Here is a 72089-nt window from a genome sequence, read left to right on the forward strand (position 1 = left end):
CTCATGCTGTTCTCCCTAACCAAACTCAAAAGGCATAGCATTCAGAGCCACAGAGAGAATCCCTCACTAGCCTGGTTGCTAGTCTTCTCTGCTATAGCCTACTGCTTTGTAGTTGTCATGATTGGCGCAACACAACAATTCAATTGGCAACAACATGCAGATCAGCACCCAGGCTAGGGATTCACTACATTCTCCACCAGTGGATGGTGGTCACTACCATACAGCGGTAGTAGTTTTACACGTTATGCAGTTGCCGTTTACAGCTGTAAATATATACATGTAATTGTACCGTGGTTATCAAAGGACAAAACGAGATGTACAACACAAGGGTAACTCAATGGGAAGCTTTGCCGGATATTTTCATCTCAAGTCATCATCGAGATTCTAATTATTGTGTGTGTAACTCAAAAACAATTTCCAGAATTATTCGGAACAGTAACATTGTGCCGGTGACATGTTATTGTTACTTACCAGTCTATCGGCAGCAGCAGCGCTCCTTGACACTTCGTGCACACTGTCGAAATCATGCAAGAACTATCCAGTTTGTGAGAGGAGGGCAGTGCTGTGTGTATGACTGTGAACCTGTGAAAGTGTGAGAAGATAGTTAAGGAGGATGTGTGTGTGTGTGTGTGCCTCTTTCTTTCTCTGTGCGAGTGTGTGTAAGTGATTGAGTGAGTGAGTGAGTGAGTGAGTGTGTGTGTGTGTGAGAGAGAGAGTAACGCAGCTGTGACGTTAGTCAGCTCTGGGAAGCAATCAATGGCTTGCCTGCGAGCTGCTCAGGAGAGCAGTGAGAAGGGGAGAGAGAGGGTGAAAGAGAGAGAGATTGATGTGATGAGGTAAGGGAGGAGATGAGAAATAGTGGAAGAAAGGAAAAAAAGAGGGGATAATTGTGGCATCTTACGTACCTGCTGTAGTTAAACGATGATCAATTCAGACTCATATAAAATGTATTATGTCCATGTTCTATTGCACTACCAACATTACAGTGTTATCCTGGCTTGTCCTTTGGGGGTCTGCATTAAACAGCTGCACTCACCAGGAGAGAGACCTACAGAGGGGCACTTCACTTCTGCCCTGTAAGTCCATCTCATTAAACGTGTCTGTTATGGATTGATATCAGTGGAGGCTGCTGAGGGGAGGGCGGCTCATAATAATGGACGGAACGGCGCAAATGGAATGGCATTAAACACATGGAAACCATGTGTTTGGTGTACTGTATTTGATACCATTTCACCGATTCCGCTCCCAGCCGTTACCACGAGCCCGTCCTCCCCAATTAAGATGCCACCAACATCCTGGGATTGATATACTGTCACCTGAGAGAGCAGCATCATGTTTTGTGGTTTGAAATCAGAACGGCCAAACTACTCTTTCTATTTACAGCCCTAGAATTAAGCAGGGCCAGTGGAGAGGTGAAATGGCAGTAGAGGGGTGAAGTATACAGGCGAAAAGACATTTGTTTGTGCATTTCATCAACGTTTCCATGACAACCATCTGCAAGGCGATTGTGTTCGCAGGTTGTGTTCACTGATATTTGACTTCTACCAGACACACTCGAGCCCGTAGTGTGTGTGTTTGCTCATGCATGTGTAGGTTCCCTTTGGTAATAGAGCCTCAAGGTTTCCTGGACACGTGTGGGTAGGCCATCGTGAATAATTAGTGGTTTTCGAGGAGATCTCATGACAAAATCAAAGCATGGCTTCACTGGCATAGTGCTATATGGATGAACAGACAGACAGATAGGCAGTGCTCTGTGCTGTGCTGTTTTGTGTGTCGTCTCATCTACAGCTCCTTGTGCATGACTAAGATCAGTCCTTTGTTGGCTCCGTGGCTATGATACAGAGGAAACTGTTCCTCCGTGGCTATGATACAGAGGAAACTGTTCCTCCGTGGCTATGATACAGAGGAAACTGTTCCTCCATGGCTATGATACAGAGGAAACTGTTCCTCCATGGCTATGATGCAGAGGAAACTGTTCCTCCGTGGCTATGATGCAGAGGAAACTGTTCCTCCGTGGCTATGATACAGAGGAAACTGTTCCTCCGTGGCTATGATGCAGAGGAAACTGTTCCTCTGTGGCTATGATGCAGAGGAAACTGTTCCTCCGTGGTCATGATACAGAGGAAACTGTTCCTCCATGGCTATGATGCAGAGGAAACTGTTCCTCCGTGGCTATGATGCAAAGGAAACTGTTCCTCCGTGGCTATGATACAGAGGAAACTGTTCCTCCGTGGCTATGATACAGAGGAAACTGTTCCTCCGTGGCTATGATACAGAGGCAACTGTCCCTCCGTGGCTATGATACAGAGGAAACTGTTCCTCCGTGGCTATGATACAGAGGAAACTGTTCCTCCGTGGCTATGATGCAGAGGAAACTGTTCCTCCATGGCTATGATGCAGAGGAAACTGTTCCTCCGTGGCTATGATGCAGTGGAAACTGTTCCTCCGTGGCTATGATGCAGTGGAAACTGTTCCTCCATGGCTATGATGCAGAGGAAACTGTTCCTCCATGGCTATGATACAGAGGAAACTGTTCCCCCATGGCTATGATGCAGAGGAAACTGTTCCTCCATGGCTATGATGCAGAGGAAACTGTTACTCCATGGCTATGATGCAGTGGAAACTGTTCCTCCATGGCTATGATACAGAAGAAACTGTTCCTCTATGGCTATGATAGAGGAAACTGTTCCTCCATTGCTATGATGCAGAGGAAACTGTTACTCCACCGCTGAAAGACCCTGACAGGCACAACACCTTCTATTCAGAAACTCTGAAAAGACAGCCAGCCACATAAAGCCACATGTAAATTACACATGAATGAGTAATCTGTATTATTAATAATAGCGAGTCTGAGTGAAAATCACCCACCTGGCTGCCTCAGCAGATAAAGTGGAATTAACATATTTGGGGGCTTTGGTTGATAAAATCTGATTTAATCACAGCAGTATTAGAACAATAATCAAACCACACAAATTCAGCCAAATAGAGAGATTTCATTAGAGGCCAAATATATGCTACACTAATAAATAATAATTCTGGGGTTGGGGTAGATTTCATGACACACACACACACACACACAGGAGTTTGCGGTACATAGCTGTGTACATCACAGGAGGCTGCAGAGGGGAGGACAGCTCATAATGGCTGAAATGAAGTGAATGGAAGGGTATGAACCACATGGAAACCATGTGTTTGATGAGTTGGATGATCATTCCATGTATGCCATTACGATGCGCCCGTTCTCCCCAATTAAGGTGCCACCAACCTCCTGGTGTGTGTGTGTGTGTGTGTGTGTATGTGTGTATATATATATCATTGACTCACACACTTCTTCACTGGGCTCTCCCTGTAGGAGATGCTTGAGTAGGTCTCGTCTTTGGAGGACTTGGCATTGGAGGACTGGTTATAGTACTCTCCGGTAAGAAGCCTCACACTTCTTCTGGTTATGACAGAGAAAGAGAAAGATAGATTGATTTGAATAACCTAAACCGACCTTAGGTCAGTGTTGTCGGGAGAAACTTCATCTTCCTTAGCACACAAAACTGGACAACAGTGCCACCTAGTGGCAATATTGGGTCTTACAGCAAATCTTTCCCAATTTTTTTTCTGATTCATTGATTGATTATTCATTGTGGAAACTTTTCTTGCATCTTGTGAGTTTAAATATATATAAGTACAAAATGATGTGTTGAAAAATGAACAAATACTGATTAAAACTGGACATTTTGGATCACAGCCATGATGTTATGGGGCTATTTTACTTCTACTAGTCCTGGGGCCCTTGTTAAGGTTAACTGTATTTTATACTGTGTGGTTCAAGCCCTGAATGCTGATTAGCTGACAGCCGTGATATATCAGACCGTATACCATGGGTATGACAAAGCATTTTTACTGCTCTAATTACGTTGGTAACTAGTTTATAATAGCAATAAGGCACCTCGGGGGTTAGTGGTAACTGGCCAATATACCACGGCTAAGAGCTGTTCTTATGTACAACACAACGTGGTGTGCCTGGATACAGCCCTTGGCCATATACCACACCCCCTCGGGCCTAATTGCTTAAATTAACTTTACCCAGTACCAGGATATTTTTTCCAAAAACCGGGTTGCCTCTGCCAGGAAGCTGAAACTGAGCCGCAAGTGGATTTTCCAGCAAGACAATAACCCCGAGCACACAATAAATACACAAAGAAAGGGCTAATTGGCCACAAAATCAAATTTTGCAATGGCCACCTCAGTCTCCGGACTTGAAACCCATTGAAAACCAGTGGTTTGAATTGAAGAGGGCAGTCCATAAGTGCAAACGAAGGATATCAAGAACCTGGAAGGATTGTGTATGGAGGAATGGTCTAAGATCCCTCCCTCTGCATTCTCCAACACATAAGACATTTTAGAAAAAGGCTCAGTGCCATTATCCTCGTGAGATATTGAAAACAGGGGTGTCAAAACATTTTGACAATACCCTTTGAGACATTTTTTTAAATTCATTGTTAATTCCCACGGCTATGTATTTTGGACGAACGTGTGCAGGTAGCCTACAGGAGACTTTTGAAGTAGCCTAATCTGATTTAAAGATTGTGACCGGTTGTGTTTATGTCATATATAAAAGCTAATACTTTTTCAAAGTTAACTGACAAATATTTCCGCTATATTGAAATGTTAGTTTCTAGGTGCGCGAGGAATAGCCACTTGTTTTGGAGAGGAGGCAGAGCATGTGTTAAGCTTTCCTGAATAACTGGGCCTGCTTGGAGCATATGTGGCCACATTATATAGAATTACTTGGGAGGATGATGAGCCACAACAGACAGTGCATCTCAGTATCAGAAGTAAAAATACAGCCAGACTTGCCTGCCTTTCTAGACCGTATAAACTATCGAGAGTAGGTCTAGACCCACAACTCAAATGGAATGAAACATTCAATTCACTGGGCTTTTGCGCCATTATTTAAATAACATTTTCACTGAAGCCATGACAATTTTCACGAGTGTGTCAAGAGATATAGGATTAAAAACCTTGAGTGTCTCCTTTGATCCTAGGTCCTGGCAGCTTTGTTACTGAGAAGTGGCTTCCGTCTGGTCACTCTAACATAAAGGCCTGATTGGTGGAGTGCTGCAGAGATGGTTGTCCTTCTGGAAGGTTTTCCCATCTTCACAGAGGAACTCTGGAGCTCTGTCAGAGTGACCATCGGGTTCTTGGTCATCTCCCTGAGGCCCTTCTCCCCCGATTGCTCAGTTTGGCCGGGCGGCCAAAGAGTCTTGTTGGTTCCAAACTTAAATTTAAGAATGATGGAGGCCTCTTTGTTCTTGGGGACCTTCAATGCTGTAGAAATGTTTTGTTACCCTTCCCCAGATCTGTGCCTCGGTATAATCCTGTCTCAGAGCTCTACGGACAATTTCTTCAACCTCATTGCTTGGTTTTTGCTCTGACATGCACTGTTAACTGTGGGACCTTATATAGACAAGTGTGTGCCTTTCCAAATCATGTCCAATCATTTGAATTTACCACAGGTGGACTCCAATCAAGTTGTAGAAACATCTCAAGGATGATAAATGGAAACAGGATGCACCTGAGCTCAATTTCGAGTTTCATAGGAAAGGGTCTGAATAATTATGTAAATAAGGTATTTCTGTTTTCGCTTTGTCATTATGGTGCATTGTGTGTAGATTGATGAGGGGAAAAATTATTTAATCCGTTTTAGAATAAGGCTGTAACGTAACAAAATGTGGAAAAAGTGAAGAGGTCTGAACACTTTCCGAATGCACTGCAATTTCAATGGTCAGCCAGATTTGAACCTCTTTTTGAAAGAGTTTAAAATGATTCCCCCATGGTAAGTAGAATCAATGTCCATGCTCATCAAGAAGGGAAATAGATTCGACATTTACTGACTGTGTTGTCTCACATCCAAAGGTGCCATATCTCTATCACTTCTGCCCTCCTGTTTCCAACCCCACGATTTAAAAGTAGCTAAATGTTTCAATAATACATCTCTACAGGTCTGAACTGAGAAACAACCTGAGTTCAGCTAGCTACAAGATATCATTGACTGTCACAATCCTGTGTCCAGGTCTGAGGCAGAGAATGGAGGAAAGGACAGGCCAAGGAGGCGTGCCAGTGGGAGGTCTGTTTGGGGACACTCAGCTGTCATTGGCTACTGAGTCAGACCTCTTAGAGAGCAGGAAGAAACCGCCCCTCATGAGGTGAGACTCAAATGTCATACCATATTATGTGTAATTATGTGAATATGTCTGCTCTAGCAAACTGGGTGCACATTTTTGTTTTAGCCCAGCACTGACATACTTGATTAAACTAATCTCCAAGACCCTGCTTAGTTAAGTGTCAGTAGATTAGTTTAATCAAGTGTTTAAGTCCTGGTCTGGAATAAAAATGGGCACACCCAGGGATGTAGAAACATTGCTTTAGCCCAGGCGTGTCAAAGTCATTCCACAGAGGGCAGAAACACTGCTGTGCTTTTCTTTTTTCCTTTCAATTAAGACCTAGGGGAGTTAGTGACCTTGATTGATTAATTAAGTGGAGCGAAAACACGCAGACCAACTTGTCGTAAGGAGAAGCGGACCAAAGTGCAGCATGTGTGTCGTTCCACATTTTATTTACACTGAGAAACTATGCAATACATAAACTATAGAACAAAACAACAAACCGTGATGCAGAGGTGAAACATACACTACTCAAAAACAATCTCCCACAAACCCAGGTAGAAAAAAACCCTACTTAAGTATGATCTCCAATTAGAGACAACGAGGACCAGCTGCCTCTAATTGGAGATCATCCCAAACAAAACCCAACATAGAAATACAAAACTAGAACATGACAACATAGAAAAACTAAACTAGAAAACCCCCGTCACGCCCTGACCTACTCTACCATAGAAAATAACAGCTTTCTATGGTCAAGACGTGACACAGAAACTCGGACCTCCATGGAATGACTTTGACATGTGCTTTAGTCAATTACTTTCTCATTTGTTGTAATACCATAAATGTGTGAGTTGTTTTTACTAATAAGAAACACACATTTTGGTTTGTCCTTTTTTTGTGACCTGTTCGCAACCCTGCAGAAGCTTGGCCCGGTGTTGTGTCGATGAGCCTTGACGTTGCTCTATAAACAACACACTTTACATAACCATGCTGCAGGGGACGTGACTGGCTGTCCCCATGAGAGCTGCTTGTTCCTTTTGACTTCAGTAGACCTAGTGGAAACAATATGTTACTTCAATTGGAGTCAAAGTGGGTGTGTCATTGAGAGTAAGGACACAGCCAAGTCAACTTGTTTTGAGCTATTCTACTGAAGTTGTCTGTCTACATCATTGTTTTTGTACCAAGCACTTGATATATGGTTTGCCACTGTGCTTATGTGTGTAGATCTTGTCCCCTTTTTCAGATTTAAAGCTGTGGAACACCTTTCTCCAATGGCTTCCCCAATGCAAACTATAAGTGACAGTGAAACTAAGTTTGAAGGAAGAAATAAACCCCAGTCCAACCAGGTGTCACGTCCTGACCAGTAAAAGGGGTTATTTGTTATTGTAGTTTGGTCAGGACGTGGCAGGGGTGTGTTTGCTTAGTGTGTTTCCGGGTTTTTGGTTTATGTTCTATGTTTTCTATTTCTATGTTAGTTTTGGGAACGACTTCCAATTAGAAGCAGCTGGTTATCGTTGCTTCTAATTGGAGGCCATATTTAAGTGGGTTTATTTTCTCTTGTGTTTGTGGGTGGTTGTTTCTATGTATAGCTTTACAGCATTACAGAACTGTTTTCGTCGTCGTTTGTTATTTTTGATGTGTTCACGTTTATTAAACTAAAAGAAGAAGATGAGCACTGCACCCGCTGCATTTTGGTCCGATCATTACGACGGTTATGACAGAACCACCCACCATAAGAGGACCAAGCAGCGGAGGAAGGAGCAGCAGGAGGAGTAAAAGGAGTCATGGACCTGGGAGGAGATACTAGCTGGAGAAGGACCATGGAGGAAGGCTGGAGAGGACCGGGAACGTTATGCGGGAACACGGCTGGCAAGGAAGCCTGAGAGGCAGTCCCCCCCCCAAAAAATGTTTTGGGGGGGCACACGGGAAGATTGGCTAGGTCAGGCAATAGACCTGATCCAACTCCCCGTGCTTATTATGGGGAGCGTTTGGCGGTGAGAGCACTGTTCTATGCGGAAGTGCGCAAGGTCTCGCCCATCCGCACGCACAGTCCAATGCGATTGATACCAGCCCCCCGCAGGTGCCGTGCTAGAGTGGGCATCCAGCCAGGGAGAAGTATGCCTGCGCAATACATCTGGCCACCAGTGCGTCTCCTGGGCCCAGGCTACCCTGCGCCTGCTCTACGCACGGCAGCCATCTTGCCTCAGCATAGCCCAGTTCGCCCTGTGCCAGCACTCCGCCCGTGCCGGGCTACAGTAACAATCCAGCCAGGACGGGTTGTGCAGGCTGTGCGCTCCAGACCTCCAGTGCATAGTCAAGGCCCAGTGTATCCAGTTCCTGCTCCTCGCACTAGCTCTGTGGTGCACGTCCCTAGTCTGGCGCCTCCAAAGCCAGCCCCACGCACCAGGCCTTTAGTGCGCCTGCCCAGTCCAGTACGTCCTGTTCCTGCTCCTCGCACTAGCCCTGTGGTGCGTGTCGCTAGTCTGGCGCCTCCAAAGCCAGTCCCACGCATCAGGCCTTCAGTGTGCAGTCCCCGTCTAGAGCTTCCGGCGACAGTGCCCCGTCTAGAGCGTCTGCCGACAGTGCTTCCGGCGACAGTGCCCCGTCTAGAGCGTCCCGCGATAGTGCTTCCGGCCCCGCCAGTCCGTCCGGCGCGGCCAGAGTCGGCCCCGCCAGTCCGTCCGGCGCGGCCAGAGTCGGCCCCGCCAGTCTGGCGCGGCCAGAGTCGCCCCTCAGCCCAGAACCTTCAGCGGTGGGCTACAGCCCTGAGCCTTCAGCAGGGGTGGACAGGTTAGAGTGGGGATTAAGCCCGGAGCCAGAGCCACCTCCGTGGGGGGAGGTTTGGGAAAGGGGGGGTGTAGCACAGGAACCGTCGGTGACGGTGGCCACCCTCCCTTCCCTCCCTTTATTTTGGGGTTATTGTTTAGTTTGTTTCAGGTGCATCCGGGGTCTGCACCTTTTGGGGGGGGGGGTACTGTCACGTGCTGACCAGTAAAAGGGGTTATTTGTTATTGTAGTTTGGTCAGGACGTGGCAGGGGTGTGTTTGTTTAGTGTGTTTCGGGATTTTTGGTTTATGTTCTATGTTTTCTATTTCTATGTGGGTTTTCTAGTTTGTCTATGTTAGTTTTGGGAACGACCTCCAATTAGAAGCAGCTGGTTATCGTTGCTTCTAATTGGAGGCCATATTTAAGTGGGTTTATTTTCTCTTGTGGTTGTTTCTATGTATAGCTGTGTAGCCTTACAGGACTGTTTTCGTCGTTGTTTGTTATTTTTGTTAAGTGTTCACGTTTATTAAAATAAAAGATGAGCACTGCACCCGCTGTGTTTTGGTCCGATCATTACGACGGTTATGACACCAGGTATGTTTATACTGTATATTGGGCCATCCACACATTTTCAATTGGTCTCCACAATGTTAATATGTTTCTTCAGAATTAGCATGGTAGCTTAGTAGCGACTTGCAAAACTAGCATTGTGTTTTCAACCCTATCCCAGGTTGAGGTACTGATTACAAATTTGAGCCTACAATAGTCTTTTTGTAAATGGTATGCTGATCAGGTTTAATTTGTTTTGTACACTGCTGCTACTCACTTATCTATGCATAGTCACTTCACCCCTACCTACAAATTACCTCTAACCTGTACCTCCACACACTGACTCAGTACCGGTACCCCCTGTATATAGCCTCGTTGTTCTTTTTTAAAAAATGTTTTACTTTAGTTTATTTGGTAAATATTTTCTTAACTCTTCTTGAACTGCATGGTTGGTTAAGGGCTTGTAAGGAAGCATTTCACGGTAAGGCCTACACTTGTTGTATTCGGCGCATGTGACAAAGTTTGATTTGATGTTGTATCTCGGGACAGGAAGGATGCAAATACGTGCTGGAAAAAACAGATGTCACATGACAAATTACAATGAAAGAATAATATTGTTACTAATTAAGAACTTGACGATTGAATATCTACAAATAAAGCTGATCTAACCCGCTCGTTTGTGGATAACGAGTGCATTTGGCACCAAAATAGCAGTTTGGACTTTTTAAAAATATTTTATATTTAACTAGGCAAGTCAGTTAAGAACAATTTCTTATATACAGCCTGGGAACTAACCAGGGTCTGTAGTGACGCCTCTAGCACCGCAATGCAGTGCCTTAGACCGCTGCGCATCTATCGCTGTCCGACAGGTGATATTATTCTGCTGAAAGGCTCTGTATAGTCTGCGCGTGTGATGAGATGCATGGCGAACTAACGAAAATACACACCGGCGCCAATTTAATTCCACAAAAATATGCAAACTAACCTATAGACCGATAAGCATGACGACCACGGTTGTGTCGTCAGCAAACTTAATGTTGTGGTTGTGTTTGGCCACGCAGTCGTGGGTGAACAGGGAGTACAGGAGGGGACTAAGTGCACACCCCTGAGGGGCCTTAGTCTTCAGGATCAGCGTGGCGGACGTGTTGTTGCCTACCTTTATCACCTGGGGGCGGCCCGTCATGAAGTCCAGGATCCAGTTGCAGAGGGAGGTGTTTAGTCCCAGGGTCCTTAGCTTAGTGATGAGCTTCGTGGGTACTATGGTGTTGAATGCTGAGCTGTAGTCAATGAACAGCATTCTCACATAGGTGTTCCATTTGTCCAGGTGGGAAAGGGCAGTGTGGAGTGTGATTGAGATTGCGTCATCTGTGGATCTTTTGGGGCGGTATGCGAATTGAAGTGGGTCTAGGGTATCCGAGATGATGCTGTTGATGTGAGCCATGACCAGCCTTTCAAAGCACTTCATGGCTACAGACGTGAGTGCTACGGGGCGGTAATCATTTAGGCAGGTTCCCTTCGCTTCCTTGGGCACAGGGACTATGGTGGTCTGCTTAAAACATGTAGGTATTACAGACTCATTCAGGGAGAGGTTGAAAATGTCAGTGAAGACACTTGCCAGTTGGTCCGCGCATGCTTTGGCTACACGTCCTGGTAATACGTCTGGCCCAGCGGCTTTGTGAATGTTGACCTGTTTAAAGGTCTTGCTCACATTGGCTACCGAGAGTGTTATCACACAGTCATCCAGAACAGTTGGTGCTCTCGTGCATGCTTCAGATGCATTCATCTGGATTTAAGTTCTTCCTCATTTTTTTCAATTATTTCACAGTCTTTTTGTCATAGACAACAGCATTGTGAGGCTTAACATATTTTTAAACTATAGCGTTAGTATTGTGCAGTTGGCCTTTTCAAGTCTAACTCATTGGACACCATTGTAGGGGGACAATACAGGGAGCAGCCCCATAACTTCCTCTGCTGAGAACAGCTTCAGAGCCGATTGTCCCTCATCACTTCCTCTGGTCAGTACTGAGACGGTTGCCTTTCTCCCAAATCTTCCTCATATATGACCATACAGCAAAGTGTGTTTGTGTGTTGTAATTGTTCTATTGTACCCTCTGTGTCTGGACAGTTGAACTTTTTTTTATTTCAATTGGATCAATTGAACGTAAATATTCTGTGTGTGTAAGATTTCTCTGGAGACTTCTCAGACCTAGATGGGGTGGTGCGCCACAAGAGGCAGGACATGCTGGAGAGCAACAGCTCGGGCTCCCAGACCCCAGACTATGAAAAAATGGCGGGTTGGTTCTCCCTCTATGATGGCAGGGGTATCCAACCATCCTCCTGGTGAAAGACAATACAATCATTACACACAAAGACAGAGATATGCAACATCATGGAGACAGAAAAAAAACTATGACTATACCCTTACATGAGTGGAGAGAAAGAATAAAAGAGAAATTGAAGACATTGTCCCTGAGTTAGGAATCTTATCTATACAGATTAACAAAGAGCAGTACTAACAGCTTCCAATAGCCTAATAGATAAGTTGGAATCACAAGTAGTATTGAGTCATGAGTTGGACTGCCAGGTGCAATCAGATGATTTCAGCTACTTAAAGCTTCTCTGCCCAAACACAGTTGTAGCCAAATGTTACTGTTTCGAGGCTCACTTTTTCTTGCAGCCTGTTGACCTAAGAGTTCAACATATTTAAACAGACACTATTTACTTTTTACATGGTGATACAGTCATGACTTTAAGGTTTGTTTGAACAAATCAATAACGTCTATTTGAAAAGATAAAGTATTGATTGGTTGTAGGCGGATTGTCTTCGTACAACCATCAATGAGAGACCTGTACGTGATTTCACCTGTTCACTGCATGTGCTTATTGGAGGGCTGAGTATAACACAGAGGTGGTTGAGTGAGCCACATGCACGTGAAGTGTAATCTTGCCTGAGACCTAAAGACTCCTGTTCGCCCCCCAAGAGAATGCCTCGGCTTTAGCTCGGTGGGCTAACATGGTATCAGTGCGCACAAGCGAGCCGGATTAGATACCCATTAACAAGGCCACATCTGAAAATGTTAGTAGTTAGGCATTGAAAGGAGATGAGAAGCAACGTTATTAATGTTTACATGCTTAGCGGCCTGTGGTGTTCACAGAGAGCATTCTGTGTTTGTTTGCGCAGTGATAATGATCCATTCTCTGGGCCAGGCACCTATCATTTTCCAGAGGGAATGGAAGCTGAAGAGTGGAACAGAATGTAAATAAACATTAATAGAAGGTTAAGATCTTAAAGATGCAGTTCTGCAAGTGTCGATAAAGATTTGTTTAGCTTTGTCTTTTTGGGATTTGAGTCCATTCTGGAGAAAAAAAGAAACCTTTCATACATAGGTGTAAATTCTTAGTAAATCCGTCCATCTGTGTTGCTGACCTGTGCACTAATCCTGTCTCATCTGTAGGGCCGTCCAAGCCTGCCCAGGGGGGTTGAATTCAAAGTGAAATTGCTACAGCCGACATCATTGAACATCCTTCTACTTGTCTTTTTGTTCCTGTGAGTAACCTCTCATTATGGGTGATAAGGTGGTGTCGAAGTCACCTGACAAGTCATTTCGCTAATCATTTCACTTGTCGCTGGGCATGTCGAAACAAGGCAAGCGAACTGGCCGTTTTGTCCCGGCCTGGGTGTTAATTTGGTTGTGGGATTGTGTGTTTGTCACGTGGGAGATGATTCAACAATGGGAGTTGAATTGTAAATACTTGTTACTTATTGAAAGCCAAATTGTTCCTGGGGATTCCAGCCCTCATATGGGTGTGTGACGTTTTTTGTGTTGTCTTTGCAGAGTGTGTCCTTGTCTTGTCCTCGTGTTACATGGACTTCAAGATTGTGGTTCTTGAGAAGCAGTTGAGCTCGTTGGGTTCCGTAGGGGACTAAGCATACACCAAGTAAGAGCTGCCACTAGAGCTTTGTCTGAGATAACAGTGCAGCAATGGGAATTAGTTAACATATTAACAATTGCAATGCAATAAGAATCCAGCCATATTAGCCCTGCTATACTGTAGATGGCGTTATAATGCATGATAAATCTGGAATTTGTCTTAACAAACAGTTGGAAAACCCAAAGAATGACTTGGTCAGTCAAGAATCTCTGTCATTCTATATCATGTTATGAATATGTGTAATGCGTCGGTTTTGATGTAATTTTTCCAAACATTTCCCATAGAAAATTTTAAAAATCCACTTGTGTTAAAAATCCATACAATTTAAATGTTAATTGCTTTTGGCGTTAAATTTAAGTGCTATTTTACAATACTTAATACGTAAATGTATCCTAATGACGGGATAAAGTAAAATGGACTTTTGCATTTGTTGTCTTTCATTTGCATCATGCCATGGGAATGAGCTGAAACTGAATTCACCTGGATTCAGACATGACGGCTAATTCTGAGCATATTTTGTTTCAGGCCGACTTCAATGCAGAAATCTATGGGGAGTTGTCGACAAACCTTTTCAAGCTAGAAAAGGTTTGTCGCCATGCCAACAAAAGACTGTCAACATCTGCTCATTGTTTGCTACTCCTAAAAGTAGTTTCATCCACTTCATTAAAGTTCACTCTTTGGGAGTAGCTAATAGTTACTAATCTAGCGTGTCCTAGTTTACCCAGCTCCTGTGCCATGTTTGGGTGGGTGTGTACAGTGCCTTCAGAAAGTATTCACACCCCTTGCCTTATTCCACATTTTGTTGTGTGACAGCCTAAATTCAAAATGGATTAAATATATTTTTTTTAATCTACGCACAATACCCCATAATGACAAAGTCAAAACATGTTTTAAGACATTTTTGCTATTTTATTGAAAATGAAATACAGAAATATAATTTACATAAGTATTCACACCCCCGAGCCAATACATGTTAGAATCACCTTTGGTAGTGAATACACCTGTGAGTGTTTCTGGGTAAGTCTACAAGAGCTTTGTACACCTGGAGTGTACAACATTATTCTTTGAAAATTCGTCAAGCTCTGTCAAGTTGTTTGTTGATCATTGCTAGACAGCCATTTTTAAGTCTTGCCATAGAATTTCAAGACGATTTAAATCAAAACTGTAACTTGGCCACTCGGTAACATTCAATGTCGTCTTGGTAAACTACTCCAGTGAGTATTTGACCTTGTGTTTTCGGTTATTGTCTTGCTGAAAGGTGAATTTGTCTCCCATTGTCTGTTGGAAAGCAGACTGAACCAGGTTTTCCTCTAGGATTTTCCCTGTGCTTAGCTCTATTCCATTTATTTCTATTCTTATAAAACTCCCTAGTCCTTGCCGATGACAAGCATACCCATAACATGATGCAGCCACCACTATACTTGAAAATATGAAGTGGTACTCAATTATGTGTTTTGGTGGATTTGCCCCAGACATAACACTCTGTATTCAGGAAATAAAGTTAATTTTTTTGCCACATTTTTGCAGTTTTACTTCAGTGCCTTATTGCAAACAGGATGCATGTTTTGGAATATTTGTATTCTGTACAGGCTTCCTTCTTTTCATTCTGTTATTTAGGTTGGTATTGTGGAGTAACTACAATGTAGATCCATCCTCAGTTTTCTCCTGTTAGGTTCTTATTTTCAGAGTAAATAACTCACGTACACTAGAGAAGCTTAACTAAGTTGAATTCTTCCCAAAGGGTCAATACAGCTGTAATTCAGATACAGACATGGCTTCCCCCGTGGTAGTATTCATACCCCACTTTGGGTGGAGTCTCCTCATCACTAAACATTGCATCTTTATTGCTGAGCAGGGAGCTAAGTTATATGAACCTTCAACGGTTTCTCCCCTTATCAGTACTGCCACATGCAATCGTGTTCCCTGCACTCAGCCCCTCCCAAGCTTCTTTATGGCACCCCCCATGTCTCTTTTGTAACTAATGTTCCTATACTTCTGAGTATAACAATGTTCAAAGTTTCACCCAGAATCCAACACTCCTATCACAGGCATTAAATGCTAACTCTTTTTAAAGTCACCATTGGCCTCGGTGAAATCCCTGAGGGGTTTCCTTCCTCTCTGGCAACTGAGTTAGGAAGGATACTTATCTTTGTAGTCACTGGGTGTATTGATACAACATACAAAGTGCACTTAATAACAACACAATGCCGCATTTACCCATCTACCAATAGGTGCCCTTCTTTGTGAGGCATTGGAAAACCTCCCTGGTCTTTGTGGTTGAATCTGTATGAAATTCACTGCTCGACTTACGAACCTAACAGATAATTGTATGTGTGGGGTACAGAGATGATGTAGTCATTTTAAAAAATTATGTTAAACACTATTATTGCACACAGTGAGTCCATGCAACTTATTATTTGACTTGTTAAGCACATTTTACTCCTGAACTTAAGGCTTGCCATAACGAAGGCATTGAATACTTGACACAAGACATTTCAGCTTTTCATTTTTAACAAATTTGTAAAAAAAAATAAAAAATGTAATCCACTTTTACATGATGTGGTAGTGTGTAGGTCAGTGACACTATCTCAATTTAATAGATTTTAAATTCAGGCTGTAACACAACAAAATGTGGAAAGTCAAGGGGTGTGAACACTATCTGAAGGCACTGTAAATACTCTGTCATTGTCACCTCGCCACTCTCCATGAAACTGCTCAAACATGCCACGCAGTCAGCTCTGTCACTGAGCTAACAACTTTTCATTAAGTGGGACAATAGCTCTGCTTTCACAATAACATATATTTTTTGTGACCATTCTCCATTTGGTTACATAATGGGTGAATAGTATAATGATCTTGTTGGGGATTGTCAAGAGTCCATTGTGAGAGTGTTCTTCGCTCATCAGCCTCTAATGCATTCTATTGTTTACAAATTATATGCATTTAACCTGTCTATAATCCTACCAAACCAGATTCAGTGAAATCTCCGGCAGCTATTTGAAGAGACCTGACTGAAGGACTGGTTGGTCGCGTCGCTGGACCGAAGCAGTTCCTTCTTAAAACTCGGGTGAAAACACTGCAGATTTGATCTGCAATCTGTTGCCAAATAACAGACGGCCACTTTGGAAAAGAGAGCATTTCTTAATTGTGCAATAGCAGTATCTTCCTTCTCTCTCTGTGCAATAGCAGTATCTTCCTTCTCTCTCTACTCAGGACTAAACCCATTATTTTGTATCTGATTGCGTGCCAGAGTAATCGAGACATTTCAGCAAATGTAGCTAGCTTGGTCCGAATCCTAACTTCAAACTCATGCGGCTAATAACTCAGAATTTCAGTTAAATCATGCCTGGAGGTCAATGGGAGATTGTCATTTAAATTAGCGTTTAGTGTGCAGATTTGAAGTCAAGATGCAACCGTTAGTGAAGACAAGCCATAAGCTTTAGCCTATGTGTAGTACTGTATCCGAACATTTTCAATATTAATGGGATTTCTTCAGATTTGAGTAGGTCCCAAGGACCCATCTATTTCAATGTTTTTCTAAAGGCAAAATGTAATGCCTGCTGTTCATGTTCCCTTTTGTTACAGATGCAATGCCAATACAATATTTTTAGTTCTTGCTTCATTTTTCATCTCAAACTGTCATTCAACATACCTAAATGCCACTAATAACTCGGTGAATAGCTTGCATTTTCAATAAGCACTTAAGGATTTAACATAACAGTGCAATGCCATGTGTCGAGGCGTAGCACCTCCAAACCAGCAGATGTTGCTAATTCTCATTTATTCATGTTTTTTGTTTGTTTTTGCTAGTGGTTTCTCTCATTACTCCTTTCCTAATTTCCTTTTTAAATCTTTGTCAGCGTGAAAGCCCAGATACTGACCTCTGTCCTGTCAGTGACCCTACTACTCCCCTTTCTACTGGAGTGGCACAGATGCATAGGGAGATGGGGTGCATCTCAATAGTGTGGGTGGCTCCCTCACCTTGTCCAACAATGGTCCCCTATTTTGAGTAGGATTTGCATTCCGGCAAAGCAGGGAAAGGGGGATACCTAGTCATTTGTACAACTGAATGCATTCAACTGAAATGTCTTCCGCATTTAACTCAACCTCTGAATCAGAGAGGTGCGGGGGCTGCCTTAATCGACATCCACGTCATCGGCGCCCGGGGAACAGTGGGTTAACTGCTAATTAACCTTGAGTGCGGCCATTCAACCTTCCCACAGAGCAAACTATAGACTTGCTTCATATTGACTTAGTACTTTTTGACAGTGTCAAGTGAATGAAATATGTGTATCCTCTTTCAGTGTTCATATCTCTGAATACACAGAGCACTGTTGACTTACCAGGGAAACACCTCACACAACCTTGATACAGGTCACGTTTCACTTCTGAAGATAGTCCTGTTGATCTATTATTTTGAATGTTTTTCTTTCACCAGTTGCGGTGGCAGTTGCTAGGCCTACAATTTATAGCTACCTCAAATGCTGACTTGAGGAACTGTATCTCATGAGGTATGCTTATATAGTAACTATACTGGAATTTGGTATAAATAATAGTCAAGTGTTAGAAATTGTATAACATATAAAATTATGCAAATCTAAACTGTAGAATTGATCCATATCTCTATATTTTTAGTATGAATATACTTTAATTTGAGTCTAATATGAAACTTTTAGAAAAGGAATACCGTTAGGAATGCATCCCCCTTTACAGGCTCACGTTTGGTCTGGCTGTCAAGCCAATCCCAATGATTTATATAGAGCCTGCACATCATTGGTCAGCCCATGTTCAGGCTGCACATGACGTAACACCCACACAGCACAGTGCAATGGCGAAGTTGAACAATAACAGCCCTAGCTAGCTTCTCGGTACAATATGTATTATGTCGTTAACATTAAAGAAAACCGAATCATTCTTCTGCAGAGTCACATGCAACATTTGTACATTTAACGCCCGCGGGGCTGCGACGAGAAGGAGCATTCTACTACCCCTGCAAGCGATGAGGGTTTAAAACGCTGGTAAATGTCGCGTAATTGCCCTTCGTCCATTTTCAATACGAAACCTTTTCGACATCAAACTGGTTTGTGCACCTGCTTTTTAAAGAGGCGTGGCGGCAGACGTGTAGGGTACCACTTCCAGCTAAAGATGCTGATAGCTATAGCAACGACAACAGGGGAAAGCGGAAGGGCGACAACAATGGATTTGCGATTTGTAAGCATCATTCGGATTGTCTTGACTACGCCGAGCATTTCGTTTGTGGTGACATGACGATCAACTGTTCCCGACACGAATGTAGCTCGAGCGACATGGCGCTATGACTGCTGACTCGAAATGTAAACAAAGGGAGACGGGCCTTATGCCATCTCTATAGGCCTGGCTAGCTGCATTGAAGTTGTCGTTGATAGTGTCAATGACTGTCTTTATGCACGGTGCATGTACTAGTACAAGCATACCATGTGATGGATCGTGTGTCAGTTGTACCGTAATGTTTCAAATGGGTGTTTTAAAATGATTTGTTTCTATATTTTCTAGTACAACAATGACAAGCTTTTTGGAATGTCAAAGGATTAGGCTAGATGCCATACCTTGCAGTTATTTGGCTATAATGCCACCATTTAAACAAGCAATATTGGCTCGCTTTTGTTACCTATCAGATCTGCCAAATTGTCTCTCTGACATGACTGAAGTAGTATTATATTAGTGGGTCTTTCCACGAAAAGAGTGCATTTTGCATCCCTTTGATATTTTAAGTAGAACTTGTGCACAATTATTGAATTTTAAAAGCATGTTGTATTAAATGAAGTGCCATTTAATACAGACCTCATGGAGAATTCAATACAATCTCAGCATTTTGTCATGTCCCTCCATGCACCCTCTGTACCTTTCTAGGAAGATTTGAACCCCAACTCCCAAGTTTTCACCAGCGTCGTAAAGCCCAGGTGATTTTGTTGCTTTGAGTCATTTCTGAAGAGTATTATTTATGTGATTAGTGATTAATTTACTCCTGTCTCATTTTAAGGTTAACCCAGTTACGTGAACTACTCGTTACATGGTGGAACTATTCCTTTTTAAATAGTTTTTTTCAAAAAACATTGAACATCTAATAGTCAAATCAGTGTAAAAGCAGGTCAGATGGTTCTCCTCGCATTGGCCATTTTCTAGTGTTTTGTGGTGTTACGTTCCCCAGCATGAAAATGAAAAATTGTCACTCAAACAGAAGGGGGAACTATCAACATTGTCACTGACAACAACCAAAACAGAAAAGGTGGGGTTTTAGGAGGGGTTCTGAAAGGTGGGTATCTACTGAAGTTGACTAACAACAACTGGGACCTAAAAGACCCACCATGAGCACCCACTAAATTTTCCCAAGAACAGAAGAACAAAATAATTACCCACACCTTAAAGAGAGGAAGCAAAACAGGGAAGATCAGATAAAGGATTGTTTTTTGAGAAATCAAATAGGGCACTCCAACTAAAGCTGTTAACCCTCCACATCTCTCAAGAGCACTGAGTCAGCCACTCTTAAATATCACCTGGGCCAGCACAGGTGGAACACCTTCCAACTAACGAGATGACAAGCTAGCACACTGACTAAACGAGGTGACGCCAATCAGTGCAGCTAAAGAGCTAACGTCCAACCTCGAAATATACATGGAAAACCCAATGCCTGTTGCAGTGGAAAGCTGAGCGGGTCGAGCATAACACATCAACCCCGTTACCTATAGATAGGCTAGAAATGTTTTAACAATATTTTGTGAAGCTTGCATTCTATTGCCCCTCCCTGTTCCGCACAACATGCTTCCGTTCCCCCTGTCACAAGGGGATTTATGGCATATTTAGATTAATTTGTCAGACCTGATACAGTCAACCCTGTTATTTTATTTCGGCACTTAATTGTCACTTACTATAGTATTTTTTTTCTTTAACCCCTTGATGGGAAAATGTGTTTTTTTACAAAAGAAATTGACAAAGTTACACTTCTCAAAAGGCACCGAATTGGTGGAATGACCCTAGTGTCATATCAAGAAAAATCAGTATGTAGCGGTACCTTCTGCACCTTCCTTTAGCTTAACCAGTATTAACCAGTATTATAGTTTGATTTCAAAAAGAGACTCAGAAGAAGATGGCAAATGGAAACCTGCACACACTGATCATTCTAGCTTTATCATGTCATCAACACATAGAAAAACCTACCTTGTCATGTCAATACCTCATAGTAGTGTTTTCATATTTATTTTGACTCTGTGACATTGTTGTTGCCAGGTCTGAGGCGTACTGAGTGAATCATGGCCACGCAAGAACCATCCCCTCCATCGTCCATGGAGAGCAACAAACCCGGCTTCCCCAAGAAGATCCTGGCCAATAAGCTGGAGGATAAGCACCTTTGTAACTGCTGTCACAACTTGCTGCGGAGGCCCTTCCAAGCCCAGTGTGGACACCGCTTCTGTTCCTACTGCTTCAATATGACTGTCAGGTAGGTGTTCAAAGAGTGTATCTCAATTGTATACAATCGTCTTTATTGTCTCCTTTCCCTGTAATGTGTATGTGCTGGTCTGGTAAAACTTTTGACTATTGAAATGCCCCCCAAGATATGATGCTTGATGAGTACACTGAGTGTACAAAACATTAAGGACACCTGCTCTTTCCATGACATAGACTGACCAGGTGAATCCAGGTGAAACCTATGATGCCTTATTGATGTCACTTGTTAAATCCACATTAATCAGTGCAGATGCAGGGGAGGAGATGGGTTAAATAAGGATTTTTAGGCCTTGAGACATGGATTGTGTATGTGTGCCATTCAGAGGATGAATGGGCAAGACAACATATTTAAGTGCCTTTGAACGGGGTATGGTAGTAGGAGGTGCACTGGTTTGTGTCAAGAACTGCAACGCTGCTGAGTTTCTCACGCTCTACAGTTTCCTGTATCAATATGGGTCCACTACCCAAAGGATATCCAGCCAGTGGTGTAAAGTAGTTAAGTAAAAATAGTTTAAAGTACTACTTAAATATTTTTTTAGGGTATCTGTACTTTACTATTTAAATTTTGGACAACTTTTACTTCACTACATTCCTGAAGAAAATTAGGTACTTTTTACTCCATACATTTTCCCTGACACCCAAAAGTACTAGTTACATGTTGAATGCTTAGCAGGACAGGAAGATGGTCCAATTCACGCCCTTCTCAAGAGAACATCTCTTATCGTCCCTACTGCCTCTGATCTGGCGGACTCACTAAACACAAATGCTTCGTTTGTTAATGATGTTGGAGTGTGCCCCTGGCTATCCGTACATTTAAAAAAAAATGTAATGGTGCCGTCTGGTTTGCTTAATATAAGGAATTTGAAATTATTTTTACTTTTACTTTTGATGCTTAAGTATATTTTAGCAATTCAATTTACTTTTGATACTTAAGTATATGTAAAACCAAATACTTTTAGACTTTTACTCAAGTAGTCTTTTACTGGGTGAGTCATTTTCTATTAAGGTATCTTTACTTTTACTCAAGTATGACAATTGGGTACTTTTTCCACCACTGCATCCAGCCAACTTGACACAATTGTGGGAAGCATTGGAGTCAACATGGGCCAGCATCCCTGTGGAATGCTTTCGACACCTTGTATAATCCATGCCCCGACGAATTGAGGATGTTCTGAGGGCAAAAGAGGGGGGCTGGGTGCAACTCAATGTAAGGAGTGTTTTGTACACTCAGTGTACGTTACACATTTGACAATATGACACACTGTACTGTTCTTTTGTACTGTTTGTTGACATCGTATTCCCATTGCAGAGATGGACCTCAGAAATGCAATGCTTGTATCAAAGAGGACATTTTTGAAGAGCCCACGTCAATTCTAAAACAAGGCTGTGTAAGTGTCTACAATGTTGGTCTTTGTGAACATATAGGCACACTTGCTCTTGAACACATACAGTGCATTAGGAAAGTATTCAGTCCCCTTGGCTTTTTCCACATTTTGTTACGTTACAACCGTATTCTAAAATGGATGTAAAAAAAAAAAAAAAAAATCCTAATCAATCCACACACAACACCCGATAATTGAAAAAGTGAAAACAGGTTTTTAGAATTGTTTACAAATGTATTAAAAATAAAAAACAGAAATACATTATTTTCAGAAGTATTCAGACTCTTCGCTATGAGACTTGAAATTGAGCTCAGGTGCATCCTGTTTCCATCGATCATCCTTGAGATGTTTCTACAACTTGATTGGAGTCCACCTGAGGTAAATTCGATTGATTGGACATGATTTGGAAAGGCACACACATGTCTATATAAGGTCCCACAGTTGACAGTACATGTCAGAGCAAAAACCAAGCCATGAGGTCGAAGAAATTGTCCGTAGCGCTCCGAGACAGGATTGTTTCGAGGCAAAGCACAGTGGCCTCCATCATTCTTAAATGGAAGAAGTTTGGAACCACCAAGACTCTTCCTAGAGCCTGCCACCCAGCCAAACTAAGCAATCGGGGGAGAAGGGCCTCAGGGAGGTGACCAAGAACCCGATGGTCACTCTGACAGAGCTCTAGAGTTCCTCTGTAGAGAAGGGGTGACCTTCCAGAAGGACAACCATTTCTGCAGCGCTCCACCAATCAGGCCTTTATGATAGAGTTGCCTGACGGAAGCCACTCCTCAGTAAAATGCACATGACAGCCCACTTGGAGTTTGCCAAAAGGCACCTAAAGACTCTCAGACCATGAGATACAAGATTGTCTGGTCTGATGAAACAGATTGAACTCTTTGGCCTGAATGCCAAGCATCACTTCTGGAGGAAACCTGGCACCATCCCTACGGTGAAGCATAGTGGTGGCAGCATCATGTTGTGGGGATTTTTTTCAGCGGCAGGGACTGAGAGACTAGACAGGATTGAGGGAAAGATGAGCGGAGCAAAGTACCAAGAAATCCTTGATGAAAACTTGCTCCAGAGAGCTCAGGACCTCAGACTGGGACTGAGGTTCACGTTCCAACAGGACAATGACCCTAAGCACACAGCCAAGACAACGCAGGAGTGGCTTCGGGATAAGTCTCAGCATGTCCTTTAGTGGCCCAGCCGGAGCCCGGACTTGAACCTGATCAGACATCTCTGGAGAGACCTTAAAATAGCTGTGCAGCGATGCTCCCCATCCTACCTGACAGAGCTTGAGAGAATCAGCAAAGAAGAATGGGAGAAACTCCCCAAATACAGGTGTGCCAAGCTTGTAGGGTCATACCCAAGAAGACTCGAGGCTGTAATCGCTGCCAAAAGGTGCTTCAACAAAGTACTGAGTAAAGGGTCTGAATACTTATGTAAATGTGATATTTCAGTAAAAACATTTTTTAGAAATGTGCAAAAATGTCTTACAGTTCTTGCTTTGTCATTATGGGGTATTGTTTGTTGATTGATGAGGGGGGAAAAAACGATTTAATACGTTTTAGAATAAGGCTATAACGTAACAAAATGTAGGAAAAAATCAAGGGGTTTTCAAATGCACTGTATTTAAAAGATGTCAATCTCTTGGAGCTTCTTCTTCAGTCTTTTATTCCAGTGTCAGTTCATCGTCCCAAAGAAAAAGTGAGATCTAAATGTATCCTTTAAATACTGGTGATGTCATTCAATGTTTTTACACTGGTTTTATAAAAGCCCTGTCATTCAGAAGTAATGTCTAGCTGGTGTTATCCGTGTGTATAGTAGCTTCTCCTTGTGTTGTATAATGCAAAGGTAGTGCCAGTGCGTCCACGTTATTTGGAGCGTGTGCACTTATCTCTCTCTCGCACACACGCACACACACACACACACACACATGCGCACACACACATGCACACACACACACACCTCGCAATCATAAATGATGCGTTTGGAAAACAGGACAGATTAACTGTAACAGCAAAAGCCTCCATTTTTGTTTGCTCTCACTTCTGCAGGCTTTTCCTGACAACGCAGCTCGAAGAGAGGTCGAAAACCTCTCTGCTGTCTGCATCAACGAAGGTTGCACTTGGAAAGGCAATATTAAAGAATACGAGGTTGGTTGCCTGTTTTTTAGACTGATTATCAACCTTTTCATCGTTCAAACGATGCATTTAGACAGACAGGCATTATTGAAAGAAGGAGCACCACCCATGTGGCAGAAATTCTTGTAAGCAATGCATCTCAGTACTGTAGTGTATGTCTGGGCTTTGCTTTGCTCTTTTGTCACGATCAGTTTGACCGAAGATCCTTGGTTACACTGTTATGAACGTATACTAAAGCCAAGTGAATCCTAACTTTATTTTCGGTCTCTTACAGTTGAGCCACGAAGAGAAGTGTGAGTACACGATCATCCCCTGCCCTTCCTGTAAAGAGCGGATCCGCTTCAACGAACAGGAACGCCACAACGAGCGAGAGTGCCCTGAGAGAACCCTCAACTGCAAGTACTGCAAGGAACCATTTCATTTCAAAAACATCAAGGTGAGAAATAATGCAGGCTCTGAGAGAACGTCCATCCGTCTGTTGGTTGTTAACTCTCAAATGGCTGGTTTATGATCGCGTCAAGATTGCAAGGAGTCGTAGCATCAATTTGTGTAAGAAGCTATACAAAAACACGTCCTTTTTAGGCCCACGACGAGATCTGCCCCAAGTACCCCATGATCTGTGAAGGCTGTGCCAAGAAGAAAATCCCCAGGGAGAAGGTGAGTTCTTAAATCTTCAACACACACAATATAGCCGATTTTATATTGTCATTGGGAACTTGTGACTGAATGCATTTGGAAAATGCATGACAGAAAAGGAAGCACAGTATTGAGAGAAAAACAATCCACACTATTTTAAGAAGGAGGATGTTTGAAATGGCTGTAGAACTTGTCAAATCATTGTCTTTTTTTCTTCTTTGGCTTTTTCCCCCAAGTATGTGGACCACATTAAGTTCTGCAGCAAATTCAGAACGCCATGCAGATTCCATGTTGTTGGGTGTGATATGTCAGTAAGTAGCTTTCTTATCTTTTCAGAGCTATGGTTTTAACCAATCCTAATGAAACAACAAGGTTGTTACTGTGTAATTACCATTTGACCATGTTATTTCTTAGTTAATACCTGGTTAAAGTGCTACTGTTAAAACAGCTGTCCTCTCCCCCGCTCTCTGTGCAGGTAGAGAAGGAGAGGATCCACGACCATGAGAGGGCCTGCGCATACGAGCACCTCAACCTGCTGCTACACTACATTATGGGCATGAAGGTGAGGGTGAGCATGGATGTAGTGGAGCGGAAATGCTGTTTATAAACCTTTTTATTTGGTGAATAGCAGTGTACACACCTATTACGCTAAATTATGGTTGGTGGCATGAGCATTTACTTAGCAGTTACGTTAGCGTTAGCATTTAGATTAGCTTTAGCATTTACTTGCCTCGTCAAATCAAAGTTTATTGGTCGCATGCACAGTTTAACAGATGTTATAGCGGGTGCAGCAGAATGTTTGGTACTAGCTCCTAACAATGCAGTAAAATGTCAATGAAGTAGACAAATAATTAAAATAAAAAATTGTAAATCAAGAAACATCGGAAAACAAATCGAATTAACATGAAATAGCACAGTAACAGTAATCCAAATGCAATCTATGCGTATGTACACCGGATATGTTCACCCAAAAATGGTATGTACGCAGTAGATATATTCGAGTGAACTATGTCGAGAATACAGTGTATAAATAAATATCTGGTGCGTATAAACAGTGTAACTAAAATGCAATGTACAGTAGTAGAAGTATGAGAATGAGCTTTGTCGAGAATACAGTATTTAAATCCACAGTATCTTCTGTCTCCTAGTCTACGATCAGCTCCTTTTTGTTTTGTTGAGGGAGTGGTTATTTTGTCTGTGTTTACTTACGTATCCCTGAAGGTGAGCATGGAGGGCCTGCAGCCGCAGGGACTGGAGCTAGCCGGACACAAGCTCCTGGACCTCCACCGTTCCCTCAGGGAGCTGGAGGTCCGCGTCTCCCAACTCAGCACCACCTCGATCGGGCCTCCCGTGCAGGGGGCCACCTCCTCCTCTTCCTCCTCAGGTCTCCCCGGGCCTCCTACCCCGGCTCTTCCTCTGCCTCCACCTCCCGCCCCGGTCCCAACCCTGACCGTGTCCACCTCCTTCACCCCCCTGCCTAGCTCGGTGGGGGCGGCCCTGGAGCTGCAGCTCCACAGTGAGAAGACCAAGGTGGCGGAGCTGGGACGCAGGTGCACTGACCTGGAGGTGAAGGTGGGGACGTTTGAGAATGTGGTGTGTGTGTTGAACCGAGAGGTAGAACGCTTCACCACCACCATGGAGGCAGGTAACAGACAGCATCGCCTGGACCAGGATAAGATTGAGGCCCTGAACAACAAGGTAGGAATGAAGACCCTGAAGCAGAAATTAAATTGTAATTTGCTTTATAGAGTCCCTTTCCAACATTTAAAGACGTCCTCCAGCGATTTGTTTTACTTTTATTGTTGAAAAGCGATTTCCCAAGTATAAATACCGTAAAGTACACACACTAAAGGGTAAAAAAAATGTTTTTGAGAAAAATAGTTAAAAAAAATAAAAATTACACAGCTGCAAACTTCAAACAGTAGGGCATTCAAGCAGTTGGTCTGATAGGAATCCTTACTTACTTACTCCTTACTTAATGAACCAAAGAGGAGAAATGAAGAGCAAAACAGGTCCCGCCCCCTCACTGGTCCAATGTCATGACTTACATGTAAAGTTGAAGTCAGTAGTTTACATACACTAGCCAAATACGTTTAAACTCAGTTTTTCACAATTCCTGATATTTAATCCTAGTAAAAATTCCCTGTTTTAGGTCAGTTAGGATCACCACTTTATTTTAAGAATGTGAAGTGTCAGAATAATAGTAGAGAGAATGATTTATTTCAGCTTTTATTTCTTTCATCACATTCCCAGTGGTTCAGAAGTTTATATTAGAGGTTGACCGATTATGATTTTTCAACACCGATACCGATTATTGGGGGACCAAAAAAAACCGATGCCGATTAAACGGCAGATTTTTTATATATATTTTGATATATATATATTTGTAATAATGACAATTACAACAATACTAAATGAACAATGAACACTTTTATTTTAACTTAATTTAATACAGAAATAAAATCTATTTAGTCTCAAATAAATAATGAAACATGTTTAATTTGGTTTAAATAATGCAAAAATCAAGTTTTGGAGAAGAAAGTAAAAGTGCCATATTTGCCATGTAAAAAGCTAACGTTTAAGTTCCTTGCTCAGAAGATGAGAACATATGAAAGCTGGTGGTTCCTTTTAACATGAGTCTTCAATATCCCCAGGTAAGAAGTTTTAGGTTGTAGTTATTATAGGACTATTTCTCTCTATAAAAATTGTATTTCATATACCTTTGACTATTGGATGTTCTAATAGGTACTTTATTTTTGCCAGCCTAATCTCGGCAGTTGATAGGCTTGAAGTCATAAACAGCGCAATGCTTGAAGAACAGCGAAGAGCTGCTGGCAAATGCAGTAAAGTGCTGTTTGAATGAATGCTTATGAGCCTGCTGCTCCATACCACCTCTGTCAGACTGCTCTATCAAATCATAGACTTAATTATAATATAATAACACACAGAAATACGAGCCTTAGGTCATTAATATGGTCAAATCCGGGAACGATCATTTAGAAAACAAAACGCTTATTCTTTCAGTGAAATACGGAACCGTTCCGTATTTTATCTAACGGGTGGCATCCATAAGTCTAAATATTGCTGTTACATTGCACAACCTTCAATGTTATGTCATAATTATGTAAACTTCTGGCAAATTAGTTCGCAACGAGCCAGGCGGCCCAAACTGTTGCATATACCCTGACTCTGCGTGCAATGAATGCAAGAGAAGTGACACAATTTCCCTAGTTTAATATTGCCTGCTAACATGAATTTCTTTTAACTAAATATGCAGGTTTAAAAAAATATACTTCTGTGTATTGATTTTAAGAAAGGCATTGATGTTTATGGTTAGGTACATTCGTGCAACGATTGTGCTTTTTTCGCAAATGCGCTTTTGTTAAATCATCCCCCATTTGGCGAAGTTGGCTGTCTTTGTTAGGAAGAAATAGTCTTCACAGAGTTCGGAACGAGCCAGGCGGCCCAAACTGCTGCATATACCCTGACTCTGTTGCACAGAACGCAAGAAAAGTGACACAATTTCCCTAGTTAAAAGAAATTCATGTTAGCAGGCAATATTAACTAAATATGCAGGTTTAAAAATATATACTTGTGTATTGATTTTAAGAAAGGCGTTGATGTTTATGGTTAGGTACACATTGGTGCAACGACAGTGCTTTTTTTGCGAATGCGCTTGTTAAATCACCCGTTTGGCGAAGTAGGCTATGATTCAATGATAAATTAACAGGCACCCCATCGATTATATGCAATGCAGGACAAGCTAGATAAACTAGTAATATCATCAACCATGTGTAGTTAACTAGTGATTATGTTAAGATTGATTGTTTTTTATAAGATACGTTTAATGCTAGCTAGCACCTTACCTTGGCTCCTTGCTGCACTCGCATAACAGGTAGTCAGCCTGCCACGCAGTCTCCTCGTGGAGTGCAATGTAATCGGCCATGATCGGTGTCCAAAAATGCCGATTACCGATTGTTATGAAAGCTTGAAATCGGCCCCAATTAATCGGCCATTCCAATTAATCGGTCGACCTCTAGTTTATATACACTGAATAAGTATTTGTTAGCATTGCCTTTAAATTGTTTAACTTGGGTCAAACGTTTCGGGTAGGATCCCACAAGCTTCCCACAATAAGTTGGGTGAATTTTGGCCCATTCCTCCTGACAGAGCTGGTGTAACTGAGTCAGGTTTGTAGGCCTCCTTGCTCGCACACGCTTTTTCAGTTCTGCCCACCAATGTTCTATAGGATTGAGGTCAGGGCTTTGTGATGGCCACTCCAATACCTTGACTTTGTTGTCCTTAAGCCATTTTGCCACAACTTTGTAAGTATGCTTGGTTTCATTGTCCATTTAGAAGACCCATTTGCGACCAAGCTTTAACTTCCTGACTGATGTCTTGAGATGTTGCTTCAATATATCCACATCATTTTCCTCCCTCATAATGCCATCTATTTTGTGAAGTGCACCAGCCCCTCCTGCAGCAAATCACCCCCACAACATGATGCTGCCACCCCCGTGCTTCACGGTTGGGATGGTGTTCTTCGGCTTGCAAGCCTCCCCCTTTTTCCTCCAAACATAACGATGGTCATTATGGCCAAACAGTTATATTTTTGTTTCATCAGACCAGAGCACATTTCTTAAAAAAATACAATATTATTCCTCATATGCTGGTGCAAACCGTAGTCTGGCTTTTTATGGTGGTTTTGGAGCAGTGGCTTCTTCCTTGCTGAGCGGCCTTTCAGGTTATGTCGATATAGAACTCGTTTTACTGTGGATATGGATACTTTTGTACCTGTTTCCTCCAGCATCTTCACAAGGTCCTTTGTTGTTGTTCTGGGATTGATTTGCACTTTTCGCACCACAGTACATTAATCTCTAGGAGACAGAACACGTCTCCTTCCTGAGCGGTATGATGGCTGTGTGGTCCCATGGTGTTTATACTTGCGTACTATTGTTTGTAATGATGTCAATTAGTCTATCAGAAGCTTCTAAAGCCATGACCAAATTTTATGGAATTTTCCAAGCTGTTTAAAGGCACAGTCAACTTAGTGTATGTAAACTTCTGACCCACTGGAATTGTGATACAGTGAATTATGAGTCAAATAATCTGTCTGTGAACAATTGTTGGAAAAATTACTTGTCATGCACAAAGTAGATGTCCTAACCGACTAGCCAAAACTATAGTTTGTTAACAATAAATTTGTGGAGTGGTTGAAAAACGAGTTTTAATGACTCCAACCTAAGTGTATGTAAACTTCTGACTTCAACTGTACCTGGACCACCTATTGAGATGTGCCTTTTTGTTAAGTAAATCAGGTGTTAAATATGGTGAAAAGGAGACTGGAGTGCCACTTTAAATTCAATGGCATGACTCACTTAAGCAATAATACATGAGAGGCCAAGTGTTATTACATTTTTATCATGGCTGTGAAATGGGCATACCCAACCACAGCCATGATAGAAATGTCATAACACATGGCCTCGAGTGTATTATTGCTTTTATACAATGGGTTACCAGCATTAAAAATCTAGATTATTTCCCAAACCATACATTTTTCAACAAAACGTGATGCTACATTCACTAACAGTGGTTGTCAAGAGATATTTTAGGCATTCTATGGTTGTTAGTTGACTGCCATGTAAAGCAAAACTACCCAGGCACTGGTAGTTCCAGATCCTTGGTTTCTAGGGATGCTGTCCATGGTTCTGAAAACAGTGCACGTCTGGTCTATCCATAGGGAAATTGAATGCCAGTTTGAAACATTTTATGGGGGCGCTGTCCATGGATCTGAATACAGAGCTGAAACATTGTAGCAAAGACATTGATAAGGCAGATCAGAAAAGAAACCACAATGACATTGTTTTTCGGATGGTCACAGCATCGACAGCTTTATTTCTGATGCTGAATTGCACATTTCCACGTGGGGCAGAGCTCATTCCCCTAGTTTCTCATACATGCAGGCACAACGATTCTCTCTGTCTCTTTCCATTGGATTGTTGTGGTTCCTGGTTTCTTCATTTTTGTCTTCTTTTATTACGAATGAGTCTGGCTTCAGTTTGCAATTTCCTTCATTGCCTTTTCGGCCAAAGTGCAACTGCAAATCAAGCCACACCTTATTCAGTAGGGGGCGTAGAAACTCCGGAGAATATCACACGTCTCGTGTTTTGAAACGGTTGCCAGATCGATGTTTATCCCCTTGTCTGATAGCCATTCCAGAAAGCACTTCACTGCCCAGTTGGTCTGTCTTGATGTCGCAAGCTTCTTCATTTTCTCTCTTTTTCTATGTCGTCTATAGCAGTGCTAACGTTACTGATTTCTGCATGTCTAACGTTAACGCTAGGCTCGGGTTGCTGGTCCACTTGCTCTTCATGTTTAATTTCTTTTCAAATCATCCTCCTCTTCTTGTTGGCACCATTCATTAAACATTAGTAGATAAAACAAATCAAAAGTAACTTTAAAATCATCCATGACGAATTACAGGTGCTAAGACTAGTAGTAGTGGTAGTGGGGTTGCTAGGTGACGACGTAAACGATGCCACTTAATAGGAATGTGGCCATGTGTATGTTGTCTCATATATCATGGGCAGGAGAGGCTCTAACAATGGGAATTCCCAACCACGCGTTGTATAATGGGGTATAAAGCTGGAGATTCAGAGTTTTTTTTGAATTCGTAGAAGCTAGCACATTGGTGTGCGAGCGTGCGTACGTGTGTCTCAGGTGCGGCAGCTGGAGAGGACGGTGGGGCTGAAGGACCTGACAGTAGCGGAGATGGAGGGCAGGCTGAGAGAGATGTCGGCCACCACATTCGACGGCGTCTTCGTCTGGAGGATCTCTGACTTCACCAAGAAGAGACAGGACGCCATCGCTGGCCGAGCCCCCGCCATGTTCTCACCAGGTATCTCCCAGAACCAGTGCTATAGACCACCTTAAGTGAGACCAGAGCTATTCCAGTCTGTTTCAATACTGAAGCCAGAACAAACTGAGTCTAATTCGAGACTACGTTGTTCCGTAGTAGTGTAAGTCATAAGGACAGCACAAAACGTAGGCTATTGTGTTTCCGATCCCAATTTTCCTCTTTCAGCCTTCTACACCAATAAATATGGCTGTAAAATATGTATTCTTCCCCAACAGCATTCTACACCAGTAAATACGGCTATAAGATGTGTCTGCGGATCTACCTGAATGGGGACGGGACAGGGCGTGGCAGTCACCTGTCTCTTTTCTTTGTGGTGATGAGAGGACTGAGTGATGCTCTGCTGAAGTGGCCCTTCAACCAGAAGGTAAGAACCGGTGGACTCGTTTATAATATGCACAGATTTGATCATATTTTTTTACATACTGAAATTCACGGCAATCTTGTAATTTATAAATCTTCAAATTGGTTTGAAAATGTTTAATAAATGTAGATTTTGCATGAAGATTTGTGATGTATAAATCAGACATGCTCATGTGGAATTCACACTTTTTGTCTCTCTCTCTCTCTCTCTCTCTCTTTCTTTCTCTCCCACTCACCAGGTGACTCTGATGCTGCTGGACCAGAGTAGCAGGGAGCACATCATCGACGCCTTCCGGCCTGACATCACTTCCTCCTCCTTCCAGAGGCCTGTGAGCGAGATGAACATCGCCAGCGGCTGCCCGCTGTTCTGCCCTCTCTCAAAGCTTGACGCCAAGAACTCCTACATCCGCGACGACATCATCTTCATCAAGGCCATTGTGGATCTCACAGGCCTTTAGATGCACCCTTTGAAGTGGAAGTGCGAGGCAACTAAGCAGCATTGTGGCCATTCAGGCTCGGTTTTGGCTGCTGTTGGTCACCATTTCGGCTCTATTTGGGTACCATTTGGGATCCATTCTGGCCTATTTCAGTCCCCTCCAGTAGTAGGGAGACTGACATGCTTGCTACTGTGTGCTGCATGCGGCTCCAGTTTGCCCAGCTCAGGAGGCCCTTGCACTGTTGTACAAGGCGGTCCTTTGCAGAGCAATTCTGTTGTAGCTCTACATATTGGTTCCTCATGGTGCTTGAACCCCACTTTAGCTCTGTATTATTTGAATCCATGGACAAGGCAACTGAACAAACAAGCAGCTCCAGAACATAGTCTCAATATTGAGTAGGACAGAACCGGTGGTATTGAAATGGGGATATGTGACGGTTGGAGGGCATCTTTTTTCTCTCTTTGTTTTCCATAAGACCTTGGAGTGAGTGAATTGTAGCCTTTAGAGGGTAGTGAAAAGAGGGATATGAACCTTTTCCCTGTCAGTGGATAAAACTGACCCACTGCTTATCGTAGAAGTAGAGCTTGGCTTGGTGTAGCAGGGTATTACATTTCTTTTCTTGTTTTCCGATCTCAACGCGAGTGATTTTGATTGTGGATGTCGTGAGCTTCTCAATGCCATTGTTGAGTACATTTGCATAGACAAACGTGGAGTTATGTTATGAATAAGAATATGGGCATTTGTTTGCCTTTTTGCGCAAATTGCATGCCTGCTATCTTTTATTGACCTGTTCGTGTTGAAGTGCTCTCTCTCTCCTTTCGTTGAGTTGCTGGAGGGCTCTTCCTTGTTAGTTGTTACACTTGTTAGTGAGTTAAACCACCTGTGATGGTGGACATTGCCTGCATGTCTTGTATCCAGGCATATATTTTTAACATATACTTAGTGTTGCGTTTCTTGTTTCTCTTTACGGGTCGAGGGTTACGGGATTGGTGGTTCGGTACATCTGTGGAAGATACAGTGGAGTTATCAGGGTGTTATAAGGCAGCTTGCCAATCAAAGCCTGAGGCATACGACAAGTGTATTTCTGTCACTGGTAAATACACCAACCTGGAAGAGCTTTCCCCCCCAGGATATGCTCAGTACAGTAGCTCACATCTCAACACATAGTACTGTGCCCCACCACAGAGGGAGGTTAATACAGGTTCAATGAACTGAAGGAATGGTGTGTTCCTTGTTTTCTGTCCGTATTACAGTACGGTACATTTGTATGTAGTTTTTCTGCTCTCTCAGCTTTGTTTCCGGTGTAAAACAAATGTGTGGCGATCAATGCGAATTTTAGCATAGACATTTGAGCGTTAGTTGAAGAGGTTAAAGTGGAAGGATAATGAGGGATGTAGCCTCGAAGTGAAAACAAGTGAATGTGGTGGTATACTTTTCCATTGGACCATAGTGGTTGAAAATCATTAATTGATGTTTTGATGTAACTCTACATAAATCCCATTAACCTGTGGGTGACAGTGAATCCTCTTAGCCTAGGTGGTGTTATTATTCATGAAGCCCCACAAATGACGCTGACCAAAATGTTAAATCAGAGGAAATCCTTTAGATCGGAATATTTCTGTAGGTTCTATGCATGTCCACCAGGGGGTGCTGATTTACCCCAATAGTCTTCCCCCTCTGGACTTGCGTCAGGGTTTTCACAGGCCTGTTTTGAAACCAGTCTTGACCTGTGTTGAAACCTCTCTGTGCATGGGAGGGTTCAATTCATATTCAGTATCGCAGTTCGTTATTGTCTTACCTCGTAGAACAATGGCGAACGCATTTATTTGCATTCGTTTGGAGGAGTATAAATAAAGATAGAGTTATTATTATGTCATATCTCTCACTGCTTCTGTATAACACAAGCAGATGCCTATATATATTCATAAGAATTTATACATATAATATCATAATGTTGAGCAATTCAATATATTGATGTTACTATACACGTATTGTTATTAATAAACATAGAATTGTTGAATATATTATTAATGATATCTATATACCTACTTTTTGTTTTTATGAGATGGTTTAAGACAGGTCTGGAAACCCCCTTAAAGTAACATATATTGGTTGAATTGCCATATTATGGTGCAACAATAAAAGCTCTGCCACATAATACCAACCATGGCACCCTATTCTTCTGGGTTAACTGGGTGGGAAAAAAACACAATATTTACATTCCTCAAAATGACCCCTTAAAGGTTCCTGCAGTAATTCTGTGTAATTTAACTCTGTTTCTCAACCTTTTATATGCCACTGGGACCAGAAAACAATGGACCCTCTTGCACCAAGAACTGACAAGTTGCTATGGTCCTTGAAGGCACTTCTGGCTACATTGTTGTCAGCTAACAATCTGAGGGACCAGTCAGCAGCATCCCAGAGACCAGTGCCGGTCCTCGGACCAGAGGTTGAGGACCACTGATATAATTTTCCTCTGAGAAAGGGTGCTTTGGTTGTTAAATGGGTAGTATTTGGTGAATACGGTGTTGTTTGGTGCTCTGATGGTTATAGACAGGGTTTGGTTCTGCGGGAGTAGATTCTGACCATGTTCATTATAGGAAGAATCGTTCCTGCAGAGGTAGCTTTTTAGCTTCAAACAGGGGAAGTTGATCAGTAAGTATAGTGCACATAACGATCAGTCCTTTACATAAATACTTATTCTTGTGCTGTGCCAAAATGCTATATTACCTCCATATTATTACAAACGTTGCATTGTAAGTTGTACTTGTATTCTATGCTCAAATATGGTGCCAAATATGCTTGGAGAATAATGTGTATTTAAGGTTTATGGTTTGTATTCTTGCTTCATTCCAGTATAATGCATGGGTCACTTTTGGAACCAGCTAGACTGATGGAGATGTCAATTTAGTATGTTAAGCAAAATATCTCCTTACAGTACGATCATATATCTTTCTTTAGGTGTCTGAATGTAAAGCCTTAATGCAGTGTTTCTGTGAGAGGAAAACAGTTCGGCAGTTCCGTTTTAACAGTTGTTGATGCAGCTGAATTGAATTAACTTTAATTGTGCACTTTGTATTATTTAAAGGTATCCACAGGGTACAACTTTGTTCTGTGATTGGTAAACTGTGAAGTCAGATCTATATACATTCTAATGTGTTCATTGATGTTCTCTATATACGCTATAAAGGCTCTTACAGAACATGCAGTATGCAATAAATTTGTCTTTGGATTTCTGGGTTTTGTTTGTCTTTTACCAACCGTCTGTCTGTGTCCCAAATGGAACCTATAGTGCACTACTTTTGATCTGACCCCTATCGGCCCTGGCCAATAGGGTGCCATTTACAGTAGGACAGCCTCTGAGTTCCGTCTCTTCCTCCATGTTAGACGGAGGTAGTTGTCATTGATTTTGCTGTTCCTGTATTCAACCAGAAGGGGGTGCTGCTCACCATTATTTGACTCTTATCACCATCACTACAGTTAAAATGCATGATCTTCAAACAGGAATTATTTCAGTCCTTTTGATGAGATTTGGTCATCTGGCAGAGATTCTGAGAATCTCAGATTCACTCTGAGGCAAATATCCCCTTGACCATATTCTGTACCTTCTAAAGGAACTATGTGCTCTGTTCAATCTGTAAAACTGAGTGAGGTGTTACAGATTATGCAATAGAAATGTAAAGGTAATTTCCGATTGAGCTGATTGACATATGCAGCATTTACCAGGAATGTAATCTCTGCAAAAGCGGGAACGTTGCTGTTAAATTACAATATTAAAGCGGAACTTCCAAGATATGGAATTCCTTACAATCAAATGCCGACCTCATTATCTACCAAGAGAATTCTCTTTGATTATAATCACAGTCGTGTACATCCCCCCCAAGCAGACACCTCGACGGCCCTGAAAGAACTTCATTGGACTCTATGTAAACTGGAAACCACATATCCTGAGGCTGCATTTATTGTTTCTGGGGATTTCAACAAGGCTAATCTGAAAACCAGGCTCCCTAAATTTTATCAGCATATCGAATGACCGACCCGGGCTGGAAAAATTCTGGATCACTGTTACTCAAACTTCCGCGATGCATACAAAGCCCTCCCTCGCCCTCCTTTCAGCAAATCTGACCACGACTCCATTTTTGTTGCTCCCAGCCTATAGACAGAAACTTAAACAGGAAACGCCCGTGCTCAGGTCTGTTCAACGCTGGTCCGACCTATCTGATTACACGCTTCAAGATTGCTTCGATCACATGGACTGGGATATGTTCCAGATAGCGTCGATCAACAACATTGATGTATACGCTGATTTGGTGAGCGAGTTTATAAGCAAGTGCATCAGTGATGTTGTACCCACGGCGACAATTAAAACCTTCCCCAACCAGAAACCGTAGATTGATGGCAGCATTCGCGCAAAACTGAAAGCACGAACCAGTGCTTTTAATCAGGGCAAGGCGACCGGAAACATGACCGAATACAGTGTAGCTATTCCCTCCGCAAGGCAATCAAACAAGCTAAGCATCAGTATAGAGACAAAGTAGAGTCACAATTCAACGGCTCAGATACGAGAGGTATGTGGCTGGGTCTACAGTCAATCACGGACTACAAAAAGAAAACCAGTCCCGTTCTCGGACTCCAATGTTTTGCTCCCAGACAAACTAAACAACTTCATGTTCGCTTTGAGGATGATGCAGTGCCACCGACACGGCCCGCTACCAAAACCTGCAGACTCTCCTTCACCGCAGCCAACGTGAGTAAAACATTTAAACGTGTTAACCCTCGCAAGGCTGCCGGCTCAGACGGCATCCCTAGCCGCGTCCTCAGAGCATGCGCAGACCAGCTGGCTGGTGTGTTTACGGACATATTCAATCAATTCCAATCCCTGTCTGCTGTTCCCACATGCTTCAAGAGGACCACCATTGTTCCTGTTCCCAAGAAAGCAAAGGTAACTGAGCTAAACGACTATCGCCCCGTAGCACTCACTTCCATCATCATGAAGTGCTTTGAGAGACTAGTCAAGGATCATATCACCTCAACCCTACCTGACACCCTAGACCCCTTCCAATTTGCTTACCACCCCAATAGGTCCACAGACGATGCAATCTCAATCACACTGCCCTAGCCCATCTGGACAAGAGGAATAACTATGTAAGAATGATGTTCATCAACTACAGCTCAGCATTCAACACCATAGTACCCTCCAAACTCGTCATTAAGCTCGAGACCCTGGGTCTCAACCCCTCCCTGTGCAACTGGGTCCTGGACTTTGACTGGCCGCCCCAAGGTGGTGAGGGTAGGAAACAACATCTCCACCCCGCTGATCCTCAACACTGGGGCCCCACAAGGGTGCGTTCTCAGCCCTCTCCTGTACTCCCTGTTCACCCATGACTGTGTGGCCATACACGCCTCCAACTCAATCATCAAGTTTGCAGACGACACTACAGTGGTAGGCTTGATTACCAACAACAACGAGACGGCCTACAGGGAGGAGGTGAGGGCCCTCGGAGTGTGGTGCCAGGAAAAAAACTCACACTCAACGTCAACAAAACAAAGGAGATGATCGTAGACTTCAGGAAAAAGCAGAGGGAGCACCCCCCTATCCACATCGACGGGACAGTAGTGGAGAAAGTGGAAAGATTTAAGTTCCTCGGCATACACATCATGGACAAACTGAAATTGTCCACCCACACAGACAGCGTGGTGAAGAAGGTGCAACAGCGCAACAGTGCCTCTTCAACCTCAGGAGGCTGAAAAAATGATGCTTGTCACCAAAAACCCTCACAAACTTTTACAGATGCGCAATCGAGAGCATCCTGTCGGACTGTACCACTGCCTGGTACGGCAACTGCTCCGCCCACAACCGCAAGGCTCTCCAGAGGGTAGTGAGGTCTGCACAAAGCATCACCGGGGGCAAACTACCAGGACACCTACACCACCCGATGTCATAGGAAGGCCAAAAAGATAATCAAGGACAACAACCACCTGAGCCCCTGCCTGTTCACCCCGCTATCATCCAGAAGGCGAGGTCAGTACAGGTGCATCGAAGCTGGGACCGAGATACTGAAAAACAGCTTCTATCTCAAGGCCATCAGACTTAACTTTTTTGGAATAGGGGGCAGTATTCGGAAGTTTGGATGACTGAGGTGCCCAAAGTAAACTGCCTGTTACTCAGGCCCAGAAGCTAGGATATGCATATAATTGGTACCATTGGAAAGAAAACACTCTAATGGAGGAGAGCTGGTTTGCGCATGTGAGCGATTGCGCGCCCTTCATTGTTTTTCCTTTCTATTGAATACGCTATTGTCCGGTTGAAATATTATTGATTATTTAGACGATAGACAACCTGAGGATTAATTATAAACATCGTTTGACATGTAGAAAGAGGAGGAAGGGAAGCGCTACTAAGGTACACAATAGTAAATGTTGGTAGACAGAAGGTGCTCTTTGGTAAAAGGGTTGAGTTGGTCTTCAAAAAGAAAGGAGGACCAAGGCACTCTTCATATAATTGATTAAAATGCCTTTATTAGTATGGCATGTTCAATAGAAACAATGTTTATAAAAAACCGACGCGTTTCGGCTGCATGGCCTTCATCACATGTCGTTTGACATGTTTCGACGAACTTCGCCGGTACTATTAGGATGTATTCGTCTGCATGTTGTGACCGCCTTTGAGCCAGTGGATTACTGAACAAAACGCGCCAACAAAACTGAGTTTTTGGGACATATAGAGGGACTTTATCGAACAAAATTAACATTTATTGTGTAACAGGGACTCTTGTGACTGCAACCAGATGAAGATCATCAAAGGTAAGTGATTAATTTTATCGCTATTTCTGACTTTCATGACTCCTCTACTTGGCTTGAAAATGTTTGTATGCTTTTGTAAGCGGGGCGCTGTCCTCGGATAATCGTATGGTATGCTTTCACCGTAAAGCCTTTTTGAAATCTGACTCCGCGGCTGGATTAACAAGAAGGTAATCTTTAAACCGATGTATAACACTTGTATCTTTTTATAAATGTTTATTATGAGTATTTCTGTATTTTGAATTTGGCGCTCTGCAATTTCACCGGATGTTGTCAAGGAGGGTCGCTAGCGGAATGCCTATCCCTAAACAGCCATTGCTAACATTGAGTGGCTGCTGCCAACATACTGACTCAAATCTCTAGCCACTTTAAAACTTCTTCAGGCTAGGGTCTATTTTTCTCAATTTCCGCCTGACTGACATGCCCAAAGTAAACTGCCTGTTGCTTAGGCCCTGAAGCCAGGATAGGCATATAATTGGTACCATTGGAAAGAAAACAGTCTGAAGTTTGATGAAATGTTAAAATAATGTAGGAGACTATAACACAATAGATATGGTAGGAGAAAATCCAAAGAAAAACCAACCAGAAATACATTTTTTTTGAGAGCCCATGCTCTTCCAATGGAATGTACAGTCGTGGCCAAAAGTTTTGAGAATGACATAAATATTTATTTTCACAGTCTGCTGCCTCAGTTTGTATGATGGCAATTTCCATATACTCCAGGATGTTATGAAGAGTGATCAGATGAATTGCAATTAATTGCAAAGTCCCTCTTTGCCAAGCAAATGAACTGAATCCCCAAAAAACATTTCCACTGCATTTCAGCCCTGCCACAAACGGACCAGCTGACATCATATCAGTGATTCTCTCGTTAACACAGGTGTGAGTGTTGACGAGGACAAGGCTGGAGATCACTCTGTCATGCTGATTGAGTTCGAATAACAAACTGGAAGCTTCAAAAGGAGGGTGGTGCTTGGAATCATTGTTCTTCCTCTGTCAAATATGGTTACCTATAAGGAAACACGTGCCGTCATCATTGCTTTGCACAAAAAGGGCTTCACAGGCAAAGATATTGCTGCCAGTAAGATTGCACCTAAATCAACCGTTTATCGGATCATCAAGAACTTCAAGGAGAGCGGTTCAATTGTTGTGAACAAGGCTTCAGGGCACCCAAGAAAGTCCAGCAAGCGCCAGGACCATCTCCTAAGGTTGATTCAGCTGCGGGGCACCACCAGTACAGAGCTTGCTCAGGAATGGCAGCAGGCAGGTGTGAGTGCATCTGCACGCACAGTGAGGCAAAGACTTTTGGAGGATGGCCTGGTGTCAAGAAGGGCAGCAAATAAGCCACTTGTCTCCAGGAAAAACATCAGGGATAGACTGATATTCTGCAAAAGGTATAGGGATTGGACTGCTGAGGACTGGGGTAAAGTCATTTTCTCTGATGAATCCCCTTTTCGATTGTTTGGGGCATCCGGAAAAAAAGCTTGTCCGGAGAAGACGAGGTGAGTGCTACCATCAGTCCTGTGTCATGCCAACAGTAAAGCATCCTGAGACCATTCATGTGTGGGGTTGCTTCTCAGTCAAGGGAGTGGGCTCACTCACAATATTGCCTAAGAACACAGCCATGAATAAAGAACGGAACCAACACATCCTCCGAGAGCAACTTCTCTCAACCACCCAGGAACAGTTTGGTGATGAACAATGCCTTTTCCAGCATGATGGAGCACCTTGCCATAAGGCAAAAGTGATAACTAATTTGCTCGGGGAACAAAACATTGATATTTTGGGTCCATGGCCAGGAAACTCCCCAGACCTTAATCCCATTGAGAACTTGTGGTCAATCCTCAAGAGGCGGGTGGACAAACAAAACCCCACAAATTCTGACAAACTCCAAGCATTGATTATGCAAGAATGGGCTGCCATCAGTCAGGTGGTGGCCCAGAAGTTGATTGACAGCATGCCAGGACAGATTGCAGAGGTCTTGAAAAAGAAGAGTCAACACTGCAAATATTGACTCTTTGCATCAACTTCATGTAATTGTCAATAAAAGCCTTTGACACTTATGAAATTCTTGTAATTATACTTCAGTATTCCATAGTAACATCTGACAAAAATATCTAAAGACATTGAAGCAGCAAACTTTGTGGAAATTAATATTTGTGTCATTCTCAAAACTTTTGGCCACGACTGTATAGGGAAATAATTAAATCTAGTTCCCAGTATGCAATTCCTATGGCTTCCACTGGGTGTCAGTAGTCTTTGTTCAAGGTTTCAGACTTGTTTCTTCCAAAATGAGTAAGAAATATGAGTTTTACTTCAGGGACACAGACTTGGAAATTCGAGTATGTGTGCGCGACGAAGAGGACACGCACCTGCTAATATTGTTTTCCGATTGAACATACTTCTTTCCGTATGAAATATTGTAGTTTAAATACATTTTAGGGTATCTGAGGATTGAATAGAAACGTATTTTGACTTGCTTATACAAAGTTTAGGGGCAGCTTTTTGGATTCCTTTCTCTGCAAGTTGAACGAGTGGATTACTGTAAATCGGACAGTGCAGTTAGATTAACAAGAATTTAAGCTTTTAACCGATATAAGACACTTGTATGTACCTAAATGTTTAATATCCAGAATTGTTATGATTATTTACCAGAAGTTGTCCCGCTAGAGGGACGCCTAGCCTTTTAACCTCTGTGAACAGCTATGTCAATCATTTTGAGCAATAGTGAACCTAATAGATTCAAACATGTCAATACACTTTAGGGGGAATATCATCCCATCCAGGTGACTTCCCTTTATTCATGCTATCTAATGTGAGAGATTTGGGCTCCCAGTGAGGTGGCTTCCTCTGTTGAGAGAAGAGGAGTTTAGTCTGGCTTGATGTGGCTTTATAATCAGGGGTTAACAATTCTTTATAGAATTGGGAGAGTCTTTGATTGATTACTTTGGGTTCTGATAGTAATTCCTTTTTCAGATAGAATAGTTGCTATATCAGCTAATTGATCAATACTGCATAGCTTGTTGGCCAGTAAACGACTGGGACGATTACCATGGTTGAGTCTAACTCGATGGATGGCAAAATCTGCTCACTTTGTTATCAATAAATTAAGTTATGTCTTGACTTTGGAAAGAGTAATAGCTACCTGGTCTGAAAAAAGTGTTTTTGAGAATGCTCTAATGCAGTTAACAATATTTCAAATTCTGACATCTTCTTTAATTGAGATTTATTCAACCCAGATGGAAATGGAGTTGCATTATTTTGTATAAAAGCTTTGGTGGCGTCCCATAGAATCTGGGGGTTATCGACTGAATTTTTATTGATCATTATGAATTCATTTAATTCAATGTCTAATTGATCACAGAATGTAGGATTTTGCAGTAATGAAACGTTGAAACGCCATCTTATGGCTCTTTTAGGAGATATGTTAATGGAAGTAGTAGGCATGGTGATCGGACAAGCTCAGTTGAATTACTATTTTCTTAATTTTAGAAAATAAAGATGCAGATAATAATATGAAATAGATTTGGGAGAATGTTGTATGCCTGTTTGAGTAGAAAGTGTACTCGTTTGCTTTTGGATTATGTGCTCGCCAGGCATCAATGAGGTTGTACTTAGAGAATGTTGGAGAGCCTTGGTTGCTTGTGGATTACCTGTGGATTGGTGTTATTAGATTTGGTGTTATTAGATTAGAACCAGATGGAATTCAGTTAATTCTAACAATATGCTGTTCAGAGAATAAAAAAGCTTAGGATCATATCAATTTGGAGCATACACATTAATAAAGGCAATTTTATTTCCATTATGGATACATTTAAGGAAAGTGATTCTGCCTTCTTGTTCTTCGCCTTTACCCAAGATGGTGATTTTGAGTTTCTTATGTATCATTATGATTACACCTTTAGTTTTGTTTGGGGCTGATGAAAAATAAGCCAAATTGGAAACACTTACAGTACCAGTCAAAAGTTTGAACACCGACTCACTCAAGGGTTTTTCTTTGTTTTTCCTATTTTCGACACTGTAGGATAATAGTGAAGACATCAAAACTATGAAATAACACATATGGAATCATGTAGTAACCAAAGAAGTTTTAAAGAAATCAAAATATATTTTAGATTCTTCAAAGTAGCCACCATTTATTTACCTTGACGACAGCTTTGCACATTCTTGGCATTCTTTCAACCAGCTTCACCTGGAATGCTTTTCCAACAGTCTTGAAGGAGTTCCCACATATGCTGAGCACTTGTTGGCTGCTTTCCCTTCACTCTGCGGTCCAATTCATCCCAAACCATCTCAATTGGGTTGAGGTTGGGTGATCGTGGAGGCCAGGGCATCTGATGCAGCACTCCATCACTCTTCTTCTTGGTCAAATAGCCCTTACACAGCCTGGAGGTGTGTTGGGTCATTGTCCTGTTGAAAAACAAATGATAGTCCCACTAAGCGCAAACCAGATGGGATGGCGTATCGCTGCAGAATGCTGTGGTAGCCATGCTGGTTAAATGTGCCTTGAATTCTAAATAAATCACCAACAGTGTCAACAGCAAAGCACCCCCACACCATTACACCTCCTCCATGCTTCATGGTGGAAACTACACACACAGACATCATCCGTTCGCCTACTCTACGTCTCACAAAGACACGGCGGTTTGAACAAAAAATCTCAGATTTGGCGTCATCAGACCAAAGGACAGATTTCAACCAGTCTGATGTCCATTGCTCGTGTTTCTTGGCCCAAGCAAGTCTCTTCCTCTTATTGGTGTCCTTTAGTAGTGGTTTCTTTGCAGCAATTCAACCATGAAGGCCTGATTCACACAGTCTCCTCTGAACAGTTGATGTTGAGATGTGTCTGTTACTTGAACTCTGTGAAACATTTATTTGGGCTGCAATTTCTGAGGCTGGTAACTCTAATGAACTTATCCTCTGTAGTAGAGGTAACTCTGGGTCTTCCTTTGCTGTGGCGGTCCTCATGAGAGCAAGTTTCATCATAGCGCTTGATGGTTTTTGCGAGTAATGATGGACTGGAGCTTCTTTTTGCTTATTTGAGCTGTTCTTGGACTTGCTATTTTACCAAATAGGTCTTTCTGTATACCACCCCTACCTTGTCACAACACAACTGATTGGCTCAAACACATTAAGGAAAGAAATTCCACAAAGGAACTTTTAACAAGGCACACCTGTTAATTGAAATGCATTCCAGGTGACTACCTCATGAAGCTGGTTGAGAAAATGCCCAGAGTGTGCAAAGCTGTCATCAAGGAAAAAGTTTGCTACTTTGAAGAATCTCAATTATAAAATATATTTTGATTTGTTTTACACTTATTTGGTTACTACATGATTCCATGTGTGTTATTTAATAGTTTTGATGTCTTCACTATTATTTTACAATGTAGAACATAGTCACACTTAATTAAAAGCCCTTGAATGAGTAGGTGTGTCCAAACTTTTGACTGTTACTGTATTTACTCTTTATTTGTTAATACAAAACATTTTCACATAAGTTGATGTAGGGTTGGTGCTGGAGATGATGAATATGACGTTGATTTCCCTTTAAGATATCAATAAATAAAACAATTAAGTAAAGCTCTCAAAGGAAAAGAATAATGCCGTATCCAAACGGATTACCCATTTACCTAGCTCTTATGAATTTAAAAATGAGTTATTTCGGAAAAAAGAAAGTCAATGTTTTTCCACTTTGAACCGACAGGTTCCTTGACCTTACTCATAATTTCCTCTGTGCATTAAGGTGGTGGAATTATCAGGGAATTAAAACAAGGAACCTGTCGGTTCGAAGTGGAAAAACATTGACTTTCTTTTTTTCCTAAATAACTCAACTGTATTGAGAATTCAGGCGGAAACAGTTACTATTTCTCAAATAACCAACTACGGTAAATAAAATATTTTAATTCCTTGTGGAACATAGCCATGTATGAATAATCTACAGTGAAACCAATTTTAAAGTGCTGCCAAATAAATCAACAATGTACCCTCTATAGCCCTCCTCACCTCAGTTCAGTACATCTGGTGCCTGGACCTGAACAAGTACCAAATCATCACAGTGGGGAACTCATGATTTATTGCCTTTGACATGTCACTTTTTTGGTATAGGAATCGCTGATAGTGTATGAGCGACTGACCCTCCTTCTCGCCTCTCTCTACTGAGGTCTAAAATGAGACCCAAAGCACTGGAAAACTCAGCCAGGTGTTTTACATTTGGGAAGAGGGCTTGTAAAAGTGGTTGCTATGGGTAACCGTGTGTTATTTTCATGAGGAATGGGGGACTGTGTCAGGGCCTATCACCCCAGTGCTCCACCCATTCATTTGAGGAGGGCCCGTAGGTCTAGTATGCAGGCCAAAAACTGAGGTTTCCCACCCGGCCCCTGCATGTGGAACCATAGATGTATGGCAGTCTTATGGGATCATTATCACACTAGGGACTTACACGCATTCGGTTTTTCCATTTTCCTACTGCCTCTTTATGGTGACATACGGCACACTTCAAAGATATCCCTATTTTTGCCAGCTAACCGTGTTACATAGAGATTTCTTGAAAAATATGGCTTTGCAAGAAGTGTTCCAACAAGCCGTCACCATGATTGTGTTCATTAGGGCATGCAATGGAACATGTGACGGTCTAGGGCTCTCATTGTTAGATGGAGTCTAATACCTCATTCAAAGACTTGGGACTATTTAATCTGTATCGCTGAAGCATTACAGATTGCGCAATTTAAAGGGGAAATCTGCATTTGCTACATATATTTATTGAATTCTACCCATTTATTATTGAAGAATAGTTAAACTGCCATACCCCATCAGAACCCAAATCTTTAGCTTGTTTTACTCCAATGTTTGTAAACAAAGTAAATGTAAACAAACACTATGAAGCCTAAAAACATGATAAAAACTATAATTTTGATATCATGGATGATCAGACTTTGCATCCAGAACTCATCCAGACTTTGCATCCAGTTGCTACATTTCTCCAGCCCCATCCCCCAGTTTTTTACTGAAACAGGGGCGGGAAAAAGCTTTGTCAATATTTCAACTGCTGATTGACGCTTTAAAGGTAATTTCTGATTGAGCCGACATATGCAGCCGTGAATGCAGTCTCCGCTAGCGCGGGAACATTGCCTTTAAGTTTAAATCATCCTGTAACGCTGAATGGATTTAGTAGAGCCTTTGGCTTCTGACTGCTGCAGATCAAGTTAGTCGCTCTGTCTCTCTCTCTCTCTCTCTCTCTCTCTCTCTCTCTCTCTCTCTCTCTCTCTCTCTCTCTCTCTCTCTCTCTCTCTTTCTCTCTCTCTCTCTCTCTCTCGTGAACAGAATGTGAAACCCAACAAGCCTTCACCATGATTGTGTTCATTAGGGCATGCAATGGAACATTAACAAAAAATATATATATACTGTATGTTAATTAATTTGACAAATCCAGTAGTCCCTCCCTGTTTCAGTCTGTTTTCTTCCACTTGTTATTTTTATTTGTTATTTATTCTGTGTCACAATAAAAAACAAATATATATATATTTATCTTATCTTTAACTCTACATTGTTGGAAATGAACCCGTAAGTATGTGTTTCACTGTTAGTCTACACCTGTTGTCTATGAAGCATGTGGCAAATAAAATTGTATTTGATTTTATGATAGACACCAGTCCTCTAAACTAACTAGGTAGCTCTCCTATCCCAAAACCAAGGTCCCTCAACTCCAAGAAAACTGCTGACACTTTAGAAACAACTACCTCTTTTAAAACAAACACTCAGTTGTACCCCAATTTCATGGCTGACCTGTGACCTGGCAGTAATATAGAGGGCTGTCTGTGATATCACGTTTTCTCTGAGAGCCAATCAGAGTGCTTGTTAGAGGGAGCCGCGCCCTCTTAATGAGCATACCTGGGGCTGGTTATTGCACTAATAAAGATGGGGGGTGGCGACTGAGGGTGTTGCATAATAAGGTGATTTGAGACTGAAAGTTTTGTGTGGAGCCTTAGGAAAGGACATTTTCTTAGAAAACCTTAAGCAACTGCCTTTAGTGTGATAAAATGTTAGTGTCACTACCCCATCAGCTGTGTAGTTATTGCTTCTTCAATACAGTCTCATATTCTGTGTACTTTTTGTAGTTGTTTTTAAATGTCACTTTTGAAGAGGAAGACATTCTTGAAGAGGATGAGTTACTGTAGGTGTTTTGAACTTTTTTTAACTTTACAGTGCATAGTTTGAATCAAATAGTGTAACTAGACACACCATTTCCACACTTATTCATTTGCCTTTCCAAACAAGCACACACATACACACACACGCACACACACATGCTTTTCTTTTCCCATGATCTGTATAACAGGCACAACTAGCTGAAAAGTTTCTATCATTCCAATGCGTTATCCAAACCGCATCATGTATACCTCTGAAAAAAAGTATTTAAAGTTAGATTTTATTTAGTCCTACTTCTTTAACTCAGATTTTTGATTGAGATGGAGATGTGAATCCAACATATCAATAGTTAATTAGTAGACAAACTGGAATTAAAGCTGGACTAAGTCAGCTGCACAGATGGAAATATCCAAGCAAAGATACATCTCCTTCAAATGTTGATATTTGGTTGTGTTGACAACCAAACACAATTCAATATCCAGTTTATCTACAAATTAATAATTGTTACGTTGGATTCACATTTCCATCTCAACCAAAAATCTAATCAAACTTGAAATGCACTTTAATAAGGATCTGTGCCTTTTTTCCAATTTTCGCCTAAAATGACATACCCAAATCTAACTGCCTGTAAATCAGGCCCTGAAGCAAGGATATGTATATTCTTGGTACCATTTTAAAGGAAACACTTTGACGTTTGTGAAAATGTGAAAAGAATGTAGGATAATATAACACAATAGATCTGGTAAAAGATAATACAAAGAAAAAACCAACTGTTCTTTTGTATTTTTTTGTACCATCATCTTTGAAATGCAAGAGAAAGGCCATAATGTAGAATTCCAGCCCAACTGCAATTTAGATTTTGGCCACTACATGGCAGCAGTGTATGGGCAAAGTTTTAGACTGATCCAATGAACCATTGCATTCATGTTCAAAATGTTGTATCAAGACTGCCCAAATGTGCCTAATTTGTTTATTAAAGGGTTGTTCAGATTCAACTAGATCTGTGGACCATACTTTTTAAATGGCTAGCTCAGAGTATGAGCTTTCCAAAAGTTGTTTATATATTATAGAGATCAGTCCTTTCGGGTGCCCAGATCATTTATTTATAAATCCCATCATAAGATGGTTCAGGAGTTTGTTTTCTCAAGGGACTCCATAGACCAGCATAGCTGACCTAAGATGTAAATATAGAAAAAAAGGAGTTGCCTGGTAATGTGCATGTATCTTTCAAATCTTGGAATGTTCTTTCCATGACATCGGTAAGGGTATGGATTTCACATTTTGACCATTGGGGGGATGTAAAAGGCCACCCTCCTGATCGCAAGGCATTATTGTGAAATATTGGAGTATGGGCATACCATTTAGAATCCTATCTTAACCAATTTAGGATGGGGCAAAATTATAGTGCCTGGAAAATCTATTTAAAGTTTGGTATGGATGGTCCTCCTTTCCTTCTTTGTAAATGTGTTAATTTTATCTTGTCATACACATTTTGAAACCGCACTATGAATTTGATCTCAATAGCCAGAAGGGGGAGCCATGGTAAACATTGAACTAAACAAATTCAGCCCTGGCAATAAATTCATTTTGTCAATAGGTATTATCCCGGTAAAACAAATGGGATGTTATTCAATCTACTGAGGTTGGATTAATTGATTTGAGCGTTCTGTTATTTTTGTCAATGGTTTTATCTTAAGAAGGAAATACATCTACTCCCAAATATTTAAAATGGGAAACGATTGGGATTCCTTAAGTAGAGATGGTCCTCCAAGAGGCTCGTGAGAGGCAGTAGGGCAGAATTTGTAAGATTAACTTTATCATTTGAAATGAAGCTGAATGTATCTATGATCTTCAATGTGTTTTGGAGCAATTGAGATACATTGTGTAGACATAGTAAAATATCAGAGTGTAATGAGATTTTACATTTACATTATTTAGCAGACACTTTTATCCAGAGCAACTTACAGTAGAGCCGTTCTCGTCTGGCTTTAGAGAATGTTGACATGCTTATCTTTTTACAGAAGAACCTCAACATGAAGGAATAGATATCTCATATAGGGTACCAACTTGATGTTGCACTTTGTTATTTTTACATTTAATTAAAGAAGAAAGTCTAATACAATTTTAAGTGAGGGGTACACTGCCTGGCACAACCGCAAATGTATCTCCCATCACACCATTCATGGATATCTTTCACACATTTTTTTCTTAAATACTGGTCCCCCGTGGGAATCGAACCCACAACCCTGGCATTGCAAGCACCATGCTCTACCAACTGAGGTACAGAGAAGATGAAGTAATCAGTACATTTTAGGAAATTGGTGTTAATTCCATCGATTGAAAAATTGCCTAGGCCAGGGGTTCCATGGGTAATAAGCAAAGGAGAAATCGGATCGCCTTGTATACTGCTTCTAGTGATTCTGAATGGAGCAGAGCAGATTTGGCCTGTTATAACTATAGCTGTCATATTAGAGAAATTGGAGACAATTCCCATACGTTCCAAGACAGACCAGCAATATGACCATTCTAGTCTATCAAAAGCTTTTTCTGCATCGAGAGATAATATACAGTCCAAGAAACTGTTGTTTCTGATGAAGCATCTAAGATAATTTATAGTCGATGGAGGTTATCTGACGATAAACACTTTTTAACAAACCTGCTTTGGTCAGTGTGGACCAATTTGGGTAAGTAAGTCTGTAGACAGGAGGACAACATTTTGGCCAACAGTTTAACATCTGTGTTTAATGACAACACTAGGTGGCATCCTTACCTTTTTTTATATAAAAGCAACATTTGTGCTGTATTCACATCTCTCCCAAATGAACCTTTGGGAACTTAATCAGTTTGAGCAATAGTGGACCTAACTAATTCCCAAATTGTCAATAGACCTCAGGAGGAATCCCATCTCATCCATGTGATTTGTCTTTAATTATGCTGTCCAGTGCTCTTTTGAGTTCATTGAGAGAGATTTGGCCTCCCAGCAAGATGGCTTCCTATGTTGACAGAAGAGGAGTTCTTAATTATTTTAGAAAGTCGGGCTTGGTGTGATATACAATCAGAGGTGTACAGTTCTTTATAGAAGCGGGAGAATCTTTGATTGCTTAATTTGGGTTCTGATAGTAATTCCCCTGTTTCAGATTCAATAGTTGCTATATCAGATAGTTGATCATTACTGTGTAGCTTGTTGGCCAGTAAACGACTAGGACCATGGAATTAATGGTTGAGTTTAACTCGATGGATGGCAAATTCTTCTCTCTGTCTCATGAATAAATTAAGCTCTGTCTTAACTTTAGAAAGAGTAATAACTACCTGGTCTGGAGTGCTTGTTGAGAATGCTCTAACACATTTAACATTTCTTTAATTGTGATATATTCAACTCAGATGCAAATGCAGTTGCGTTATTTTGAATAAACCCTTTGGTAGCAACCCATATAATTTTTATTGATCATTGTGAATTAATTTAGTTCAATTTAAATTGATCACAGAATGTAGGATTTTGTAGAAATGAAACATTGAAATTCCATTTTGTGGCTCTTTTAGTATATTCTAAGACTTAAGTTGGCCTTAGTAAGCGTGGTGGTCAGACAAGCTCATATGTTGAATTTCTATTTTCTTGATTAAAGAAAATAGAGGTGTAGATAATAGCATGTGAGGATGTTTTGTGCCTGTTTGAGTAGAAAAGTGTACTCTTTTGCTTTAGGATTATGTGCTCGCCAGGCATCAATGAGGTTGTAATTAGAAAGCGTATGCTAGAGAGCCTTGCTTGCGTGTGGATTGTAGTTTGTCTTATTAGATTTGTCTCGCGTATCCAAAATGGCATTCATGTCTGTGCCCATAACCAGATGCAATTCAGTTAATTCTAATGATAGACTATAGTTTTATTCTGATGATGATATAACGTTGAATATCTGACATTTTTTCAAAGGTACAACTTCTCTGTACACATGTCTATGGTGAAAATTGGTTACCATGTTGACATAATCCTGTGGTTTAAATTTCACCCTCAAAATAACAGTTGATTACTTTTTTCAAATCCAATATATTGTCCGTGTACATTCCACGTCACAATACGTTGACAAATTACATTGAAACAATGTTCATTCATCCAGTTTGTGGCCAGTGGGCAGCTCCTTCTCATGGTCTCTAATAAAACGCTGTCATATTGAAGTATACATGACAGATGGTCAGACTAACTCCTTTCAAGTTTGCCCAGGAACAAACAGTAAAACCTATTGGCCAGCAACTGGCTGCAGCTTTGAAACATTCTGCAAGATATCTGAACACGCCTTGATATAACCCAGGTTCATTTCCTATGGCTGGTATATGGGCTTGGTGATTTACTGTATGTTGCAGTATATTGTTTTGGCAGGATGTTAAAAGATTAATATGTGTAAATGTGAATATGGACAATAAGTCATGGAATGGAACAATTTCAGAAACAATAGCCACCACAATGTACAAGGAGAATCATCTCCAGTTACATGTCTACTGAAATTAAAGCTCCATTCCCCAGCCATACTGGGCCTGCATAATTGTCCACTAGCATGAGATGAAGAGGTTGTCGGCTGCACAGAGGAAGTGACTCACTGGTAGCCTGTTACTGAAGACGCCACATTGTGAGTATAAGCAGGGACCCAAGTGAGATCATGTCATAATGGCTCTCTCTCTCTCTCACACACACACAAACACACTCAAAGACACACACACAAAACAGGCGGTGCGCAGGGGATTTGCCTTTATTCATGCTATCCAATGCCCTTTTGAGTTTATTGAGAAAGATTTAGGTTCCCAGTAAGGTGGCTTCCTCTGTTGAGAGAGGTGTTCCTAATTATTTTAAAAGGACTTAGTGTGGCTTGGTGTGATTTACAGTCAGAGGTGTACAGTTCTTTATAGAAGCGGGATAATTTTTGATTGATTAATTTGGGTTCTGATAGTAATTCCCCTGTTTCAGATTCAATAGTTGCTATATTACATTTACATTACATTTAAGTCATTTAGCAGACGCTCTTATCCAGAGCGACTTACAAATTGGTGCATTCACCTTATGATATCCAGTGGAACAACCACTTTACAATAGTGCATCTAAATCTTTTAAGGGGGGGGGTTAGAAGGATTACTTTATCCTATCCCAGGTATTCCTTAAAGAGGGGGGGTTTCAGGTGTCTCCGGAAGGTGGTGATTGACTCCGCTGTCCTGGCGTCGTGAGGGAGCTTGTTCCACCATTGGGGTGCCAGAGCAGCGAACAGTTTGGACTGGGCTGACTATATCAGCTAATTGATTATTACTGCATAGTTTGTTGGCCGGTAAATGACTAGGATGGTTACCATGGAATTAATGGTTGAGTCTAACTCGATGGATGGAAAATGCTGCTCTCTGTCTTATCAGTAAATTAAGTTCGGTCTTGACTTTGGAAAGAGTAGTAGCTACCTGGTCTGAAAAGAGTGTTTGTTGAGAACGCTCTAATGCAGTTAACATTTCCAATTCTTATATCTTCTTTAATTGTGATTTATTCAAGCCAGATGCAAATGTAGTTGCATTATTCTTTATAAAACCTTTGGTGGCATCCTATTGAATCTGGGGGTCGTCAACTTCATTTTTATTGATCCTTAGGAATTAATTTAGTTTGTTTCAAATGGATCACAGAATGTAGGATTTTGTAGAAATGAAACATGAAACGCCATCTTGTGACTCTTTATGTAGATTCTAAGATTTGAAGTTGGCCGTAGTCAGTTCTGGTGGTCAGGTATGGTGAATTTATATTTTCTTGATTAAAGAAATAGAGGTGTAAATGATAGTATAAATCAGCTTGTGACAATGTTTTATGCCGTTTGAGTAGAAAAGTGTACTCTTTTGCTTTAGAATTATGTGATCGCCAGGCATCAATGAGGTTGTAATCAGAGAGTATATGCTGGAGAGCCTTGCTTGTGTGTGGATTGTCTCGCATGTCCAAAATGGCATTCATGTCTGTCCCAATAACCAGATGGAATTCATTTCATTCTAATAATAGACTATTGTTTTTTTCTGATAGTGGATATAAAGTTGAAGATCTAACGCTGTTTCAAAGGTACAAATTCAACATATTTTATATAAGGTTTGTCTATGTTGAAAATTGGTTACCATGATCTTTAGATCACTATTGGCGCCGGAGGAAATGGTTGCCGTTGTACGGGCTCCTAACCAATTGTGCTATTGTGTGTGTTTTTTCGAGTTATTTGTATCTTATTTTGTACGTAATGTTTCTGCCACCATCTCTTATCTCTTGTATATATCTTTTTACATCTTTTTGTTCGCATATCTTTTAAAAATATTTTCCTAAACCTCAACTCCTAAATATTCTCCTGCAACCTGCCTCACCCAATGTGGCGTGGATCTGTTTTTTTTCTAAAGTATTTCTATTTACTTCGGATCTGGAATCCCTCAACTGAAGCTAGCCAGCTAACTACCTACCAGCTATCAGTCAGCAAACCATTGCTAGCGGTCATCAGCTAACCTTTTGCTCGGAAAGCTCTCGCCAGTTCGAACAACGTGACTCAAACCAGAGCATAACGGACCTATTATTATTTTTAAAAAATCCCCCCATATCCCTGGATTCCTACCGCAAACTCTGAACATTTTCATCTGGATCTTCACAACTAGCTAACCGTAATCCCGGGTGTCTATTCCTGGCTAGCGTTTCCATCCCGGAGCAAGCACCAGTTAACCTGAAGCTAGCCCGGCAGGGGCTCCTGTGCTACCACCGAAGCCCACTCCTGGGCTACAATATCCGGACCCCTTCTATTGCCGGTACGGGCACGGAACCCCGCCGATCCTCTATGACTGGAATACCGACATAATCTGCCCGAGGATTCCAACAGGCCCCTCAGGTGCGACGTCCGCTGAAGGACCATTCTGCTAACCGCGGCCTACTAGCTACCTAGAGCTATTTGGAACCCTACTAATTCCACGACTGGTCTATCGACGTCACCGCACGAAGAGGCAAAAACAGACTTACCCCCATCGCAACGTCCCCCAAAGGCTAACTTGCTAGCCCAACTGCTTACTTGCTAACCCGGTCTGCTAACTGCTAGCTTGCCAGCCCCGGTCTGCTAACTGCTAGCTTGTTTAGCCCCGGCCTACTAACTGTTAGCTTGTTAGCATCGGCCTGCTAACTGTCTGAATCGCTGTGTCCCCAGTCAGCCCAACCACTCACTGGACCCATATGTTCACTTGGCTACGCATGCCTCTCTCTAATATCAATATGCCTCGTCCATTACTGTCCTGGTTAGTGATTACTGTCTTATTTCACTGTAGAGCCTCTAGCCCTGCTCAATATGCCTTAACCAACCATGTTGTTCCACCTCCTACATATGCGATGACATCACCTGGTTTAAACATCTCTAGAGACTATATCTCTCTCATCATTACTCAATGCCTAGATTCACCTCCAATGTACTCACATCCTACCTTACCTTTGTCTGTACACTATGCCTTGAATCTATGCTATTGTGCCCAGAAACCTGCTCCTTTACTCTCTGTTCCGAACGTGCTAGACGGCCAGTTCATATAGCCTTTAGCCATACCCTTATCCTACTTCTCCTCTGTTCCTCTGGTGATGTGGAGGTTAATCCAGGTCCTGCTGTGCCTAGCTCCACTCCCACTCACCAGGTGCTCTCATTTGTTGACTTCTGTAACCGTAAAAGCCTTGGTTTCATGCATGTTAACATTAGAAGCCTACTCCCTAAGTTTGTTTTACTCACTGCTTTAGCACACTCTGCCAACCCGGATGTCTTAGCCGTGTCTGAATCCTGGCTTAGGAAAACCACCAAAAACCCTGAAATCTCCATCGCTAACTATAACATTTTCCGCCAAGATAGAACTGCCAAAAGGGGCGGTGTTGCAATCTACTGCAAAGATAGCCTGCAGAGTTATGTATTACTATCCAAGTCTGTACCCAAACAATTCGAGCTTCTACTTCTAAAAATGCACCTTTCCAGAAACAAGTCTCTCACTGTTGCCGCTTGCTATAGACCTCCCTCTGCCCCCAGCTGTGCCCTCGATACCATATGTGAATTGATTGCCCCCCATCTATCTCCTGAGCTTGTGCTACTAGGTGACCCAACTGGGACATGCTTAACACCCCGGCCATCCTACAATCTAAGCTTGATGCCCTCAATCTCACACAAATTATCAATGAACCTACCAGGTACAACCCCAAATCCGTAAACACGGGCACCCTCATAGATGTCATCCTAACTAACTCGCCCTCCAAATACACCTCTGCTGTTTTCAATCAAGATCTCAGCGATCACTGCCTCATTGCCTGCATCCGTAATGGGTCTGCGACCAAACGACCACCCCTCATCACTGTCAAACACTCCCTAAAACACTTCTGCGAGCAGGCCTTTCTAATCGACCTGGCCGGGGTATCCTGGAATGACATTGACCTCATCCCGTCAGTAGATGATGCCTGGCTATTCTTTAAAAGTGCCTTCCTCACCATCTTAAATAAGCATGCCCCACTCCAAAAATGTAGAACTAGGAATAGATATAGTCCTTGGTTCTCTCCAGACCTGTCTGCCCTTGACCAGCACATCCTGTGGCGTTCTGCATTAGCATCGAATAGCCCCCGTGATATGCAACTTTTCAGGGAAGTTAGGAACAAATATACACAGGCAGTTAGAAAAGCTAAGGCTAGATTTTTCAAACAGAAATTTGCATCCTGTAGTACTAACTCAAAAAGGTTCTGGGACACTGTAAAGTCCATGGATAATTAGAGCACCTCCTCCCAGCTGCCCACTGCTCTGAGGCTAGGAAACACTGTTACCACCGATTAATCCACTATAATTGAGAATTTCAATAAGCATTTCTCTACGGCTGGCCATGCTTTCCACCTGGCTACCCCTACCCCGGTCAACTGCCCGGCACCCTCCACAGCAACCCGCCAAAGCCCGCACCATTTCTCCTTTACCCAAATCAGCTGGGCTAGACAATCTGGACCCTCTCTTTCCAAAATTATCTGCCGGAATTGTTGCAACCCCTATTACTAGCCTATTCAACCTCTCTTTCATATCGTCTGAGATTCCCAAAGATTGGAATGCTGCCGCGATCATCCCCGTCTTCAAAGGGGGTGACACTCTAGACCCAAATTGCTACAGACCTATATCTATCCTACACTGTCTTTCTAAGGTCTTCGAAAGCCAAGTTAACAAACAGATTACAGACCATTTCGAATCGCACCGTAACTTCTCCGCTATGCAATCTGGTTTTAGAGCTGGTCATGGGTGCACCTCAGCCATGCTCAAGGTCCTAAACGACATCATAACCGCCATCGATAAGAGACATTACTGTGCAGCCGTATTCATCGACCTGGCCAAGGCTTTCGACTCAATCACCACATTCTTATTGGCAGACTCGACAGCCTTGGTTTCTCAAATGATTGCCTCGCCTGGTTTACCAACTACTTCTCTGATAGAGTTCAGTGTGTCAAGTCGGAGGGCCTGTTGTCCGGACCTCTGGCAGTCTCTATGGGTGTGCCACAGGGTTCAATTCTCGGGCCGACTCTCTTCTCTGTATACATCAATGATGTTGCTCTTGCTGCTGGTGATTCTCTGAACCACAGCTACGCAGGCGACACCATTCTGTATACTTCTGGCCCCTCTTTGGACACTGTGTTAACTAACCTCCAGACGAGCTTCAATGCCATACAACTCTCCTTCTGTGGCCTCCAACTGCTCTTAAACGCACGTAAAACTAAATGCATGCTATTCAATCGATCACTGCCCGCACCTGCTCGCCCGTCCAGTATCACTACTCTGGATGGCTCTGACTTAGAATACGTGGACAACTACAAATACCTGGGTGTCTGGTTAGACTGTAAACTCTCCTTCAAGACTCTCATTAAGCATCTCCAATCCAAAATTAAATCTAGAATTGGCTTCCTATATCGCAACTGTCACATGCGTGGATGAATGGTGACCAAAACGCAGCGGGTATAGTGCTCATCTTCTTTCATTATTAATAAAGAGAACACTTAATCGAAAACAATAAACCGACAATCAACAGTTCTGCAAGGCACACGGCTATACAGAAAACAACCACCCACAAAAACACAGGAAAAACAGGCTGCCTAAGTATGGCTTCCAATCAGAGACAACGAAAGACACCTGCCTCTGATTGGAAGCCATACCTGGCCACACATAGAAAATAAACATAGAAATTTAAAACTAGAACCACAATCCCCTAGAACCAAAAAAAAACCAAAACACACAAAACAAACACCCCCTTCCATGCCCTGACCATACTACAATTACAAATGACCCTTTACTGGTCAGGATGTGACAGTACCCCCTCCCCAAAGGTGCAGACCGCAACTGCACCTCCAAAACAAAAAAAACCACAAAACCATCCCCAAACCTAAAGGGATGGAAGGGAGGGTGGCCACCGTCAACGACGGTTCCTGTGCTACACCCCCCTTTGCCAATCCTCCCACTATGGAGGTGGCTCTGGCTCTGGGCATAGCTCCCGTTCCGAAGACTCTGGGCTGAGAGACGTCGCTGGAGGCCCCGGGGCTGAGAAGCGTCGCTGGAGGCCCCGGGCTGAGAGGCGTCGCTGGAGACCCCAGGCTGAGAGGCGTCGCTGGAGGCCCCGGGCTGAGAGGCGTCGCTGGAGGCTCCTGACTGGGGAGCGTCGCTGGAGGCCCCTGGCTGAGAGGCGTCGCTGGAGGCTCCAGGCTTTGAAGTCATTGGCTTCATCAATAAGTGCATTGATGACGTCGTCCCCACAGTGACCATACGTATATACCACTACCAGAAGCCATTGATTACAGGCAACATCCGCACTGAGCTAAAGGGTAGAGCTGCCACTTTCAAGAAGCGGGACTCAAACCCGGCCGCTTATAAGAAATCCCGCTATGCCCTCCGACAACCCATCAAACAGGCAAAGGGTCAATAGAGGACTAAGATTGAATCTTACTACACTGGCTCCAATGCTCGTTGGATGGGGCAGGGTTTGCAAAATATTACGGACTACAAAGGGATGCGCTGCCCCTACCAGATGAGCAAAATGACTTCTATGCAAGCAACACTGAAGCATGCATGAGAGCACCAGCTTTTCCAGACGACTGTATGATCACGCTTTCTGTAGCCGATGTGAGTGGGACCTTTTAAGGTCAACATTCACAAGGCCGCAGGGCCAGACGGATTACCAGGACATGTACTCTGAATATGCGCTGACCAACTGGCAAGTGTCTTCACTGACATTTTCAACCTGTCCTTGACCTTGTTTGTAATACCAATATGTTTCAAGCAGACTACCATAGTCCCTGTGCCCAAGAACATCAAGGTAAACTGCCTAAATGACTACAGACCCTTAGCACTCGTGTAGCCATGAAGTGCCTTGAAAGGCTGGTCATGGTTCACATCAACACCATTTTCCCAGAAACCCTAAACCCACTCCAATTTGCATACCGCCCCAACAGATCCACAGATGATGTAATCTCTATTGCACTCCACACTGAATAGGTGTTGTCGTCACTCTTCACGGCTGTCTTGGTGTGTTTGGAACCATTCTCATTGATGAGGCTGTAGTGGAGCAGGTTGAGAGCTTCAAGTTCCTTGGCGTCCACATCACCAACTAACTATCATGGTCCAAACACACCAAGACAGGCGTGAAGAGAGCATGACAACACCTATTCCCCTCAGGACACTGAAAAGATTTGGCATTGGTCCTCAGATCCTCAAAAAGTACTACAGCTGTACCATCGAGAGCATCCTGACTGGTTGCATTACCTCGACTAACCTGTACATTGACTCTGTACCGGTACTCCCTGTATATAGCCTTGCTACTCTTATTTTATTGTTGCTCTTTAATTATTAGTTATTTTCTATTTTCTCCTTTTCTTTTTTCTTTTTTTTACTTCAGTTTATTTTAGTAAATACTTTCTTAACACTTATTTTTCTTAAAACTGTATTTTTGGTTAAGGGCTTGTAAGTAAGCTTTTCACTGTAAGGTCTGTTGTATTCGGTGCATGTGGCAAATACAATTTGATTTGATGATGACATAATCCTGTGGTTTAAATTTCACCCTCAAAACAACAGTTTACATTGTTCTCTAATAAAACATTGTCATATTGAAATATACATAGCAGATGGTCAGACTAACTCCTTTCAAGTTTGCCCAGAAACAAACAGTAAAAGTAATTGGCCGGCATCTGGCTGCAGCTTTGCAACACTGCAAGATATCTAAACATGCCTTGATACAATCCAGGTTAATTTCCTATGGCGGGAATATTGGGTTGGTGACTTAAGGTATATTGCAGTATGTTGTTTTGGATGGATGTTAAAAGATTAATATGTATGTGTTAATGTGAATATGGACAATAAGTAATTCAATGGAACAATTTCACAAACAATCCACCACAATGCACAAGGAGGATCATCTCCACTTACATGTCTATTACAATAAAAGCTAAATTCCATAGCCATTCCACAGCCTGTATAATTGTCCGCTAGCATGAGATGAAGAGGTTATAGGCTGCACAGAGTTAGTGAAAAGGCTGGTCATGGCACACATCAACACCATTATCACAGAAACCCTAGACCCACTCAATTTGCATGTTGCCCCAACAGATCCAAAGATGATGCAATCTCTATTGCAGTCCACACTGCCCTTTCCCACCTGGACAAAAGGAACAGCTACGTGAGAATGCTATTCATTGACTGCAGCCCAGCGTTCAACACCATAGTGCCCTCAAAACTCATCGCTAAGATAAGTACCTTGGGACTAAATACCTCCCTCTTACTACCTGGGGGTGGCCCGTCAGGAGGTCCAGGATCTCGGACTTCCTGACGGACTGCCCCCAGGTGGTATGTGTGGGTAACAACACATCTGCCACGCTGATCCTCAACACAGGGGCCCCTCAGGGGTGCATGCTCAGTCCCCTCCTGTACTCCCTGTTCACCCATGACTGCATGGCCAAGCACATCTCTAACACCATCAAAAAGTTCTAAAGCTGCACCATCGAGAGCATCCTGACTGGTTGCATCACCGCCTTGTATGGCAATTGCTCGGCCTCCGACCGCAAGGCACTACAGAGGGTAGTGCGTACGGCCCAGTACATCACTGGGGCTAAGCTTCCTGCTATCCAGGACCTCAATACCAGGCGGTGTCAGAGGAAGGCCCAGAAAATTGCCAAGACTCCAGCCACCCTAGTCATAGACTGTTCTCTCTGCTACCACACGGCAAGCGGTACCAGAGCGCCTAGTCTAGGTCAAAAAGGCTTCTTAACAGCTTCTACCCCCAAGCCATAAGATTCTTGAACAGTTAATCAAATGGCTACCTGGACTATTTGCATTGTTCCTACCCCCATTTTTACACTGCTGCTACTCTGTTTATTATTATTATTATTATTACCTCCACCTACATGTACATATTACCTTAATTACCTCGAATAACCAGTGCCCCCGCACATTGGCTCTGTACCGGTAGCCCCTGTATATAGCCTCGCTTCTGTTATTTTATTGTTGCTCCTTAATTATTTGTTATTTGCATATATATATATATTTATTTATTTTTCTTCATAAAACTGCATTGTTGGTTAAGGGCTTGTAAGTAAGCATTTCACTGTCACGCCTACACCTATTGTGTAGACCTTATTGTGACAAATAACATTTGATTTGATTTTGATTTGACTCACTGTCATAATGGCTCTCACACGAACACGCACACAAAACATGCGTGTGCGCACACATGTACACAGACACACACAGACATGCACACTAACATGAATAATATAATGGCATAATGGCATATGGCCTCTGCCCGCTGAGGGTATAATCTGCTGGTAGGTTTCCCTCCAACCTGAGTAGGGAAACCAGATCTGCTTTTCAATTATCATTAGCATAGAGTCACATACAGTTGAAGTCGGAAGTTTACATCCACTTAGGTTGGAGTCATTAAAACTTGTTTTTCAACCACTCCACAAATTTCTTGTTAACAAACTATTGTTTTGGCAAGACGGTTAGGATATCTACTTTGTGTATGACACAAGTAATCTTTCTAACAATTGTTTACATACAGATTATTTCACTTCTAATTATAATTCACTGTATCACAATTCCAATTGGTCAGAGGTTTACATACACTAAGTTGACTGTGCCTTTAAACAGCTTGGAAAATTCCAGAAAATGATGTCATGGCTTCAGACACTTATGATAAGCTAACTGACATCATTTGAGTCAATTGGAGGTGTACCTGTGGATATATTTCAAGGCCTACCTTCAAACTCAGTGCCTCTTTGCTTGACATCATGGGAAAATCAAAATAAATAATCCAAGACCTCAGAAAAATACATTGTAGACCTCCACAAGTCCAGTTCATCCAATTTCCAAACGCCTGAAGGTACCACGTTCATCTGTACAAACAATAGTACGCAGTATAAACACCATGGGACCACGCAGCCGTCATACCGCTCAGGAAGGAGACACATTCTGTCTCCTAGAGATGAAAGTACATTGGTGCGAAAAGTGCAAATCAATCCCAGAACAACAGTAAAGGCCCTTGTGAAGATGCTGGAGGAAACGGGTACAAAAGCATCTATATCCACAGTAAAACGAGTCCTATATTGACATAACCGGAAAGGCTGCTCAGCAAGGAAGAAACCACTGCTCCAAAAACCGGCATAAAAAAGCCAGACTACGGTTTTCACCTGCACATGGGGACAAAGGTTGTCTTTTTTGGAGAAATGTCCTCTGGTCTGATGAAACAAAACTGTTTGGCCATAATGACCATCGTTATGTATGGAGGAAAAGGGGGAGACTTGCAAGCCGAAGAACACCATCCCAACCGTAAAGCATGGGGGTGGCAGCATCATGTTGTGGTTGTGCTTTTCTGCAGGAGGGACTGGTGCACTTCACAAATAGATGGCATCATGAGGCAGGAAAATTAGGTGGATATATTGAAGCAACATCTCAAGACATCAGTCAGGAAGTTAAAGCTTAGTTGCAAATGGGTCTTCAAAATGGACAATGACCCCAAGCATACTTCCAAAGTTGTGGCAAGATGGCTTAAGGACAACAAAGTCAAGGTATTGGAGTGGCCATCACAAAGCCCTGACCTCAATCCTATAGAAAATGTGTGGGCAGAACTGAAAAAGTGTGTGCGAGCAAGGAGTCCTAGAAACCTGACTCCGTTGCACCAGCTCTGTCAGGAGGAATGGGCCAAAATTCACCCAATTTATTGTGGAAGGCAACCGAAACGTTTGACCCAAGTTAAACAATTTAAAGGCAATGCTACCAAATACTAATTGAGTGTATGTAAAGTTCTGACCCACTGGGAATGTGATGAAATAAATAAAATCTGAAATAAATAATTCTCTCTACTATTATTCTGACATTTCACATTCTTAAAAAAAAAGTGGTGTTCCTAACTGACCTAAAACAGGGAATTTATTTCTAGGATTAATTGTCAGGAATTGTGAAAAACTGAGTTTAAATGTATTTGGCTAAGGTGTATCTAAACTTCCGACTTCAACTGTATGTCTTACTGACTCATTGCTAACCAGTTGGTGCTGTAAACCCAATAATGACAGGTGCCAGGTGCGAGTTCATTGTCCCGTCCATCCACTTGTCTCTCACAGAGTCAATCAATTATCATCAGCAAACTCTTATCTCTTTTTGGAGGGCAGTCCTGCAAACCTTATTGTTCTCTGACTCCTACCCATCAACAACATGCCAGAGGACTGGACTCCTATCCAGGGCTTGGGTTTTGGCCCAACAGACAGGCCATGCTAGAATAGACAGAAGTGGCGCTATTGAACATTGTTGATTAACAAGACCATGAACACCGCAGTTGTGCATCATACACATACACTACATGACCAAAAGTATGTGGACACCTGCTCGTTTCATTCCAAAATCATGGGCATTAATATGGAGTTGGTCCCCCCCTTTGCTGCTATAGCAGCCTCCAGTCTTCTGGGAAGGCTTTCCACTAAATGTTGGAACATTGCTGCGGGGACTTGCTTCCATTCAGACACAAGAGCATTAGTGAGGTTCGGATGTTGGGCGGCCTGGCTCGCAACCAGTGTTTCAATTCAATCCAAAGGTGTTTGGCCGGGTTGAGGTCAGGGCTCTGTGCAGGCCAGTCAAGTTCTTCAAACCAATCTCCCCAAACCATTTCTGTATGGTCCTCGCTTTGTTCACGGAGGCATTGTCATGCTGAAACAGGAAAAGGCCTTCCCCAAACTGTTGCCACAAAGTTGGAAGCACAGAATCGTCTAGAAAGTCATTGTATGCTGTTGCGTTAAGATCTCTTCAGTAAGGCCATTCTACTGCCAATTTTTGTCTTAGGAGATTGCATGGCTGTGTGCTCAATTTTATACATCTGTCAGCAATGGGTGTGTCTGAAATAGCAGAATCCACCAGTTGGAAGGAGTGTCCACATACTTTTGTAATATAGTATACTTTCATCCTTTCTAGCATATCCAGAACAAAGTAAAAAAAAACGAATCTAGGAGATTATAAAAATCCTTAGACATTTTTCAAACTCATTAATTGATTTCAATTAGGCATGTAATAAACATACTGCTCCCTGGGAGACAAAAGCTGATTCGTCCAGCCTCCAAGCGCTTATAGTCCAGGCCCAATGGGGATATTTGCCAACAATAAAGCTACAGGAGCTTTGACATCTGTGTGGGCCAGACCTCTTCCCTTCCCACCACTTCCTGTAGGAAAGCCTTGGCACTGCCAGTTCAGTTCCACGGTCTCATCTTGAATCATGACTCATCCAACCACTACTAGGCTAAAGTATCACTCTCTGGGAGATGTTAGAGGGCAGCTAAGGTGACTTCCAGTCATAGCCCCGACGCTGTAAGACTGTCAGGGAAAGGTTGCCAAATAGACTTGCGAGTGCATTGGCAAAATGTGTATCCTTGGGTTGGAATCATAGACAGAAGGATTATGTGTGTATCAGTCTAGGGCTCAATCATGCCTTTGGAAGAAGTTAAGAAAGTATTCAAACAGTAGAGTATGCAGTGCATTCGGAAAGTATTCAGACCCCTTTACTTTTCCCACATTTTGTTACGTTACAGCCTTATTCTAAAATGGATTAAATAAAAAAATGTTCCTCATCAATCAACACAATAAATCAAATCAAATTCTATTGGTCACATACACATGGTTAGCAGATGTCATTGCGAGTGTAGCGAAATGCTTGTGCTTCTAGTTCCGACAGTGCAGCAATATCTAACAGGCAAGATGCAATAAATGGCAAAAATACAGTATATACATGAGATGAGTAATGTAAGATATGTAAACATTATTAAAGTGGCATTATTGAAGTGACTTGTGATCCATTTATTAAAGTGGCCAATGATTTCAAGTCTGTATGTGGGCGGTGGTTGTGGGCGGAGCAGTTGCCATACCAGGCAGTGATGCAGCCCTACAGGATGCTCTCGATGGTACCTCTGTAACAGTTTATGGGGGTTTTTGGTGACAAGCCAAATTTCTTCAGCCTCCTGAGGTTGAAGAGGTGCTGTTGCGCCTTCTTCACCACACTGTCTGTGTGGGTGGACCATTTCAGTTTGTCTGTGATGTGTACGCCGAGAAACGTAAAACTTTCCACCTTCGCCACTACTTTCCCGTTGATGTGGACAGGGGGGTGCTCCCTCTGCTGTTTCCTGAAGTCCACGATCATCTCCTTTGTTTTGTTGACGTTGAGTGAGAGTTTGTTTTTCTGACACCACACTCCAAGAGCCCTCACCTCCTCCCTGTAGGCTGTCTTGTTGTTGGTAATCAAGCCTACTACTGTTGTCGTCTGCAACTTGATGATTGAGTTGGAGGCGTGCATGGCCATGCAGTCATGGGTGAACAGGGAGTACAGGAGGGGGCTGAGCACGCACCCTTGTCCCCCGTGTTGATGATCAGCGAAGTGAAGATGTTGTTTCCTACCTTCACCACCTGGGGGCGGCCCGTCAGGAAGTCTGGGATCCAATTACACAGGGTGGGGCTGAGACCCATGGCCTCTAGTTTAATGATGAGCTTGGAGGGTACTATGGTGTTGAATGCTGAGCTATAGTCAATGAACAACATTCTTAGATAGGTATTCCTCTTGTCCAGATGGAATAGGGCATTGTGCAGTGTTATGGCGATTGCATCATCTGTGGACTTATTGGGGCGGTAAGCAAATTGAAGTGGGTTAGGGTGACAGGTAAGGTGGAGGTGATATGATCCTTGACTAGCCTCTCAAAGCACTTCATGATGACAGAAGTGAGTGCTATGGGGCGATAGTAATTTAGCTCAGTTACCTTTGGCTTCTTAGGTACAGGAACAATGGTGGCCATCTTGAAGCATGTGGGGACAGCAGACTGGGATAGGGAGAGATTGAATATGTCCGTAAACACACCAGCCAGCATGCTCTGAGGACGCGGCTAGGGATGGTGTCTGGGCCGGCAGCCTTGAGAGGGTTAACACATTTAAATGTCTTACTCACGTTGGCTACGGAGAAGGAGATCCCAAAGCAGGCAAAGAAGGTATTTAGTTTGTCTGGAAGCAAGACGTCGGTGTCGTGTCTTTGGGGCACCATTAAACTGAAGACATGTTTATCAATTAACTCCGTGTAATTATTTTCACGCAATTAAACGGATTAATCGTTTAATTGTAATTAACTAGGAGATTGGGGCACCAAGGAAAATATTCAGATTCCAAAGTTATAATTTTCCTAATATAACTTTCCTATATTATAACATTATATATTATATTATATTATAGTATAGGCCGATTATCTTCTGGTTTAAATGGTGTATTTTACTTCGCGTCCAGTCTCATTCCAAACGTCGTAAATTGTTGTATCTGCACGAATCCAGCCTTTACTAAAGTCATTCATACATCAATTGTCTTAAAATCATTTATTTACTAAACTAAGTAATTCACAGAAAGCATACAAACAGTAGTTATCGCCACAAAGAATTGGTAGAGCAATGTGCCCTAGTGGGCTAAACAGGCATGGCTGGTGTCTTGTTAAACAAAGGGTCATAAAGGGCAGCTGAGGAGGCACACATTGTTCATTAATATTAACAATTGATATGCTAATCCTTTGCACATGAACGCTCACTCATTCGGGAACAATTGCAATCAATATATATTTACGCTCAGTGTGTGTCGTCGGGATTCTTGTTGGAGAGTTTTTGTCCTGTTGGAGAATTTTTGTCCTGTTCTCTCTCTCTCGGTTAGAATGGATCTTTCAAAGCGACATTCATTAATGTCGTTATAGAATGGATGTTTCGTTGGTCTTCGCGCTCAATAATATAATTTACTTAGCTGCAGACTAATAATTAATATCAAAGACTTGTACTTATTCTGTCGGTCTCGATAGTCTAAAAGTTTAACCACGTGGTATAGGTAACTTTCAGTAGAGGAATTGGGTGGTCAAACCTTGGCTCTCTCTTCTGAGGTAAGCTGGTCTCCAGAAAGTAAATCAGGGTGGGGTTTTATACTTGAACATATAACAGGGTGTCACATGACGCCTGGTCCTGTCTGTGTCCCTGGGGGCGTGCCGATGACTGATTTGATCTTTGAACATAAATACATTCTATCACATTAACATCAGTACATAGCATCTCAATGTATTACAAATAGCTTTATCCTTATTAATACATTTTATACAACCATTTAGATGCAAGTCCCATAGCTGAGGCTACTATATAAACAGTATCATGGTAATATGGCTATATTGTCTCTTCTGAGTATCACAAAATTGTACCAAGCGGACCAGTTCGTAGCTGGATTCTTCACCAATCTTGTATACCTTCTCCAGAACATAAATGTCATTCGGTTCCCCAATTCTGTGAGTTGGAAGAATTTCCTGTCTCTCTATGAAACCCCTCTGTGTCTCAACTGGGCCATGTGGTAGGAGATTCTCCTCTAGAATTTTACAACCCCTTCACACAGGGCCTGGGTGGGGGGAGGTAGGTTGGGGGATGGTGCAAGGGGGAGGGGGTCAACTGTCCTCCCTGTACTCAAAGAAGGCAATGTCATGACATCGGTGTCCGTGACGTGGCTGGTTTTCTTTTTGTAGTCCGTGATTGTCTGTAGACCCTGCCACGTACGTCTCGTGTCTGAGCCGTTGAATTGCGACTCCACTTTGTCTCTATACTGACATTTTGCTTGTTTGATTGCCTTGCGGAGGGAATAACTATATTGTTTGTATTCAGCCATAATCCCAGTCACCTTTCCATGGGTAAATGCGGTGGTTAGCGCTTTCAATTTTGCGCAAATGCTGGCATCTATCCATGGTTTCTGGTTAGGGTAGGTTTTAATAGTCACAGTGGGTACAACATCTCCTATGCACTTCCATATCAACTCACTCACCACCCGAACCAGCATATATGTCGATATTATTCTCTTGAAGCGTGGATTCCGATTGGTCAGACCAGCGTTGAATAGTTCTTAACCTCTCTGGGCCAGTGGGACGCTTGCGTCCCACCTACTCAACAGCCAGTGTAATCCCGTGGCGCGATATTCAAATACCTTAGAAATGCTATTACTTCAATTTCTCAAACATATGACTATTTTACACCATTTTAAAGACAAAACTTCTTAGGGCTAGGGGGCAGTATTGAGAATTTTGAAAAAAATATGTGCCCATTTTTAACTGCCTCCTACACCAACTCAGAAGCTAGAATATGCATATTATTGTTCAGGTTTGGATAGAAAACACTCTGAATTTTCTAAAACTGTTTGAATGGTGTCTGTAAGTATAACAGAACTCATATGGCAGTCAAAACCCTGAGACAAATTCTGACAGGAAGTGGATACCTGATGTGTTGAATTACCTTTAAGCCTATGCCATTGAAACACACAGGGGCTTATTAATGTTACAAAGTGTTTTGAGTCTTCTACTGTGAGATCTGACCGAACAAGAGCCATGGAACGGTGATGGCCGATTAGACTCTGGCGCGCGAGTTCATGTTGGGTACTCTCGTTCCAATACGTTTTAAAAGAGAACGCAATCGTCCGCCTTGAATATTATTCATGTTCTGGTTAAAAAAGGCACTAATGATTTATGCTATACAACGTTTGACATGTTTGAACGAACGTAAATATTTTTTTCTCCCTCGTTCATGAAGTGAAGTCCGGCGGGCATAGATCATGTGCTAACAACACGGAGCTTTTTGGACATAAATTATGAGCTTTTTCGAACAAAACTACATTCGGTATGGACCTGGGATTCCTGGAAGTGACATCTGATGAAGAGAATCAAAGGTAATGGATTATTTACATAGTATTTTCGATTTTAGATCTCTCCAACATGGCGGTTAGTCTGTATCGCAAAGCGTATTTTTCTGGGCGCAGTGCTCAGATTATTGCAAAGTGTGATTTCCCAGTAAGGTTATTTTTAAATCTGGCAAGCCGGTTGCGTTCAAGAGATGTAAATCTATAATTCTTTGAATGACAATATAATATTTTACCAATGTTTTCGAATAGTAATTATTTAATTTGTTGTGCTGACTTGACTGCCGGTTATTGGAGGGAAACGATTTCCTGAACATCAACGCCATAGTAAAACGCTGTTTTTGGATATAAATATGAACTTGATAGAACTAAAAATGCATGTATTGTCTAACATAATGTCCTATGAGTGTCATCTAATGGAGATTGTCAAAGGTTAGTGCATAATTTTAGCTGATTTTCAGGTTTTGGTGACGCCTGTCTTTGAATTGACAAAACATTACACACAGCTATTGTCAATGTACTCTCCTAACATAATCTAACTTTATGCTTTCACAGTAAAGCCTTTTTGAAATCGGACAACGTGGTTAGATTAAGGAGATGTTTATCTTTCAAAGGGTGTAAGATAGTTGTATGTTTGAACATTTTTAATTTTGACATTTAATTGGTTTCAGATTTGCCGCTCTTGATATTTCACCTGTTGTTGATAGGGTGCACCACGGGTGGCACGCTTGCGTCCCACATAGCCCATTAATCTAACCACACTGTCTGATTTCAAAAAGGCTTTACAACGAAAGCAAAACATTAGATTATGTCAGCAGAGTACCCAGCCAGAAATAATCAGACACCCATTTTTCAAGCTAGCATATAATGTCACATAAACCCAAACCACAGCTAAATGCAGCACTAACCTTTGATGATCTTCATCAGATGACAATTCTAGGACATTATATTATACAATACATGCATGTTTTGTTCAATCAAGTTCATATTTATATCAAAAAACTGCTTTTTAGCATGTGACTAGCATGTGACTAGCATTCCCACTGAACACTTCCGGTGAATTTACTAAATTACTCACGATAAACGTTCACAAAAAACATAACAATTATTTTAAGAATTATAGATACAGAACTCCTTTATGCACTCGCTATGTCTGATTTTAAAATAGCTTTTCGGTGAAAGCACATTTTGCAATATTCTGACTAGATAGCCCGGCCATCACAGGCTAGCTATTTTGACACCCACCAAGTGTGGTTCTCACCAAACTCCGATTTACTATTAGAAAAGTTTGATTACCTTTGCTGTTCTTCGTCAGAATGCACTCCCAGGACTTCTACTTCAATAACAAATGTTTGTTTGGTTCCAAATAATCCATAGTTATATCCAAATAGCGGCGTTTTGTTCGTGCGTTCAAGACACTATCCGAAGGGTAAAGAAGGGTGACGCGCCTGACGTGTTTCGTGACAAAAAAATTCAAAATATTCCATTACCGTACTTCGAAGCATGTCAAACGCTGTTTAAAATCAATTTTTATGCTATTTTTCTCGTAAAAAAGCGATAATATTCCGACCGGGAGTCGTTGTTTTCGTTCAAAGAGAGAGAAAGTAAACATGGTGTCGGCTCGTGCACGCGCCTCCAGTCTCATTGTCCTCAGATCGACCACTTACCAAATGCGCTAATGTTTTTCAGCCAGGGCCTGCAAAGCCACCATTCATCGTTCTGGCACCTTCTGAGAGCCTATTAGAAAATGTCACGTTATGCCAGAGATCCCCTGTTTTGGTTAGAGATGATCAAGAAGGCCAAGAAAAAGTCAGAGAGAGCGCTTCCTGTTTGGAATCTTCTCAGGTTTTGGCCTGCCAAATGAGTTCTGTTATACTCACAGACACCATTCAAACAGTTTTATAAACTTTAGGGTGTTTTCTATCCAAATCAAATTATATGCATATTCTAGTTACTGGGCAGGAGTAGTAACCAGATTAAATCGGGTACGTTTTTTATCCGGCTGTGCAAATACTGCCCCCTATCCCCAACAGGTTAACACGGGTACATCCTGTTTGAGTTTCTGCCTATAGGAAGGGAGGAGCAAAATGGAGTCGTGGTCAGATTTGCCAAAAGGAGGGCGGGGGATGGTCTTGTATGCATCATGGAAGTTAGAGTAGCAGTGATCCAGAGTATTGCCAGCACGAGTACTACAGTCAATATGCTCATAGAATTTAGGTAGCCGTGTTCTCAAATTTGTTTTGTTAAAATCCTCAGCTACAATAACTGCAGCCTCAGGATATATGGTTTTCAGTTTGCATAAAGTCCAGTGAAGTTCCTTGAGAACCGTTGTGGTATCGGCTTGAGGGGGAATGTACACTGCTGTGACAATAACCGAGGAGAATTCTCTTGGGAGATAATACAGTCGGCATACAAGGTACAAGCACCGCTCTGCCCTGAGTACCGAAACCCCACTCTGCGTACCATCTATCGGACCCTGGCCAGTCAATACGATCCCCTTGGGTATATTCTGCCATACACAACCCGGGCCAAAGTCTTAGTCCAGGACCTGTGGCAGACCAGGAGGGACTGGGATGAACTGATCCACCCGGCTGACCTAGTGGAACGATGGATCTGTTGGGAAACAGAGTTATCTGAGCTCTCTGAAGTCCAAATGCCAAGATGTTATGTACCACCCTGTGCTGACCAACTGGGTTCATGCCTGGAACTGCATGTGTTCTGTGATGCTTCGGAGCGAGCTTATAGGGCGGTTTCCTATCTAAGAATGGAGGATAAGGCAGGCCACACCCATCTATTCTTCGTCATGGCCAGGTCCAGGGTCGCACCCAAGAAGCAGTTGTCAATGCCTAGGCTGGAACTCAGTGCTGCCCTTTCCGGAGCCCAGTTGGCATCGACCATGCGAGCCGAGCTCACCTTGCCAATCCAAAGGGTCATCTACTGGAGTGATTCAACCACTGTATTGACCTGGCTCAAGTCGGAGTCCTGCAGGTATAAGGTGTTCGTCGGAAGATGGCATTGCGGAAATTCAAGATCTAACAGAAGTCCAAGACTGGAGGTATGTTGACAGCATAAACAATCCTGCTGATGACGTTACTCGTGGTAAAACACTTAAGGAACTGTCTCAACCCCATCGCTGGAGTTTGGGGCCACCATTCTTGTCCCAACCAGAGAACAAGTGGC

The 72089-nt window shown here is 42.2% G+C and overlaps 1 protein-coding gene and 1 pseudogene across 4 annotated transcripts; one reads left to right on the top strand and one right to left on the bottom strand.

Annotated features, from left to right (window-relative positions):
* Positions 1-535, bottom strand: part of LOC115202590 (ankyrin repeat domain-containing protein 34B-like) — a 5972-nt pseudogene extending 5437 nt beyond the window's left edge.
* Positions 536-18212: 17677 nt separating this feature from the next.
* LOC115203961 (TNF receptor-associated factor 2) lies at positions 18213-35989 on the top strand. Of its 4 annotated transcripts, none has more exons than XM_029769081.1 (13): positions 18213-18421; positions 19293-19342; positions 20667-20877; positions 22195-22273; positions 24319-24417; positions 24680-24841; positions 24988-25062; positions 25278-25352; positions 25517-25603; positions 26263-26739; positions 31762-31939; positions 32176-32324; positions 32560-35989. In XM_029769081.1, the coding sequence occupies exons 3-13, from the start codon at positions 20690-20692 to the stop codon at positions 32776-32778; spliced, it is 1788 nt and encodes a 595-aa protein (XP_029624941.1). In that variant the 5' UTR covers positions 18213-18421; positions 19293-19342; positions 20667-20689; the 3' UTR covers positions 32779-35989. The 4 variants fall into 4 exon arrangements, with proteins under 4 accessions (XP_029624941.1, XP_029624940.1, XP_029624943.1 ...); XM_029769083.1 differs by lacking the exon at positions 18213-18421 and adding an exon at positions 18429-18614; XM_029769080.1 differs by lacking the exon at positions 19293-19342.
* Positions 35990-72089: the final 36100 nt, after the last annotated feature.

The sequence above is a fragment of the Salmo trutta genome, chromosome 12 (genome assembly GCF_901001165.1).
Source record: "Salmo trutta chromosome 12, fSalTru1.1, whole genome shotgun sequence".
In the NCBI taxonomy this organism is placed as follows: Eukaryota; Metazoa; Chordata; class Actinopteri; order Salmoniformes; family Salmonidae; genus Salmo; species Salmo trutta.

Coding starts and splice junctions, on each gene's coding strand:
- LOC115203961 (XM_029769081.1), top strand. CDS start 20,690: ATGGCCACGCAAGAACCATCCCCTCCATCGTCCATGGAGAGCAACAAA. Junction 20,878..22,194: donor TGCTTCAATATGACTGTCAG/GTAGGTGTTCAA, acceptor TTCCCATTGCAG/AGATGGACCTCAGAAATGCA. Junction 25,353..25,516: donor TTGTTGGGTGTGATATGTCA/GTAAGTAGCTTT, acceptor CTCTCTGTGCAG/GTAGAGAAGGAGAGGATCCA.